We start from the raw sequence: 72,089 nt of genomic DNA on the forward strand, positions 1-72,089 counted from the left end.
TACCACAGTTGGTATCAAAGTCTTAATGAATCTGGATGAAGAAGTATCCTTATTTACATATTCCACTAGATGGCACTTGAATCTATTGTTTTGAACAGCTCTTCTTTTTAAACTTCACATCCTTTTAAAACTGAGGGCTCCACCTACTGACCTCTAAAAATAGGACTCTGCTTCTTAAAGTTTCATCAGCACAGCACTGCAATTTGCCAAATGAAAATCATAAACATGAGGTCGCCATGATAGACACAAGTCTTTTATTCGTCTCTTCTTCAGCTGCCAACTGCACAGAACATACATGCACCAGAAAACTTGAACTTCAGCAGAGTAAAAACATACTTAAAGCTCTTAAAGAATCACATTAACAAGAGAAAATGAGGGGTGACAAAGATGTGCATACAACAAAGACAGTGTTTGCTCAGTGGTCATCGTGGTTATTTTTGACAATGTAGGTTCTATATTGGGGTCTGGTATTTCAGTAGCAATTACCAGAGTGGGGAAGTGGTTTTGGAACCACCACCTGTTTGTCTGTGTCTCAAAATAACCTAGTCCTGATCCTATAACCAGTAAATAAGTCTGTCATATGTCAACAGTCTTCACAGTGAGAGGCGTTCTTTAGTCAAGGACAGCTTAGATTAAGTTAATACTTTTGTTCCCGTCTTAAACTGGACTCTTGTGTGTAAGGATGCAGCCGTTTGTCCACTTCTGTCACTGTGGTATAAAGTTATAAGTTATAAAAGTAAACACATTGGCTGACATCTGATGTTGTCTCGCACTAATCCTGTCTATATGTTGATGCCTGAGCACCTGGTGTTGCTGCTACATAGCGTTCCTGCTCACGACTCCATTGTTGATGTTTCCACATCAATGGGACAACAATATGAATTCATAAATAGGTTGACACCCTCCCACCTGTCACTGTGAGGTCACACGGCTTCCTATGTGCTTCACACAAACACATCAGCTGACTTTGGAATTTGGAATAACAGCTTTTGTGTGCCGAGAATAGTCCAGCAGTCACAACGGTATCTGTGTGTGAGACAGTTGGAATGATGGGTAATAACAGGTGTAGTGCAAATGATGCAGACTTTTTTTTTATGTACAAACATCACATCAATCGACACATCCACGTTTCAAAGCAACAGCACAGAAACATAAATGCCCATTTATGTTTTTTTGTGTCACAGATAGTTACACGTTCTGACCCTCGGGACATTACATGTAATTACTTTGATCCCAGGGGGCTTCCATAGGAGCTAGGTGAATATTCCACACAAACATCTTCTGAAGCAGCAAGGCACGTCACTGTGACAGTAATTAGCAGGCTACAAGTTCCTAATCTAATACTGTAAATCTATTTAACCTGATAATATTAGACACATTATCACTTCACTATATCACTAATCAACCTTCAGAGGTTGAAACACGTGATCGAGGCCACATAGAATCTTCGATATAACGATATAGCACATTGACACTTCATATGTGAACACACTCCCAAATAGGACACGAAAGCAGCTATTCAGAGTTCAATGTAAAGATTTAAAATAACATTCCGATCACGGCTGACTGACATTTTCAATCACGGTGGAGTGGCACTGACACATATGTACTGTATAAAAAAAACAATTTATTTCCAGGGCATTTTATTGATTGTGGAGTTACACACTGAGACTGCAGGAAGAGTCATGATGTATTTTCAAGTCAGCTGAAGCAAAAGACAGTTGTCACATTCTGCTCGTAGAAACATATCAACTGGTATACAAGTCACGTGTTCCTCACAGAATTCCAAAATAGACTGTGAATTCACACAGCAGGTGCGATGAAGATGTGAAATCATTCACTGTAAAACAGGAACAAGAGCTGGTGTGACAGGAGCTGTGAAGACTGCTGGTGAAATGGTTAAAAACAAAAATGAACACCAGGTCTGGCCAGTCAGCGTTCATCTTTATTTGTCTAGTCATGTTGATTGTTACTGGAGTAAAAACTGGACGTCTCAGACACAGTTTTGGAAACAGAGGAAGAGCCGTTTGAGGCGAGCTCCAGGAAGGATGTTTGTGAACCTGCAGCTCCGGCCGGGAAAACAGCTTTACCAGACTTGACCTTTGGTGTGTCATTGTCGTCCGCAACCTGGAGAACAGTTGACACGCATGTCTCCATCCGGCTGGCCTTGTAAACGCTGGTCTGGGTCTGAAAATAACGGGTTGACTTTAGTTCCAGACCCTCATACGGGCCAGGAGGGACAAAGGGGCAGCAGCGAAAGGCTTGCTTGAAGCCAGCTCGGAACCTGAAAGACAAAACACGTATTAATATTGTTAAACATTATTATGCCGAGGCCCTCGGTGGCGCAATTTACGACCTTTTGTTTGTATGTTCTCTCTGTGTTGCTTGGTTTATTAGGTTCATTCCGGGGACTCTGGTTTCCCCCCACAGTCCAAAAATACACAACAGTTGATTGGGAAATTGTTTGTTATTTTCTTTGTGTGCTCTACTTTTAGACTAGAAGACATTTGAGTGAAGTGAAGTACTGTTTGGCATAATGGTAGGAGCTACTGTCTCAGAGCAGAGTAGGTTCCAGCTTAAGGCAACATGGGAGTCGGATTTCCTTTCAAAGACCATGAAGAGGTTGCTTGAGGCACTGACAGCATTAATAATAACCTTCTCAACAGCCCCACGGATCATAGGCAGAAGCCTGATCGTATCTGTTCTCCAATCAGTTAGTTTATCTGCATATTATTAGGGTAATCGACACATTAATTTATCTGAAATATTGAATGTGCCATTTCCTTTTGACCTATAATAAAAGACTAAGAAGATTGTTGTACGGCTGATGTAGAGGAGTCATCCAACTGTCACACCCTTATTAAAGCCCGGTTTGAGGGAAATAATGAAGAAAGAAATATCATAGAAAGGATCCATTGGTACCAGATGGGGACTAAATACAACAATATTAAAGACCAGAGGTTGCTTGAATTTCAAAGATCCATGCCAAAACTGAAATGGGTCGATATTTGCTGGCGGATCCTGTGGTGGCTGCTGCCTGACACCAATATTGTAATTTTTGCTTGGAGAACATTGAATTTCAGAGGCACAATATCCAACTGTGACATTTAGTTTTACAAGCGCACTATGACAATTAACAGGAGGCAGAAAAGGGGAAGAAAGAACAGGAGCGATCGATTATAGTCGTGTAGAGTGGACCATCTGCTGGTGTTGTTCGCAACAATCTAATAATTGAAATTAACATTTTCTTCAGGGCGGATTACATTAAAGCAATAGAGAAAGTGTTAGCGATATACTGGGAGGCAATTAGTAAAAAAAAAAAAACGTAATATCGTCAATCTGTAAATTTCACTCTGCACAAATAGTTTAGATGGCCTTTCCTTTGAGATATGCAAATGATGTCAGATTTTTGCTACAGTTTAAGATCACCACTTAAAGTCAGTCATTCTGTTTCATCATGAAACTTCTTTTTAAAACATGAGCCACTGATCTTTAAGATATCCTGACCTGATATGATTTGCTCTCAGATATCATCTTCTTTGACTTCAGGTAAGACTCACAACTGGGTGCAGTTCCGTGCTCCCAAACTCTCTGTTGGTCTAATTGTTCCCCTCGGGGAAATGCAAGCATGTGTTCACTGGGTCATCAAAAATGCTGCTCTGGAAGCTTGTGGTTGAAATCAGACTCAGACAGTTTCAGCATTTGCACCAAAATACATTACAGTAGTGTCTAAGAGAAATACTAAATACTTATACTGAATCAGAATCCTTTATTGTCCCGCGACGGGAAATTCGGTTTAACAACAGCAATATGCCAAAAAATAAAACACCCAGAAATAAAATATAAAAAAAGAAAATAAAAAATCTAAATAGAATAGAAAATAAATCTGCACTATATTATATACACAATCATATTTACAAAAATAACAAGAAAGGTGCAGTTAAATAATTATCTTGGTGTGTTCTTGTTGTGGAGTCTGATGGCAGCAGGGAGGAAGGACCTGCGGTACCTCTCCCTCACACACCTGGGATGGAGCATCCTATCACTGATGGAGCTCCTCAATGCCTTCAGTGTGTGCTGGAGAGGGTGAGATAAGTTCTTCCTCATGGAGGCCAGCTTGCTCTGTATCCTCCCCCCAGACACTTCCTCCACAGGATCCAGGGGGCGCCCTAGGACGTAACCGGCCTTCTTAATAAGGTTGTCCAGTTTAGCCCTATCCTTTGCTGTCATGCTGCTCCCCCAGCAGACCACACCGTTGAAGATGGCAGAGGCCACTACTGAGTCATAGAATGACTTCAGGAGTGACCCCCGGACACCAAACGACTTCTGCAGGTGACTGGTGGGAGACAGGTGTTGGAAGTCTGCAGTGTACAGTGAAAAGAGGAACGGTGCCAACACTGTTCCCTGGGGGACCCCTACACTGCAAAGTACAGTCTTCGAAACACCATCCCGGGTCCTCACGAACTGTGGACGGTTGGTGAGGTAGTCCACAATCCAGTCCGTGAGGTGAGTGTCTGCTCCAGACAGCTCCAGCTTGTCCCTCAGGATGTCTGACCTGATGGTATTGAAAGCACTGCTTAGATCCAGGAAAAGGATCCTCACAGTGCTTCCAGGCGACTCCAGGTGAGAAAGTGCTCGGTGGAGAAGGAAGATGATGGCGTCCTCCACGCCGATGTTAGGTTGGTAGGCAAACTGCAACGGATCCATGGAGGAGCGCACCAGAGGACTCAGGTAACCAAGGACCAGCCGCTCCAGAGCCTTCATAAGGTGGGATGTCAAGGCCACAGGTCTGTAGCAGCTGAGATCCTTAGGGTGCTGAGTCTTCGGCACCGGTACTACACAGGACGTCTTCCACAGTAGTGGAACTCTTCCCAGGGTCAAGCTCATGTTGAACAGAAGTCCAACAATTTCACATAACTGGTCAGAGCACGTCCTGAGTACTTTGCCACCAATGCCGTCTGGTCCAGGGGCCTTTGTTGTCCTGGTTCTCCTGAGCTGATTTCTCACCTGGAGAGGTGTGAGGGACAGGCTGGTGTGGGGGGGCAATGTCCTCTGTGGAAAAGCACTCAGAGCTGCTGTTAAAGCTGCCGTCCTGTCGGCGCCATCTTGTAACCTGGTTTTGTAAACAAATGCACATGTGGCATTTTCCAATAGACAAACACACATTTTGTCACAGGTGCAACATCTTAAGTAAGTAAGTAAGTAAGTAATATTTATTTATATAGCGCTTTTCGAGACCAGGGTCACAAAGCTTAATACTAGTTATTGACGCTGAGAAAATCATGGAGTCTAAAGGCATGTTTATATTTAACACAACAAGTTGAGAATTTTTTTTTACACGCCAGGCAATTTAAAAACATAACTATACGTAAGAAACTTTCACTTTTTCACTTACATGAACGTTTTCTCACTCCAAAAACTTTAGCACTTTATTATCTCCAACAAATTACATCAGGACAACTGAGTTTGATGAAGTGTGTTCTCAATTTTTTATAATTTCCCATGAAATAAAGGATCTTGATTAGAATAAAGCAATAATCATTCTAATAAAAAAGTATTAGGGAATTTATTTTAAATATGTTCAAGTATATAGTAATATCTTAGTAAATATTCCATTACATGTTGCAATCATTTGTGTAAACTGTTCAATCGTGGTGTTGTGTTGTTGTTGTGGCACACACTCTTACTGACCTGTCATTGAGGCAGCAGTAGATGATGGGGTTGTACATGGTGGAGCTCATGGCCAACCACATGGTGGCCAAGTAGACTTGCTGGATGAACGGTTGTTCAAAGGCTTCAGGGAAAAACTGATGCAGCAGGAAGTAGACATGGTACGGTAGCCAGCAGATTGCAAAAGTGCACACCACCACAATCATCATCTTCACAACCTGCCTCACACAGACACAGATCAACCAATTTAAATCAAGTTTATGATGTTTTACAGTAGATCAATGCTTAATCTAAATTTGACATGAATAATTTATGATATATATTAACCTTTCATCTCAGCGCCACACTCTGGCTTCTCTCCTGCCACCCCTGTCATTCACATTCTATGCATTAAACATATTTAGCTTGGATGAAGGCTTAAACTATGAAGAAAATATCACAGAGATTCAAGGGATATCCAAGCAAAAATGGTAACAAATAAAGCCATTTGCTTTCTTCCAGTAAAATACTTCTACAGAAGTATTGAGACCACTTGTTCATGTTCTCTTTCTTGTCTTAGCCATGCCAATCTATTGTCTTGGGTTTCACTACTGTAGAACATAATGGACTTTTTTTGTTCTACCCCTTTAATGATACTGACAGATCTGTCAAAGTATCGCCAAAATTGACTCCAGTGTGATTAGTATGTCCTTATATAAATTATTTTGTAATATTTGTCCACTTTCTTTTTCTATCTCTGTCTTTGTTTTAATCTGGAAGGTCTTGGTCTAGACTATATTTTTTTCTTCTTGTTATTGGTATTGTCTAGTCTTGGTCTTGAAGGTTGCCGTTCTTGGTTTAAAGCATTAAAATAATCTTGAAAACAAGATATTCTACTTTACTGTTCGTTTCTGCATCTAAATGAGCACACTTTAGCTTGGTGTTCCTGATCTAATGCCAACCTAGATTACCTTGCGTTTGGCCGTAAGCTGCTCCTTGTAGCGGTCAGAAGAGTCTCCAGGAATCTCACTTGCCCAGAGGGTCATTCCCACCACTAGGTAAGCACAACCCATCACCAGCAGAGGCAGGAAGTAGATCAATATGGCCACACTCACATAGTACCTAAAGAAGAGGAGTTGATCATAGTTTAATGCATTTCAGTCAACTTCACATTCTTAAATATGCAAACATGAAATACTTGTTAATATGTTTAAGTGTTTGATACCTTACTAATCTGTTTAGGGTGTATTACACTAAATAACTGCCAGAATTATAAAAAAACAAAAAATATCCTCACATTATTCAAATAATTCAATCAGAAAAAAAAGAAGTATTTTCTGTTTTTTAGATAACATTCTAGGCCCTGTTTTATTGATGGTATTGATTTGCTTGATAAAAATATAAATATATATTTTTTTTTTCTTCAAAATACATTTTTCAATTTAGAGTCTGTTCACAATACCCCTAATCTCCAACACTTGATGTCTGCACAGATGGAAGACAAACACTTGTACTGTAATTCCATTTGTGATACAAAGTCTGAGGATAAGGACACTTCAACTTCCGTTTTGCACTCTTGAAATGTAGCCGGAAACACACACCCAATCAATGAGCTCATAGACCCTCACTCACTGTTAAAGGAGACTTAACATAACGTGTGATTTGTTATCAACAATCAGCCTCTGAGTTGTATTTCCATCATTTAAATCATCGAAATGTGGGAGGGCAAAAGATTTTCACTGTTGTTGTATCTGCAGAAAATGTAATTATTCTATTACATACAAAAGGTCTTGAGATTTAATTATTTAGAGCAGTGATTGAATTCACGGATCACATTGGTGACAAGAAAAAGCTGAGTTCAGCATCTAAGTCTCTCCATTGAAATATACCATTAAAAAGGATTCATACATATCAAAAGGTATTCCATTCAGTACTCAGTAGAAGAAATCCATCAGGCAGAGCCAGGATCAGAACGAGTCAGGCTTCCATGAGCAAGAGAGGAGATAGAGCTCCCGTACACGGAATGAATTAAGTGGATCTTAGTGGGGGTTTTTTTTCCATTAATTTCTTTATTTTTTTTCTAAAACTTTTACAGAAAATGTTCCCAAAGAATACAATTACATGTATATGGAATTTGTCATAAAAGTCTGTTTTCATAAATAATGTTTTACTCTAAATAATTACTTCATCATTAAAACATACATTTCAGAATTTTTAGATAAAAAAAATGTTCTCCTAAATTTGCACCCAATTATATACCAATATATGATAGTGATGGCTTCATGAAGCAGTGTTCTTATTTTTACAGTTTACTAGATGGCACTCTCCAATCTCCAATGGTTTAAACATCTATTCCAGGGGTCACTCACCTTTTTGCGACTGAGGGCGACTTTATGGGCACTGAGTTTTAAAGGTGCATACAAACTTCCTAAATTCTAAAACTACATGGACAACCTTTTAGTTGTAATTATTATTATAATATTGGAACTAATAACAACATTAAAATGTTATTATCTCCAATATTTGAAAGTGACATACCACACCTGCTAAATTTGTAGTATTTGCACTTTAAATAACAAAACCTTTTGGTGCATACATTGTTGTCACTATTAGTGTTCTTTGTGGGAACCAATGTGTGTTGAATTGCTTTAATAGGCCAAGACAACAAAGTGACGAATGGCAGCCCCAAGAAGATTTAGAAAAAGTCTTAAGATGCTTCTTGAAGGATACATGTTCTCTGGTCCTGAAGCGTGTTCAGGAACCATCAGTAGATTCTGATCCACAGACTTCAGAGCCCGAGCTGGGGTGTAAGGCTGGATCAGATCACTGATGTAAGGAGGAGCTTGACCATGAATAGCTCTGAAAGTAAGAACCAGAATTTTAAAATTGATCCTGAAAGAAACTGGCAGCCAGTGAAGAGTTTTAAGGATCAGGGAAATGTGAGTTATTCTACTTGAGCAGGTCAGGTGAGAAAGCTCCTTCTTGTTTAGACATTAAGTTAAACTTCTAAGTCTAAACGAGAAGACACAAATGCATGGATTATAAGCTCCAAATTGTGTTGTGACACCATTTTCCTCAGTTTAAGGAAACCGTTTTTGCTCTGTTGTACTAAAGACATGTCTTTGTCAAATACAACACCCTGATTTCTCAGGCTCAGTTTGACAGACTGACCTAAGTCAGCAAAGTACTGACTCAACCCTGGACGATTGTCATCAGGTGCAATAACCAGAGTTTCTGTTTTGTTCTAAATAATGCCACTATTTTACTATATTACTATAAAAACTATCAATGCCAGTACTGCTATCTCTGGATCTTTATTTTGGATGAGCACCCTTATCTCTGGATACTATCTTTAAACACAGATAAGATTCAACCAACATTTGCGTTTTGTAACCCGTGCTCAATGTTAAGAGGACTCACTAGACTCCATCAACTGCAGAACTGGTATCTGATTTTTTCTCTGTTTTCACGGCAAAGTGTCCCTAGGGCTTTTTCCGTGGTTATTAACGACAATTATGTTAATGCAACCGAATACCCATGAGCTTTCATCTGTAAGGACCAGCACACAGATACACACTCAAACACAGATACGCTGTATCAACATAGGAAAGCTGTGTGTGTTGATGGATTTTACTCTGTTGTAACATGATGAAGATTAAGTTAAGTCAAATTTAGTGTGATATCCTTGTATATTTAGATATATTGTTGCAGCCAGAAGTCTATATTTTCATTGAAATTCAAATCAAGTACACTGACCAGTAACTGCTCTATACAGGTATGTAAAGAAAGATAAGGATATCATTATTAGTTTTCAATTTGTCATTTAAAGAGATGAAAATGTCATCCTCATGATGAGGTGTTTAAAATCATCTCTTCATTTAATTTGACTTGTCTGAAGAGAAAAAGAACAGATGAAACCCACAAGTTATAAATATTGTCAGACTTGGACTAACTTGATAAATGTGATTTATGTAAGAACATAAAATACCAGATAAAGCTTGTTTGTGTTTCATAACAAAGACACATTCTTGGAAAACCAAACGTTCCTCATTTATAATCTAGTTTTCTAGGAAAGTTTCTGTGTTGTACTACTGATGGATTTACAACAAAATATCAATTTCCCAAGTTCAACCAGTATTATTAAAAAGTAAATGTTTTTATAAATGTATTGTACTTAAAGCACTGTATTAGTTTTCTAAAGAAAGAAAGGTGTACATCAATATATATAAAATACATCAATACATATAAAAATATAGATAGATAGATAGATAGATAGATTCGTTGAACCCAAAAGTCGTACATAAGCAGATGGTAAGTATGTGATATCTGTAATGAAGAATTACAGATGGCGTTGAGGAAAAGGAAAGGAGGACAGACCTTTTCACACTATCAACAGTAGTAACTTGAATAACCAAACACAAATTCAACACGTACTTCATTTCTAGAAGATCTGTGGGTGAGTCCTATCCAGAGGTCTGTCTACGAAATGTTTTAAAATTAAAATTCTGCTTGTCTATGTTTCAGCTCCAAATACTGTTATCTTAGATACTGGGTTATAACGGCAGTAAATGTACTACATTCCATACACATTCATGTAGCACTGGTAAATGTCAACTGTAGGCCCCTCTACAATCTTATGTATAAGACAAAACTTTGCTCACAATAGGATATCAAACCAGCATGTTTGAGAAATAAGATAATTAAGAAGGACATACTATAGAAACAAGAAAAGGTTAGCAGCAGAGAGCCAACATTGATGCCTCAAGACACTTCAGAAAGCAACAAAAGGTGATCTGAGTGTAAAATTGCTGAGTGGCATAAAAGAGGTGTGTGCGGGCAAAGACATCAAAGTGGTAAATATCACTTCTGGGCCTCTTTTGCTCATATTAAACCGACCGACTGGCAACCACACTGCTGATGATCAACATCAACTTTGAAATGTCATTAAGAGGGATTTTGAATAATTTACTTAATCACAGAAAGTCCTCAGCATGAGTGTTCATTATCTAAGTATTTATTGAGGCTAAATGAAGGATGTTGGTGTTATTCAGAACATCCCTCCATGTTGCATATGCTTTCATCTGTCAGTTGGGATAGCTTAACCTTTACGTATACTAATCATGGCTGTCCGTCTCAAACTGTTGCTCTCGGAAGATAACATCAATTTAACTCACTTCGGTTTTCCATTTTACTCCTTTATGTTTTAACACTCGTCATAATGATTGTTGCACTCTAAAAAAAAAAATAAAAAAAAATGTAGGTTCAGTTATGCCATGATTTAATTACAATAACAACTCAATCAAATAATGAAAGACCCCCTTCTTTGCCAAATTCATTCCCAGCTCATTAACTTTACTCAATGACTTTAGTATTTATTAACATAGCTCCAGTCGATGTTGCTGTTGAGAGGAATGTCTGGACATCTGTTCTGAATGGCCCCGGCTCCAGATAAGCGAAATAAGATCTCTAGGACATGTACGTAAACCAAGGGCACCCTTTTTTGTAACCTTTTTTAAAAGATTTTGTCAATTAATCCATCTTAATGGTTTTGTCTTCATTTAGCAAGTGTCAATATTCGGTATGTAATATGTTTTCGGAACGAATTGATAGTGTAAATACAGGTACATTTCAAAAAATATCATGAAAAAGTTCAATATTTTTTGTTACTCATTTCAGAATATGAAACCCATATATTATACAGATTCATTACACATAGAGTAAAACATTTCAAACATTTATTTCTTGAAATTTTGATAATTGTGGCTTATAGATAATGAAAATCCAAAATTCAGTGTCTCAGAAAATTAGAATACTACATAAGACCAAATGAAAAAAGGGATATTTTAAACAAAAATGTCAGGCTTCTCAAAAGTATGTTCATTACCATGCACTCAATACTTGGTTGGGTTTTGCATGAATTACTGCATAAATGCACGAGGAAGATGAGAGAGACCAGACCCAACAATGCAGATGATCTGAAGGCTGCTATCAATGCAAACCTGGGCTTCCATTACACCTGAGCAGTGCCACACCGCATTGATGGAGTAATTCATGCAAAAGGAGGCCCAACCAAAGTATTGACTGCATGGAATTCATACTTTTCAGAAGCCTTTTGTTTAAAATAACCTTTTTTTTATTGGTCTTATTTAATATTGCATTGCATATACATTTTGGGTTTTCATTATCTATAAGCCACAATTATCAAAATTCCAAGGAATAATTTGTTAAAATGTTTGTATGTGTAATGAATCTATATAATATATGGGTTTCTCATTCTGAAATTAGTAACAAAAAATATAGAACTTTTTCATGATATTCAATTTTTGTTATATGGACCTGTATATTGGTTGGGTCGTTTTCTCATTTTATCTTCCTGGTAACATTAAAGCCAAACTATTTATGGAACCACGTTCCATGTTGTCCGACCAAGAGAACTGTTATTGGATGCTAGAGTTGAGCCCAGAGATAAGGCACTGTAAAATATCTGTAGGATCATTTTGTATCTGAGGTGTACATGACAACAATAAAAATAACACAATTTAAAAAAGAGTTTTATTATGTGTGTCAAGACTTTTTAAGAATTTAAGATTTTTTTCCTTGATATACAGATAAATGTTTGTATTTTCCAGAAGAGAAAAAATATATTTAGGAAAAAAAAAGATACATTTCATCTTGCCTAAAACATTCTACATAAAGAAATGACCTCATCTTACCTCTGATGTTATTAGAATCTAAATGCCTGAACAGTAAAGAAGAAAAAATAATTTACCAAGATATAAGTGACAATGTCAACATGACTTTAAGACTGCCTCTCAAAGCCAATCTCTTGTATTCATAACATGAACCTGGTTTTGTAATAAAACAGGTGTATGGCTTTGACTATACGTACATGTACATACTGTAATGTTCAGCAGCTTCATCACTGATGCAGCTAGAGTGTATTTCCAGATGAACATAATGGAACATCTACACAATGAAATGACTGTAAATGCTCTAGAGCGTGAATGTATTCATTATAATAGGGAAACAAATACATATCGTTGTGGAAAACATATTCTGAGGGATGTTTTATGAGATTCTATAAAGCTTCATATTTATATAGTGTATTGACTTAATGAAACACATTTAAAATCAGCATTCCCTTCGCAATGACAAGAGGAGGTATGTTTAGGACAAATTGTTTTAATTTCATGTTTATTGAACAGTGTTCAGCTTCCTCGTCATTATTGTGGAAATTGAAAAGTCTGTAACATTAAATTCCAGACAAACAGTCAATGTGACCAAAATATCTATCTCAGTGTTTTAAATGCTTGTGTTTTTAGTGCGGGAACTGTACAAATGATGTTAATATTGCAGGAGCTGAAGAATGTCCTCATGAGACCTCCATGACTTCCATGAGTTCCATTACCACCACACTTGTACTGATGGCTGATTCTTTAACGAAGGCTACGGCCAGTCGATCCAGGGAACAATGGTTTAACTCAGAGGAACACCTTTTTTTAATGTTATGTTTGCTTACTCTGAACACATCAGCAAACTTTGATGTGAAGAAGTGTGGATCACAGTGTCAGGTGAAAATACATTTATCATCAAACAGCATGTTGAGTTAGCATTTAAACAGCAGCTCACATCTGTCATGATCATAACATGTGGCTAAAGGTTTTAGATTCTTCTTCAAGCCAACCACAACCTTCAGTTGTTGAAGGTTGATACAACAACCCATGCTGTCTTACTGGCACAAGATACATTCTCTTTTCTGTGATAAACATTGTGATAACATTGTGCTGGCCCTCCCTGTGTGCGTCTGATGACAATCCCACAGAAGCTGAATCAATATTGACTTTGTATTATTCAATTCTAATTTAATAAAAATAACTGAGGTGCTATAACAAGATCATTTTCATGTGTGTTTTCAAACTTTGATCCTCTTGATATTTTTTGTGGCTCAGAACTAATGAAATAATGCTAAATAGAATCCATTGTCTCAGGACATTTGACAGTGAACTACCACTTAAGCAAACTAAGAGAACATATAATTCTACTGTTCATAAATTAATATTTAGTTTTTATAAGGCATAATAAAAAGTAAAAATGTAACAGCCCACTAGGACCTGATATACATTTTAAAGAAATAGATTGAAACAAGAATACATTCAAACTATCATTAAGTTATTAAGTAATTTAGAATAACATCTGATGAAGAGAAAAAAAAGGAGACAATTGAAACTGAAAATAAAAATGCAAAATGGTTTCGAAGATCAGACAAAGAAGCAGCTAAACATGAGGGACATTATGTAAACAAATGTATTTAAGAGAATAAAGAGAAACCCAGCACTAACAACAACTGAATAAATAAAAAACGAGCAATGATAACTATCTACAATAACGTAAAGATCCCAAAGAAGTCATAGTTTTGTTGTTGATGTTTTATTTTGCCTTGTGTGTTTTTGTTGTGTTTAGAACCGAGGGTTCCTAATTGCAGAGCAATGTTTTGCTACTTCTGTTCTGTTCTCCTTTGATTTGGTTTTCTCTTTGCTCTCCTTAGGGCCCCAGTGACAGTCTGCAGCATGCGACTCACATCTGTTCCTGTTTTTATCAAGTCGACTACAGTTTGGATTTACCTTTTTCGGACTATTTCGGCATGGACACTTTTAAACTTTATTAAATGACTTGAACTCAGTCAATAAAAAAACTCTTTCTTTCCGTGTCTGCATACATCACAAATATGAGAATAAGGGAAATAAAAGAGTTTTTCATCGATAATGTATTCCCACAGAAGCGTATATGTATGTATGTATGTAATGTAAAATGAAAAAGGTAAAAATATTTGACAGGTTGAGATTTAAATAAACAATCATCCAAAAACACCTGACAAATGAGAATAATGAATGATGATATGCATTAAGTGACTGGTGATCAGTCCTGGGTATTTCCTGCTAGATCCAACACAAAATACTTTTGGTCAGGTTCCTTTTTCAATAAGCAAATTAAAAAAAAAAAGTAAGCAGAAATAAAGCAGCATGGATTGATTTGATTGTTGTCATGGCAATCTGCAATCTGTTGATTCTCGAACACAAACTCCTTGTGGGGTAACTTTAAGCAAGGGTTTATTGAACTCACCACAAACCAATATCATTGGTTTGAAAGCCCAGAGTATGTCAACCAAAAGTTCCACTTTTTTAAAGACCTGCCTCTTTCAGTTACAGTTACAATGTGAAATGATAAATAAGCAGACTGTGACAACGTCAGTTTGCCTGTGCTTATATGATGAACAATTCCCCTCTTAAGTCCACTGACTGACCACTTAAATCCAAACCGGCCAAGCTCAAAGAATAAGCATTTCGTCATGATAGATCGACCTTGAAAGACTGTAAAAACCAAGATTGAATTCCAAATGTTGATTTGTTCTATAATAGTCTCTGGAAAGAAGTAAGTAATGGTTATTTGTAAAGCACCTTTCTAGACCAGGGTCACAAAGCGCTTTAACAATCAAAAACAATACATAGTTAAAATATATACTATAAAAGGCCAAGACACAAAAGACAAACACAGGAGTCCCAGAAAATCAGGGGAAAGCCTGCACAAGTAAGATTGTCTTAAGATGTTTCTTGAAGGAGTCAGTAGATCCATCAAATGCAGCGGGAGAGGAAGATCGTTCCAAAGCTTAGGAGCAACAGCCTGGAAGGATTTTTCTCCTCTGGTTCGGAAGGATGTTCAGGAGCCATCAGTAGATTCTGATCCACAGACCTCAGAGCCCGAGCTGGGGTGTAAGGCTGGATCAGATCAGTGATGTAAGGAGGAGCCTGACCATGAATAGCTCTGAAAGTAAGAACCAGAATTTTAAAACTGATTCTGCAAGGCGTGCATGCCTAAAACAAGTTTGTGTTCGTAATTCTCAGTTTCTGTGTGTGTTTTCTGCAAAAATACGAGTAACATCGTTTTTTTTTTTTTTTTTACAAGCTTTAAAAAATTATGTGTACGAATAAGAATATTACGAGTAAGAATCAAGTCATAAAGATGAAGACCTTTCCTTCACTGGTCAGGCATGGAGATGACTCACATTGTTGAATGTAATACAACAGTTCCATTCCAGACCCATTCCAGGAAATTATCCAAGAAATGTTTCTAAATTATTAAAAAACAAACTTTTAAAGTTTAATACTTAACCTGGCATTTACGTAAAATGATTACGCAATTATCTTCATAGGAGGGGCCAAACATATCAAGTCATTTCCTGGTGCAAAGACTTCCCAGTGTTCAGGGATGTTTCTGCCCGCTGCTGTTGAGGCTGAGCCCACTAAGCGATTCGCAAAGGGGTTTGTCTTGCTTTATTGACATGCGTTTGGTTTGCTTGCTGTTGCGCCAATTCGAAAGTATGCGATTAATTGGTTTGCGCATGTTTTGACTGTTACTCGCCTTTTTTAAAACTTTGTAAAAAAAAAGAAAGAATGATTTTCACTCATATTTTCTGCAGAAAACACGCACACATTTGAAAAAGTACGCACAGTAACTGAGAATTACGAACAAAAAATTGTTTTATGCACGCACGCCTTTTAGAAGGTTTTCTTTCCCCATAGTGAAGAGTTTTAAGGATCAGGGAAGAAGAAGAAGCTCTCATTTGTGTGCAACAGGAATATAAAAAAGAAGTGACATTTGACACTAATACCTTAATATTCCACTAAAAAAGCTTCTATGCTTTTATTTCACAATAAAATTGAACTGCATACAACAAAAATATGAGGAACACATTTCATCGTCTCCATTTTTGTTGTGAATTAGCTTTTTTTTTATTACCCATTTTGTTGAAAATGCCTCACAGCGTAAGAGTACGATCTCTGTAAAGCCTGAAATGTAGAGGCTGATTCAACAACCACTGGCACAGTTGCAATTTTTTGATGGATGCTCTCAGCTTCTGCGTAGTCGGATTTATCGTTGAAAGAGATAAGAAGGCAGGATGAGACGCTGAGATGACTTTTGAGTGGGGATGATAAATTCCTGGTCTGTTAAGCTGATGTAATCACTTCTTAGAAGAGACAAAGTATCACATCATGGCAGATACGACCACATGACAGAGTAGCTTGTATTAAAAAGTGAAGGTGGATGTACAGATCAAATGTCGGTGACGAAGAGTGAATAGGACACTCATGATGTGGACTTCCTCGTTCTACATTTTTGTTTCGTTGAAAAGGTTTGAGGGAATGGATACATTTTGGGGAAATTATTTTGAGTATGCCTGCAGTCATTGTTTGGTCTCATATTCTCAAGTTCAGAGATCCTGCCTTCATGTTTTTTAATGTCATTATGACATGAATGCAATGAAACTTTGGTGTCCTATTCAAAATATGTACACCACAATTTCAAACTATTTTTAATCTTAAAAACAGAGAGGAAAATATTGCAACAATTTTTTTATTATATAAAAAATTTCATCATGTACTTGTTTACAGGTGAGACACATTTTTCTGTATGTATTTAGCACCAGGGCTGCCAAGAGTGAGATGTGAAGGGGGTGGGGAGTGTAAATTGGGAAAATGATTGGTTTGTAGAATCAAGTCACAATATTAGTTTGAATTATCGATTTTTCCAAAAGATAGATATCCGAAAAACTGAAAGATTGACAGCAGTCGACAATTAACTGTTGTTTGTCGCCTTATTTATGATCGTTACTCTCGGTTTAGCATCGGAAAGTCGATGGAGGACTTTTACACATGGTAAGGTTTTGATATGCTCGATGTCTGCACTACATTCCTCCATGTGATGTGTGTGACAACACTTCAGCGCTGCTGTTTGCCTGGACCTCAAAGGAAATCCTGGAGCCAACAAAGCGCTGGAGCGGTGGTCAGATGTTTTCTTTTCTTCTTTTTAATTCGCTTGTTTACTCCGGAGCTACCCACATGGTCCAGCTGTAACTCACGTGACGTGATGAACATTGGCAAGTTGAATGCCCGCTTCATTGCAAATAAAACATTTCTAATGTTTCTGTACATAATGTCCATCTGAGTGATTGTCTTGTTTAACATGGAATTCATCCCTGAACCTAAGCCCTTGAAAGTAAGGTCTCAGAGGCGTGTTATCTGCTATGTTTGACTCTATTTTCTTCAATGATTGCCTTAATGTGGACAGTTTGATTCACTGTTTCACTAATCATTGTGTTGAAATACTAGATCAAGTGGAACCTGTTAAATCGAACTTGACAATTCAGATAAAATGGTGCCCTTGAACAAATGAAGATCTCTTGAGTCTGAAGAGACTTTGTTGAAAGACCGAGTATCTCTGGAAGTCCACTAAACTTGAGGTGCACAGACTTCATCTCAGGGATCTGATGTCCTCATACACAGAGATGACGGAAACTGCAGGATCTGCTTACATTCAGAAACTCGTAATAGTAAATAAGAAAAGTTTTTTTTGTGTAAACAAGAAGGAGCTGTCTCACATGCAGTTAATTCAAAATTCTGCAGCGAGAATTCTGATCCACTCTAGTAGAAGAACTCACATTTCCCTAATACTTAAAACTCTCTTTACTGGCTGCCAGTTTCTTTCAGGTTACATTTTAAAATTCTGGTTCTTACTTTCAGAACTATTCATGGTCAGGCTCCTCCTTACATCAGTGATCTGATCGAGCCTTACACCCCAGCTTGGGCTCTGAGGTCTGTGGATCAGAATCTACTGATGGTTCCTGAACACGCTTCCGGACCAGAGGAGAGAAATCCTTCCAGACTGTTGCTCCCTAGCTTTGGAACGATCTTCCTCTCCCTCTGCGTTTGATGGATCTACTGATTCTTTCAAGAAACATCTAAAGACATTTTTATTCGTACAGGCTTTCCCCTGATTTTCTGGGACTCCTGTGTTTGTCTTATGTGTCTTGGCCTTTTAAATTATAAATTTTAACTGTGTATTGTTTTCAATTGTTTAAACGCTTCTTGACCCTGGTCTAGAAAGGCGGTTTACAAATAACTATTACTTACTTATTTACTTCTATCTGTGTGAGTAGAGACGTGAACTGACAGATAGACCCCCCCTTATGTTGTTTCTCATTGGTGAATATTGCATGGTGGCTTCAGTGATTGGCTAGATTTATGCAAAAAAAAGTTTATTATCATTATGAAATAAATAAATAGTATTCAATGAGTAATCTTAAGCGTGAGAAATGTCAAGTGTGGTGTGAGAATAGACCAAATTGTGTTATTGTCACAATCAAAGCATGAGACTTGGCAGCGCCGTAGCACTTTGTCAAAAAATATCAGTTAATCGGATCATTCATCAGTGAACCAGATATTCAGCATACAAAAAAAGGTTCCTCATCTTATTCAAGGAAACCAAAAATTATCTCAATTTTTTTTGCTATCAACCAAAATTATTTTGTAAACATGGAATTGACTACAGTGTGGAGTGTGGCTAACCTGAGCTAACTGTGCGGAGAATCCAAAAATGATAATAATACTAATTGAAAAAGTTATAGCTTCAATCCATCCCTGACTGTTTTTTTCTGCCAGGTTATTTTGATGTAGTGCCATTTTGAATTTGTGTCTGTCCCCTTCGATTTTTTTGATTTGATTTTTTTCTTTTTTTTAATGACCTCCACCTGGGACTGAACCAAGACATTGATATTGATTATGTGGCTCATAGCCTGACAATATATCCGATGCTTTTGATATAAACTCTTTGTATGATTTTTTCTCTACAAACACAGCTGCCTTATTCCTTCTAAAACTTTTCCTTTTGGTTTACTTTTGCTTTTTCTCTTGAATATGCTGGTGGGATTTTGTTTTACAATTGTGTCAAAATATTTTACTTCGAGCCTTCTGCAAATATTTATTTTCAATGTTTCACTGGGAGACTGTCAGAGAAGTGGGACTGTGTTGAACAGATAAGGCTAGTGGGATCTGACATGAGGTCAGTCTTAGACTGTGCTGCCATGTGCCATTCATTCTTTTAATTAAAAAACCTTAATAGAGCCATCTGTGATCTGATCACGGAGATGAATTTGTCATCATGCTGTCCAAGCTAACCTCAATTCCCATGGCGAAATACGATGTGACAGTAAAGAAGAGAAGAGATAATAGGCTGGAGGCATGAACAATGCAGTGATCATGAGGCGATACTGTGTCGTGTGGATCTGCCCAAAGAAGTAAGTGGCACTAGTAAAACCAGGTGGGACTAGATAAGGATGATTAGAAGAAATGGCGGTGACAGCGTGAAGCAGGTCACGATTGTAAATCGTATAGTATAAAGTTAGTTTATATCCTTCTCAAAATTGGTTCTGTTTAATCCAAAAATGTACTGCACAATGTACTTCATGACAACATTCACGTAATTTTCTCCTCTGTCTTTTTTGTATTTGATCATGTTTTTCTCTCATCTTATGCATTTGTTTTTGCCCTGACATTTTCGCACATGACTTTGACCGGTCGGTTAAATCAGACTGTTTGGACTTCTTTTAAGTTAACTCTTTGTGGTCATTTTTTCTAAATGCCACTTGTGATCTCCTTAGAATGATTAAGCTCATCCTTTACTCCCAACTTTTGGTTGGAGTAAAACATTTAAACATTCATGAATTAAACAAAATGCAGACATATATAGCAACAAAATCTTATTTACTGGCAATTGAAACACACATATTTGATTGTTGTTGTAATACAAAGTTATCTAGATCAGTTGCTCTAGATAACTTTGTATTACAACAACAATGGTTGGTTATTTTAGGGTTCTCTTAAACTTTGATTCTAATTGCAGAATCTTAAACCCAGAAGTGGCGGTCACGTTCAAGAAGTGAATGTGTGTACAGCACAAATTACAGTATGGAGTGACGAAAATAGTTACTTCAATGACTTTCTCTCCAGACAGCAATTGGACAGACAGACTTAACTGAGCTATTGCCTGTCTGACTAGCCTATGCATGAAATGTCATGGATGTGGTGAATGAGGACTTGAACAGTGAAGGTATGACTTGTGAGGCTGCACAAGATAGGTTAAGGTAGAGGACCCTAACTTGCCGTGGGAACTAGTCATCGGTACCGTTTCTGATATAAATAGTAATAAAACGGGTCAAAAATGCAATTATATATGTGCTGTATTTTGGTCCCTTATTTCAGGTTTGGTATCATTTTCCTGATGATGTCTTAACAAAACATTGTTTAGTCCCCAGCATATACTGCTAGAACGTTATGCAGTCAGCAGCTGACAAAATTAAAAACAAAGTAAATGTACATTATTATTCATGTCCTTTAAAATTATGTTCATTCTTTAGGAAGAATGAAGGACAAGTTTCTGCCACCGCATAACCACTGTCATTGTTTAAAAGGTACGGGTTGTGCTGTTAGATAAAATTTAACACCCTCTCCATATGGCAACCGCTGATAGAAAACTCAGAAAGACGAAGAAGATCCATTTGTGCCACAGTGTACTCTAGTGGAAAGTGACATGATTGAAATATTGCTAACATCTGCAGGTAACAAGAAAGCAAATACTCTTGAAAAAATGGTGTTTATTAGAACCTAGAGAAGGATGGGTCGCAAGGCACTGGCAAGGGCAGAGACAAAATGATTTAATTAGACTTAAAGATAGAAGACTGAGAAATGGTTGTAATGTAACCCTCATTCTACTTTAATACAGCAGACAAAAAAACACAGCAAGAGTTTACTAGTTAGGAATATAAAAGTATTTCCTGTATATCGCACAGGCAAGAAAACATTGATGGAGACTGGCCTAATAAGAGTTTGGCAGGCAGATAAGCACACTTCATCTCAGCACACACACTAACCCACAGACAAATCCACACCTAGTTAAAGTTATAAATTAAATATGTGCTTTTCGGTGAGTGAAACAGAACAGGTACACTAGGGAACCTATAGATGTGTGAGGACAACTCATATCAAATTTCTGGGAGAAAGAGGAAAATCATTAAGATTTACATCCTGTACTGCACAGCTGCATGCTTAACTCATACTTAAAATACACCTGGGTAATGGTTTTAAATGAGTTTGAATATACTTTTAGTCTTCTATGGAAAAAGCACTATACATACGATAAATAAATGTGATTCACTTCGGCATTACTTAAAGCAGCTCTATGCCATTTTAAGTAGAGCGACGCCAGTGAACTAAAGTGGTAGTGTTTAGCCCGACAGGAGACCACACTTCCCATGAGCACTCGCTATATGCCGCAAAAGTTGCCATGTCTCAGTTTGCAGCAGTAAGACGAATTTTCTGTTTCCAGACTTCCATTATCTGAATGAAGGATGGATACCGATGAGGTAATGATCAGATTGTAGATGATGAATATGATATGTGTTATGACGGTTTTGTTAATAACATAACTTTAACTTTGTTTTTGTACCGTAATTCGTAGAAAGAAATTCAGAAAAATGGCGAGATGCCCACTTAACCACGGCAATTCAAAAACAACTGCACAAGCCTGTAGAGTGTGTACTACTTTTGGGATGTAGAATTAATTCAATCCATTCCTTGTTTTTAAACTGTACAAGTGACATATGACCACAACTTCTCTAATGTACCTTTAATTATTATCGCCAAAGGTCCAAGAGCTTTCAATCCATTCCAGCTTTAACATCAATAGAAATTGTCCTTTAGTGTTTCTTCAGCACAAATTCGCGGGAGACTTACATCTTTTTGAAGTCACACATGGTGTACTCAGGCCAGTCAATGTAGCACACCACACGGCCTGGGATCTGGTCTGTAGTAGAGTAGTAGTACTGAGGGAACGCCAGCAACAGAGCCAACACCCAGATGACTCCCACCACCACCTTGGTCTCTGTAGACGACATGCGCTGCTGCAGTGGGTGGATGATGGCCATGTACCTGCAGAGACACCAAGTGGATAAGTGTTTTAGACTCCAAGGGATTGGCAGTTCTCATAATGGATCTCACCCAGCATGAGATCTTCATGGGTTTTAAGGAGCGAACTGAATTGTTGAAAAGTTTCCAACTGTGTGCCTCAAAAAAACATATAAAAGTGTGGCGGAAAATAACAACACCAAGTTGCTTTGCTTTGACAAAATACAGTTGCAATGACACATTCAGGTGTGTTTAGAATAAGCTTCTATTAAAATGGAACATTTGTAAAAAAAAATTAAATGTATGCAAAAATATTGGTTTATAATGTGACACATAAGAACGACTGGATACAATTGGGAGTTTTTTCTGCCCTCTTGGTCCGTTTGAAATCTGAGTATAGGCCTTCTTCCACTAAAAGCCTAAAATTAGTTGCTTAAGGAACACGCATTTATCATGCTTGTAAAACGAGGGAGCCTTTGAAACCAATTTGTCTTGAAGCGCTCTTTAAAGATTCTATTCAAATCTAGATTTCAAGATGGCTCTTCTTCAATCAAGACTGGCTTAGCGGTCAGTGAATGTCCAAATAACGATCAACCCTTGCTGAAATGAAACGTCTCTTTGCAGTGGTACTAGAGCAGCATAATCACATCTGATACAAAGGTACAGAGTGAATCTTGCTCATATCCGGAGGTGTCTTCAATCTGTCAGATGAAAATCGAAAGACTAAGATTAAATAAAGGTTGTTAAGTAAAAGTGTGTTTAAAAGTTAAAAGTGAAATCAAGTTTTCAGGACTGTCTTGGTCTCCGGACGACTTGGTAGTCTGGGTCTGGGGTTTTCTTTGTCTCTTTCTTAGTGGGTCTTAGTGGTCTTGAAGCCTAATGCTATATTTATTTGGTGATCCTTCAATGTTACACGTGACACAAACATTGATACATCTTACATTCCACTACGCAGAGATCGATTAATTTATTTTGGCCTCAGTAATGTCTTTGTTTCAGCTGAGGTGGTCCTGACTGTGGTGTAGCTTATACGTTTTGTGGAAATGGAGTCTAATTGCGTCTAATATGCGTGTGCTTGCGGTATGTGGCTGGGTGAGTTTGGAAAATCACATATCACTGTAGTCATAAGTTTATGGTTAGACTTGCAAACTGTGTGTGCCAAAGTGTGAGATGTGGCGATAAAATCAAGAAACAAACAAACATACTCATTGTGACATGCATGCTATTGTTCATCAGATACCCCCATTTAATCTGATGTTCCTGAATACTAAGTTAATACACTTGTCTTCCTCCAAATCAACCCCCTGATGTAAAAATGCTTTTTTACAAGTCCAACACCATGTATTTGCTTTCTTACTCCCAACACAAGTAACAACTGAGTGAAATTTAATTTTTATGGATTTGTTGGCAGAGCGCTTGCCACCTTCTGTGTTTCCTCCTATTGAGAAGAAAACAGTCAAGACTCAATTAAGCAGCACTGGGTGAATTTACTTTCACCTCTCTAGATTCTACAAACATGAGAAAACCCCGGGCTGGTTAATAAAGAAAATCATTGACTACAAAGCAGATCTGAAGCTGCTGTGGAACCAGAGCAATTAGCTTTTCTAAACACTGCAAGGTTGCTGTGTAGATTTCTTCAAGATATCAAAGTCATTAAGAACAGAGCTGGCATTGGGACATGAGGAAATTGTTCACCTTGAAGCCTGAAAAGGACATGTAGAGTTAATGCTCATTTGTTTTTTCCACTTGTTTGTAAAAATAAGCATATGTATTCTAATCACATGTTTTACAGGAATAAAGAAACGTCTAAAGAAATAACAATAATAATGACCACCTACCGGACACATTTCAAGTCTTCAATTTTAAGTTCTGTAAAGATTTTCAAATGTCAAATCGAATGCTCTAAGAGACAAACCCTAAATTGCAATCCATCAAAGATGATTAAAACTCTGGCCCACTATTGGACCAATACGTGAGAAGTACATTAATGTAATTTTTTTATTAAAATAGAAGGAGCTATAGAGACTAAGTGATCAGCAGCCAAAATAAATGGGTCTTCATGTTCATTACTGGTCTGTCCATCAATTTGAGTTGAGTTTATTTAAAAGGACAATGTGCAGTTACAATAAAAAGATGGCTGCACCAGATTTACCACAATGCTACTTTCCATCTGTAGTCCTCAACAAAGATGCAGACAGAGCATGAGAAATGTTTTTATACATTTCAATCATAGATGCCACTAATGATTATTAATACAACAAATCACAAGATTCAACTTAGTTTGGTTCCATCATCCAACTCAGGTACAACACTACAAAATGATTTTAGGTTTTCACATTTCGTTCGTTTGTGCAACTTCAAAGCACAATTTTCCACATAAAAACCTCAAAGGTACACATTAGGAAGTGGACAATGGAATGCAAACATGAATAAGCAGTGGAACTAAATTTCAATTTCCCTCCTTTCTGGTGTGCTGTCAGTCGATTTGTAGAAAGCCACTGGTGCATTTTTTACAGAGAAAATTGGAAAATAGCATAACCAAAGTGTCAGGAAGCTGAATAATTTCTTATGATGATCCCTCAGGGGACATCGGTCACAAAAGTAAGTGTGTATCCGATATAGAGGCTTGAGCGGTGAAGTATAAAAATTAGCTTAAAGTCTACTATTTGAGTATAACACTACTACTAGTGTTACTACTACTACTTTTACCCATATTACTGCTCATAATAATATGTCTTTATTAAAGAAAATGATCCTATTAAAATACTAATTATTTATAAGATATATTAAATGACAATACAAGTAAATTCACATAATACACACTAAACAACATTACACTTAAGAAAATAATTTGCAGCCTGACTTACAGTCGAATCCTCCCTCAATAAAGTCTCCTTTCTGAGTGGTTTGCCATCTGGCTGTCAAGGGTCAATGACTGGATAAATGGCTACAAAATACAAAACAAAATATCTTCCAAATGGTTCTTCGAGGTAAACACCTTTTATAGCAGATGGCATGCCTTCATTAACTTCCATCTGAAAGTAAAATGATCACTTCATCATCCTCAAGACCTCTTAAGAGACCATAAAGGAAATAAATCTAACACTTGTATTGTGGTCATGAGAGAGGCTTGCATACAACTGCATTTCTACCTATTTTACAGATCTCGTCCATTTTTCCTCTACTAATTCTTGTAATTGCAATGAATTTATAGCAGTCACAGTTAGTGTTTTTCTTTTTTAACAACATTAACGTTAATAATTTTCACTATCTTTCCTGTTTCAGTTTTGTCAAATCTATTCTTGTGTTGGTCTTCTTATGCTTGAGTTGTTGTGTTTTTGGTGTGTAAATCACTTTGTATGGTCCAAATGTTGGCTTTTATTAATGATTTAGACAAAAGAACACAGTGAGACATACTATCTTGATTTCTTTAGTACTATATGTAATATTCAGATAATTACTTTAAGATTGAAGCTATCAGTAACAAGCCTGACATGCAGTCCTTATAAAACTATACAACAGGTTTTGTCAGTTGTGTGCAATGTGACCTGCAAACCCTTCCCACACCTCTCGCTCATAAGAAGCTCTACCTTGATAAGGGAATCTGTGTTTGAAAATGAATGAAACCCATTTCTGTGGCTTGGATAAGTATATGTTATTCTTTTAAAAGGATGTTCCAGTGCTATATGCTAATCTGAATTCAGACTGTAATTATTTGTAGAAAAAGATAGATAAAAAAGAGATTTTCCTTTTGGAGCTAAGGCCTAAAACCATCTACATGAACACCATCTAGCAAAGAAAACCAACTTGTTGTACCAAAATTAATTAAAATGATCATTAAACACACAGTTGTGCACACGGCATTGGGACTCTTGGCAGGATATTAGTTTTACAGCAAAAGTATGCTAAACTGTCACATCTCATTTAAACAGAAAACCGATAATGCACCAGGGTGCTCTTTGAAGACCATCTTTTTTTTTCCGATTCCCACAGGGCAGTTGTGTTCTATCCTCATTAACTATAATGTGTTTGATGGATGTGGGAAGAGTAAGCAACATGCTCTACAATCTCCAATGATGGTTTTACTCTCTGTCCTGGAAGAAACTGTGTAGTAACGTTTCTGAAACAGATGTCTTATAATGGAGTCAAATATGACCATGTATCATCATTTGTTGAAGTGGAACATATAGTTTTCATTCATTCATTTATGATGTAATAACTGAATAGTTAACTTCTGAAATGATCTGCAACAGCAAAGCACCAATTAAGGAGAGTAGTCCTCCAAACCACCTTTCATATAACGGCATAAAACTGTCATCGGGTTTAACTACATAACTTCACAATCTCACTTTGCCTTTGTCCTTTTCATTGAAGTAAGAATGAAGTCACCTGTTTTTTAACAAATGTGATTCAACTGTAACTAAGTAAGTTATTTATATTTATACAGCGCTTTTCTAGAAGAAAAAAAAAAAAAAATATATATATATATATATATATATATATATACAGTATATATACTAAAAAGATCAAGATAACACCGAGAAATACACAGGTGTCCCAGAAAACAATAAAAAGTCTGCATGAATAAAAATGTCTTAAGATGTTTGTTGAAGGAGTCAGTAGATCCATCAAGCGCAAAGAGAGAGGAAGATCGTTCCAAAGCTTAGGAGCAACAGCCTGGAAGGATTTCTCTCCTCTGGTCCTGAACCGTTTGCGAGGAACCATCAGTAGATTCTGCAGGCGAGACAGCTCCTTCTTGTTAAGACATGAAAATAAACTGTTGCAATAGTCCAGACGAGAAGACACAAACGCATGGATTACAAGCTCCAGATCATCTTGTGACAATATTTTCCTAAGTTTAGAGACTTTTCTGAGTTGAAGGAAATAGTTTCTGGTCAGTTTTCTGCAGTGTTAAACTAGAGACATGTCTTTGTCCAATATAACACAACAGGTTTCTCAGGCTCAGTTTGACAGACCGACCTAAGTCACCCAAGTACTGACTCAACCCTGGAACCTTATCATTAGGAGCAATAACCAGAGTTTCAGATTTGTCCACATTTATCTGTAAAGCGTTTTCACTCTTTGATTTCTAGCAAACAATTTACTAAGCTGTTAAGCCTCCGGGGCTCAGTTGGATCAAAAGAGCAGTAGAGCTGGATGTCATCAGCAAAAATGTGATAAGAAACATCAGGAAATCTCTGAATGATTTTACCGAGGGGAATCAAGTACAGCAAAAACCATAAAGGACCCAGAACAGAACCTTGAGGGACTCCACACAACAGATCTGCCGATTCAGACCCCATTTGATTGGCAGATACACTATAACTGCGCCCAGAAAGGTATGACGAGAACCATTGTAACACAGACCCAGACAGTCCCACTTCAACCCCCAGTCTTCTCAGCAGGATCTGGTGATCAACTGTATCAAAGGCTGAGGACAGATCCAAGAGAACCAGAACAGTGTATTGACCCGAATCAGCCGACATCATGATGTCACTGGACACTTTCAGTAAGGCTGTCTCCGTAGATTGATGTTTGAGGAAGCCAGACTGAAACTTCTCATGGATGTCGCTCTGATCCAGGAACAAAGACAGCTGTTCAGACACCACCTTCTCCAAGATCTTGGACAAGAAAGGGAGCTTAGAAATAGACCTGAAATTACTGAGGTCAGTTGGGTCTAAGCCTGGCTTTTTAAGCAAAGGCTCCACAATGGCATGTTTAAATGCATTGGGAAAAACCCCTGTGGAAAAGGAAAGGTTCACCATATTGGTAACCCAGGGGCCAATTACATCAAATACTTTGATAAAGAGCCTACATGGAAGGACGTCGTCTGAGCAAGAGGAGGGTTTCATCTTGCTCACCAGTGCCGAAATATCACCCAGAGATACAGAACTGAAGGAAGACCAAGAGGAGGAGACACAAACAGGAAGTACTCTGCTACTGTCTACACTCCTGACTACTGGAAGCACTTGCGATATACACAGAGTACTTCCTGTCTCTGTAGCAAGTTATCATTTAAACTTCTGATACAAACTATCTTAAAATACAGACCTTTTGTTGAAAAATTCTTCATGTCAAGGTTTGATGATAAGAGGAAAATTACAGACGAGCCCCGGGAGGTATTTGGATTGGTTTGTGCATCATTTTGGAGGAAGATGAACCTGAGCCCCAGTTGCTTCATTAAAATGGAATAACGTTTTGCCCATAACACATAAAAAGAATAGATTACGATGAAAATAATACCAAACCTTAGTTGACACGAGGGTGGGTGTAAAATTAGTATAATTGGACTTTAGGGTGAATCACTTGGAGCTTTAGAGAACGACTATTCAAACGTAGTGATTTTAGAGCAGAGACTGCCATCTGGTGGACTCTGAAAGGAATGAGATGCTTAATGAAGCTTCATCAACCCATCACTGCTGGGAGTGATGCCCAACAAATTCTAGCCAACAGAGATTTAAAACACCTCAAAGTACATTCCTGTCATATAGTTTAGTCATAGTTATCAAAATTCTCAATCTTTGCCTGAAAATGGGACCTAAATAGATGAGTTAGCCTATAAATTACTTACTTACTTAGCCACTACCTCCAAGTAAAAATAAAGTATATTTTTAATTTAGGTCTGTATCAAGCAGTTGAAAATTCAATAACAATTCAACATCAGGCCTTAAATGTAGACTGTCAACCCTATAATAGCCCGAAACCACAATCTCCTGATCAAGCAATGTGCCACATTGATTGACTAGCTGTCAATCATCCCACAAACAAGACCTTCATAACAACTCTCATTTTGCTGTTAGAAATTGTAAAAGATCAAACATTATATCAAGTATTGACAAGGACACGTTCATTAAATTTCATTTACACTGTTACCATTAGCTCTAAGTCATCAATCCACGTGAGGAAAACTTTCAAAAAAAGGAACTCATAACCTCATTCCTTTTTAACATACTGCAGTAACCATAAAGAAAAAAAAAGTACCATGAGAAGGAATTTATTAGTCCATAAGTCACACAAGGTGACACTCTCACCTTTGCTTAATTTAGTAAAAGCAAAACATCAGTTAAGCTCTGGGAAACGGCCTGTATATTAATTTTGAACCCACACATTTGCCAACAAATGATTGTCTTAGGTCATTTCATTTTTTTTTAGTTGCGTTCCATTTTGTTCCATTCACTGACGCAGACACAAGAGCAAGTGTTTGCCATCATTCTGTCTCTTCTCAGACTGCGCTTTGTGAATGCATCTGGCATGTGCAGATAAAAACCTCAAACAGCCCTCAGAGGTGGTTGTGTTCGTGTGGGAGCCGAACTTAAAGTGAGAAAAGCTTTTTTACATGACATGACATTGGATAATATTTACTGAGATACATTTGTATACTATATCTCAGGTGGAAACAATTCTGTGTAAATTAAATTTTTTATACAACATGTCATAATAATGTTCTACTTATATTTAGCACTATAATCATACTTTTAAGTTTGAATTATTCGTTTTTGTTTTAATGTTCGTTTCAGATATAACACTCGTGTTTGTGTGCCAATAATACGAAAGAGTACTGTTACCTGTCCAGGGCTATCGCAGTCATGGAGTAGATGCTGGCGAAGACCGCGGCGATGGGAAAGAAGTTGTGGAAGCGACAGTACTCCGGTCCAAAGTACCAGACGTTATGGACCGCGTAAGCGAAGTTGACCACCGTGTTGAACACGGACATGGAGACTTCGGCGAACGCGAGGTTGAGGAGGAAATAGTTGGTGACGGTTCGCATGCGTTTGTGCGCCACAATGATCCAGATGACCGTCACATTCCCGACCACGGACACGATCACGATGCAGCTGTAAGCGAGGGCCCACAGGACGATCCTCCACGCCGGCTGCACGAACTGGTTCCAGTACTCGGTTCCGTTCCTGCTGTTGTTGTCGCTTGAGGGCCAGATCACCGCCTCCTCCGTGGAGTTAAAAATCGCGTCCATGACTATAGTTGACAACTTTTAACTGACAAAATGAGAAGACAGGAGTTGGATCATAAAATCATTCTACGGTAGAAACGCAACAGGCTTCCTCGGATCAAGTTTCCTCCGTGCGTAAAAACGCCAGCCCTGCTCTGAAGCGCATCTCAACAGGGAGGTGAAGCGAACCTCTGAATCCACGGGGAGCAACAACAAAAAAATCCCTGACTTGTGGAAAACAGTGTCACCTTTCTCTCAGCCCAGTGCGTCTGCGATCAGCAGCTGCAGCTTCTCCATTTATAACGCGTGCCGCTGCCTCACCGCGCCGCCGCGCAGCCGCGTGCACGAGGACATGGTTATGGATGATCCAGGTATGGTATCCTGATCGTTAGTATTTGGATAACTCTGTCGACATTTTAATGAACATTTCATTAATATTGTGGGTAAACAGTGATGTTCATAATATATTAAATGATTCGAAAATAAATAAGAAAAACAATTAAATCAATATACGCTTTTCTAAACCCAGTTTGAGCTTTTTATCCGTATGGATAAGGTGGTATTAATGTAACTCACCCCTGTGAATAACAACAAAGGGTACATTAAACAAGCCACATTTTAAACGTACAGTATATCAGGATGTATACGTTTACTTTAGTCTAAACCCCTCAGAATTTATATATTCCACTCACTGCCCCCTCTTGTGGCTCTTGCATTTATTGTGTTTCTCATCTGCTATACGTGTTGCATTTTTAATGTTATTTATAAAATACATTGAAGAAAGAGGATTCGGTGTGAGGGGAAAAAAGAAAGTATTTAAAATTTGTCAATAATAATCACCTCTCTCCCCCTTGAGTACAAACTATTTAGTCATCCAACCCTCCTACAGTATTTGCTTTGTTATATGAAACTACTACAATTGTATTTACATTACAATATTAAATATCTATATATTGAAAAACACAAACCCTTCAATTTGTGTTGCTTGTTAATTCCTATTACAATCATTCTTGGTATATATGGAGATATAATTCCTAATTGTATTTCCTTTTTTCTTTTTTTTTTCATATTTGTACATTTATAAACAACAAGTATTAAAATACGGTAAATCCCATCAGAATCACTGCAACTAACACTGTTATAACCTAGCCAAACTCCTGTCTTTACACACATCCATGCTTTTTAATAAAAATTAAACCAACCTGCCAGTTTACAAATAATAGAGAACAAATTCAAGATTGAGTCAAACCACTAGAGTGCCAACAGCCCTCAAGAGACAGCGGTTGGAAAGAAGCATTTCACTACCTGTGACTATCAATAGTTTTTCTTGTCACTGCTGTTAAATAGTGTTTTGATCTATGAGGGCTAGATCACAACAGCCCTCTATCAGATCCATGTGTGGTGTGAAATGAAAACTTCAAATCTTAATGCCTTGTGTTTGATTGGTAAGTCAATAGATGATGTGTAATGTCTGCATGTTTGTTCATGAAGACTTCACCTGTCTGGTGGGTGATCTCATTTTCACCTGGTGTCATTCTGATTGGCTCTATAAAAAATTATCTTACAAAAGTTTCATAAGGTTAACTTTAGCTTTTTTATCAGTAACTCTAGGGAGAACCTAGAAGTTTGGTTCTGGTTCATTTATAAGATCAGACATCAGAGCATATTGGATCTACATAGGACTGTACAGCAGCAGCTTTGTTTGAGATTCTTTAAACTCATATTATGGCTATAAAAAAGCATGTACCTTTGTGGCCTAGGTAAACGCACACTCAAACTCTCTAAATGGGTGTTTATGCCTGCTTCAGTCAAAACATGATCCAGATTAAAATGTTATATTATTTATATTATAACTACATTATGTGCACGGTTGGTCAACATTGTTTATCTGTAGTGATAGTTAAATCTCAGCTGACACTCGCAATACAGTCTTGCTTAAAAGAGTGGAGTGTTTTTCAACCAGCCATTGTCCGTAAAAAAATATGGCAATGAAAGGGAAGTGTCAGTTCACCTCTGACCTCTGCAGATGAAAGCGCCGGTGTGAAAGTGAACATCAAATCTCACAGGTGTTTCCCTCAGTTTCCAGAAGCAATTCAAAGAAGTGTTCTAACCATAAATTACTTCTTTCTTTTTGTCGCAACCAACAGTTTATCAATTAAACTAAAGTATTTCAATAATGTCGCTGAATTTGATGCTGAGCTGTGCCTCAAAACATATCATTAAAACCTAATGACAAAACAACTTTTTCTCTTTTCATTTAATTCAGACTTAAAGCAACAATATGAGACATTTTACATAATGATTGGTTAAATATGAACAATCATGACTCTTGTAGTAGAACTCTAGCTATTATTGTAACAATATTTTTTTAACAGCAAATGTTTTGTAAGCAAATGTACATGTGTAAAGTCAGAATCTGCTAAATAAAAACACATTAAGAACCTGGTTCTACTTCAACTTGCTTCGCTCACTTTTGGATAGCTCTCTTCTTCTGTGTGAAGTGAATTGCCTAAATACTTTTGAGTACTTGTTAGTTTTAATTTAAAAGATGAAAAGGAACGTTAAAATGTGGATTTATTTGTATATCAATAAAATGTCATAGTGACATTAATACTGGAACCATTTGCTCTTTCTTTTTGGATCTTTAACTTTCAACGACATATAATCAACTCTGAGAAGATGCTGATGATCTATCGTTCTATTGTGAGGTTGTCATAAGCCCAAACAAAACTCTTTGATTTATGTTTATCTGGATTATGTCATGTTTCTTCCCTTTTGTTTTATAGAACATTGTTCCTGTGGTTGAACATCCCTCAATTAAATGTGTCCTCAGACGACATCTCGTTGTGGGGCAAGTCAATTATTGATGGTGTTCAGTCATAGCATACAAGGACAGTGATGCTCTCCTGGGAGGCTTTCAAGAATGTCCTTTCCATCACTGGCCCCTGGATAAATGACACAACCACCCTTTTTCATCCATCGTAGTATTTAAGGCACTAAAGTCAGTACCAGACATTTACCGCCATCATTTTCAATTTAACATCCAGAAGTCATACAGTATGTGTGTTTGTGATACAAAAAGCTTTGTGTGTATGTGAGTGTATATAGCTGTATTATATATGTATGTTTGTGTTTTCACAAAATATTTAAAGTAATTCATAGCCTGTGCTTAATCCATAGAGTGACTAAGAGGACAACCAAATGTGATAAAAACTTGATAAAAAAGACGGGCACAATAAACTGCGTATTTCTTTCGTAGTGTGAAGCATGTGTGTTGAACATAGAGACGTTTACATAAGATGACCCTGCCTGTGCTGCTTCATGGTTCGACCCCGATGACCCCTGTCAGGAACCTGGATAAATGTTCTGCTGTGAAATATATCTGCAACAAAATGGACAGTCGCAACATTTAGTGGCTATTTATGTTCCCCAGAGGTGACATTGTTTGACGTTACTTTCACATTTCTCTGCATGATGTGACCATCTGAAGTGAAGCAGATTAACTGAAGGAGACAACAGTAACAACTAAACATAGAAAAGCTATATAAACTGCAACCATGTATCCTTTTTACAGAACAACATAAATCATTGTCTGACTAAAAATATTTATAATAACTTATAGTTTCTTAATACCCAAGAATGATATACATACTATAGAAACATGGCTAAATACCAGATGTCTTAAACTGTCTAAATCTGAAAGTAGAAACAAGAAGTGGTTTGGTTCACTTGAGTTCACAAAGTAGAGACATTCTTAATGTATCCAAGTCAATGATGTGTACAAGTATACAATAATATCATGTAAAATAATAATCAATGTTTCACAGGACCCTGTGTCCTAAAAATGATTTATTTTCATCAGTCCATAGGGACAATTATCATGTCTTCTGGAAGATTTCAATTTCTTTTAATGTGCACTTAAAAACCCCCAAAACTAAAGAATACACAGCAGTTTTATATGAAAAAAAAAGTCAAAGGATAATATTTTTGGGTTACTTTAGCTATTTACTCCACAGTCATGTTGATGACGTTTCATGAAAGAATACTAGGTGGAGCTCTTCGTTTATGTTATATTAAATTTAATTCTTGCTTCAGAGTCATAGACTATGAGATTGCCATCTGGTGGACAAAAAAAAAAAGAACACTGTTTCATGAAATCTCCTAATCCACTGTGTTTGATTAAAGGATGCTGCATTTCCTCTAATTCTCTTGAGTGTGAATGACGCGGAATTTTCCAAAAATTGAATTAGGTTACATTTAATTGATGAGTAGAGGAGAAAATTTTCTTTTGTAATGATGTTTTAGAGTTTAGATGATCATATAGCTTAATGTGTGTGTATATACTGTATATATATATATATATATATTTGTATGAGGAATGAGGAGTTAGATTTGATTTTCATTGATTTTCTACTATGTAAGGAAAACACAGTTATAGTTAAAGATGTTTTTATGTAGTTTTTTGCACTCTCTGCTATATAGTTGCTATATTGCTTTGAACAGCTGTTCTATCGAAACTTTACATCATCTTTAAACTAAGGGCATCAACCCTTCCTATCCGCCTTAAAAAAAGTTCAAAAGTTGCTTTCTATTTTGTCCGTAAATTTCTTTTCCAACGATCTTTCCTCAAATATATTAATCATATGGTCCAGTGATGAGTTGATCAATTCTATGGGAAATCTCAAGAGTCCTCATTGAGTGTCCTTGTGTCCATGTCTGTGTGATTGCTGTGTGTATTGAATGTGGTTGTGGAGGGTAGGTAGGGCTTTTTTTTGTCCTCCAGATATTATTTTTACTAGTTTATTTTAACTGGACATCGCTTTGTTCTACATGTTTTATCTACAAGAAAAGTCCCTTATAAATAAACTATCTTTTTTTGGTTGTCATGACGTATAATATTCCAGTTTACAATGTATAAGCCATTGGTGTTTTAATTATAGTGTATATGCTAATATAAATCACATGTGTCAATTATATTCCTCTTTTGAGGGTATATATTATGAGTGTGACATCGTTATCAGATGCCAACCCTGAGAAAATCTAGAACTCAAACTGTTGAACATGGCCATCCAAAACAGATGATAAGCAGCAAGCTATTTCAACACAGGTAAAACAAAAGTAGCCCACTTAAAATGCAAGACAATAAAAACCACAAACTTACAGATAATGTAAAAAACACCCTTTTTTGATTTAATCATAATTTTGTTTTTTCAAATTTGGTGTGGTGGCCATATTAATTTACCTTTTGCTTAAATCAACATAAGAATTAAGCACTGTGTGTATGTGTAAAAAGGGTATTTAACTACAGCAGTGGCCATCTGGTGAGAATCTGGCATTCTAGGCATACACTTCCTCTCTGCCGTGATAGAATATCTTTGAAATGTAGTAACCTTGTAATAGGTGAACAATCAAGCTTTAGGCTGTTTGACATAAACAAAAGGATCAGAATACCATTGCATACCCAAGTAGAGCTCACTGATTGCAATTAGAAGAGCTTCATGTGAAACAGTCTGGCCATGGTTTGCTCTACTAGGGACCAACCGTTGAAACTACTTCATCAATATCTAAACAACTCCAGCGTCTAACACAGCTGTCGAGTGGACATTTTGTTGGTAGAAACTACTATTAACTCTTCAAAGCAGACTAGTTTGTGAGTTTGAGGAGATTTACATATTTAAGCTTTAGATTGGTGGTGGTTATGTACATTTTCTAATAAATGTTTTAAAATACAGTAATAAGTACAAACGAAACATGGTTATATTCCAAACACCTTTTTTTAAAAGGACTCATACATAGAGTGGTAGTCGGTGTGCAGAATTGACAAGTGGGAAGAAAACCAGCAAAATCAAAATAACATTTGCTTATCCTTTACAAAGATATTGAAAGAAGCACATTGTTCTGAGGTAAAATGAGATTTGTGTTATCATAATCCTCCCCAGAAATCTGTCAGAACCCATAAACACCATTTTCTACAAGGTCATTGCACGTTTAAACTAAATTACTCTGTGTTCAGATCAATCTAACATCCTTTTCCCCTCTAAGAAGCGAGGCAGTGACGGATCACATCCTCACGGCAAGTCCCAGCCTCAATTGATTCCGTTTATGTCAATCAATTAAACACAATTCGTCAAGGTCCATATTAGAGTGAAGATTGAATTACCTCATTTATTTCCCACCTCAAATGAACAGAGTTGCCCGTAATGAGCAAGCATATATTTATGTAAACGTTAGTGACATTGATTTGAATGGATTTTATCGTAGGATATTGAGATATCTGATACACCACTGAGGGCCTGATCTGAGAGCATACATACAATCCCCTTCTCCCCTATTCAATGGAGAATTAATAGTTTTGGTTGGTGACAAGTTTTTTCTTTTGAAGTAAACATTACATATAAGACCTTATTTAAAAGGATAAATGATTAAATGTAGTCATTTAAATATGCAGTGGCTGTATGTTGGATTAATTCTCAAGAGGCACCAGTAGTTTACATGGCATCTTTTCCCAGAGAGAAGGATTGTTGTTTGCAGGGAGAAACACTGTTGACACTGAACTTTATTCCTGCTGACATCAGAACCTGCCTAACAACAGAGCTTTTACAGTCATGGATATGGCCACTTGTTGCAACGCTCACTGATTGAGGATCATTCCTTGTTAATATCACATACAGGATGATGTGATGCATAGAGATCGACAAAAGATGACTGTCTCGACCAGATCCATGCTTGGCCAGAACATGGACCGCATGTCGCATCAACCCATCAGAGAAGTGTCCGTTAACACTGGCAGTACTAGAGCCCACTTCCCAGCTGAATTTGCTCAGGGTTTTCAAAAACTGTACGTCACAGGGTGGCTGCTCTAAGAAGCTCTCTCCTCAGACAGCTTAGCGAAAACATGCTGCCTTTTAGCTACACAAAAGTGGATTACAGAAACTATTAGGAGAGAAATTGGACACTTGTTATAGCAGTTCAAAGCATGCAGTCCAAAGGCAGTTGGGGAATACAGAAGGTTTGTTCTGTTATTAGTAATTAGTTAATTAGTCAAATGGTGAAACAAGAAAACTCAACTCTATGAATGATCAGTTTGGAACAAGTATTGAAACTGGGTTTCCTGGAAAGGAATCAGGAACCCTCACCACTGGACCATTTGGGATGTTTTTAAAACTCCCAGAAAGTAGTAGTTGGAAGTAGTAGTCTGTTGAAATTTTGCATTTGTAATGGTGTGCAGAATTGACACATAGGTAGCAAACCAGCATCATCATCAGAACATTTGCTTACCCTTCACCAAGATACTGAAACAATCACATTCTTCTGAGGTAAAAGGATATTTATGTAATCATAATCCTTCACAGAAATCTGTCAAATTCCACAAAACACAATTTTATGGGGCTATTACTGTTGCTAAAGCTTTGTACATTTTTCTTGATTTATGAATGTGAAACTTGATTTGTAAACGTGTAATTCAGAATAAGTATGCTCAAATCTATAAAAACTGACAAGTCAAGCATCACAACTTCTAAAAAACAGAAAAGACATTTTTTGTGACGTGACTTTCTCAACAGTTCGGCCACGGTTCACCATCTTCAAATGTGTACGCCTCCATGCAGCTGGATATAGTTGACACGGATAGAACATGAACAAGCCCCAGATATGAAATGGATAAAAAAAAAAGATAATTTGTGGCTAGGAATTACCGAGTTGTGGCCAGGAAATAATTATCTTGTGGTATCAGGAAATAATTGAAGTATTTTAATCAATGGCATTTTACTCTGATTACATCATCAGACAGTTTAACTGATTATTAGGAGAGAATAAACTCTCTGGTGTCAATAATGTGAAAATATAAATAATGTCTTAACAAAAAGAAAACAATGTCTTTTGTTGAAACTAATACCGAAATATTCTTTACATAACAATACAATTTAAAAACAATCACGTAAAAATGAGAATGACTAGACGGAACTCGAACCTGCAATCTAGAGGTGAACTGCCGTAAACTATAGCACTAATTCTTTTAGGATTAAAGGCGCCGACGAGGACGGCTGCCTCTTCCAGTAGCTCCGCAGCAATTTCTATAATTTTCTGTTTTTTATTATTTTTTTTACTATAATTTTTTTAAATGCACGAATGCTCCTACCCAGGTGCAAAACAAATAGACTCAGGGACTCATTCATCCCTCGGGCTATTCAATTGTACAATTCTGAGTTCGGGGGCAGGAGTGGAGTGAGAGTATCTGGATGTTCTGTTCCATGTTAGTCTTTGTATCCTTTGTCTTTGTTGTTTTTTCTTTCCTTGACCTATGTTCTTTGTCTTTGTCTTTAGACTTTAGACTCTTTAGACTTGTGTCATCTTGTTCTTCCTCTTTATGTTCTTCTTCTTATTTTATTTTTTATGTCTTATTTTTTATTGTTTATGAAAAATTGCTGGCTATTGGTAAAAAACAATTTCCCGAAGGAGACCTCCTGAGGGATCAATAAAGTTTTACCTTACCTTACCTTACCTTAATTCTACTTTGATTGGGATGTATTAAAGTGCTTTTATTTGTGTGTACGTACAGATTCATACACAGATTCAAACCTGTAGATTTGAGCGTCAGACCGTATTTAGTATAAGTTCAACTAACTTCTTTGTGCATGAGGCTCCAGGTTTTTCTGTTTTTTGAAACTTGTGCAAAGTTTGTAATGCTTGACTTTTCATTTTTTATAGATTTGAGCATACTTATTCTGAATTACACATTTAAAAATCGAGTTACACATTCGTAAATCGAGTGACGCATTTGTGGATCACTGTAAAGATACACGAGTATATTTTCAAATCCTTTCACGCATTTACAAAGATTTAGCAACAGTTATAGTCCCATACAATTTCCTCATACAGTAAAATAACTGGGGACATGACAATAGTTAGCCAAACAAAAGTGGATTACAGAAACTATTTGGAGAGAAATTGTTTTAGATATGTATGTATCTGAACTGTGTATTGATCTGTTTAAGAGCTTTGTGACTCTTGTGAAAAGCGCTTTACAAATATAAATTACTTACTTAGTTACTTACACTTGGTAAAGCAGTTCAAAGGCAATTGGGGAATACAGTAGGTTTCCTTTGAAACAATTAGTCAAATGTTGACACGAGAAGAATTACTCAACTCTTTGACCAATGACCAATCAGTAAGGAAGCAATATTTATAAAGAAGAAAACTCGGTTGCAAACAACAGGTGCAGAAAATTGTACATGTATTAGATTGTTTTTTTTCAGATGGTCAAAAACAAGACCTTTTTAACTCTTTGAATCATGTGTGTTTCCTCCAGCCCATTCTCCAAATGACTTCGACGTAGACCCACATGATCAGATTAATAAATATAACCTTTATTATCATTGTAAAATACAATAACATTGAATGGCACCACCTTTTGCATACAGTAGATTATATACAAATACAAAATGAATACCTTAAAATATAAGTAAATGAAAGATTAGAAGAGGTGGATGTATGTTGGTATTACACTGGTAAGAAAGTGACCACTGGTGTAGAGTACATAGTAAAGTGGTTATAAGTGGAGCTATACATGTTCAGTGATCAAATCTGCCGTCCTTTTAACCCTCTGCAGACCCTTCCTCTCTGCCTCAGTGCAGATAAATCCCTTATGCTGGAGTGGTAGAAGGTCAAAAGCAGCTGGGTGTTCAGGTTTTACCTCCTGACAACTCTCAGGAAATAAAGCTGCTGTGGATGGGTGGAATGCCCACAATGTGAGAACTGTCGATCGAAAGGACCAGGTGAGAACTTTTGAACTGAAAACTGGGTTTTGGCTCAGAACACAGACGGCTCATGGTCTCCAAAAGAGAGGTTCATACAGAGTGCATTAAGCTCACTTGCTTTCTTTTCTAAAGCCTTGGCCAGCAGAAGCAAAAATTTAAAAGCCAACACGTCTAATGGAACCAGCACCAGCTGTGAGCCTCATTCAAGGCAGGAGGGCCTAAGTGGGACCTAGAAGTGTGCTGGACCCCCTCAAAACCCATTCACCCTAGGGTTACTTTGAGGGTGAATTTAAGGTGAAATCACTTTGGCATGACTCGGCGCTACGCCGGAAGCAAACACACTCAGTGTTGCAACAGACAAAAACATTAATAAATAAAAAAGAATCATCATAATAAACAAAAAAACAATAATAATGATAATTATGTAATATGTAAATAATAATACAATAAAACAAGCACAATAATAAAATAAGTAATGATTAATATATACAGTGCACAGTACCTAGAGTGTTGGTAGGGAGTGATGCCACTAACAAAAAACATTTATTAAACATCCTGACCGCAGTGGGCGGAAAGGAGTTGCAAAATCTCTAATTCCTATGGTTTACTTACGTTATCTTTTCAAGACTGCCTATTGCAGCTGATTTTGTTTTTGACCTTTACATCGATTGATTTTCTACTTTTCACTAAACTGTTCTCTTACTCCTCATTCAATGTTGCCAATCAATTATTTGTAAAAGACAAGAGGTGCTGGCCTTTCTAATAGACTGCTGGCCATCTAATGGCCCACAAGAATCACAAAAGAAGAATCGAATCAATAAGTCTTTGTAACGATTCAGAATTTAAAAGAGTGGATACGACACAATATTGCATATTTATAGAATATAACATGACAGTCTGCTAAACTAAAGTTTTGTTTGATTTTTTTATCCTTAATTTGTCACATTGAGGTAAACATATATGCTGCAGGAAGGATTGATGCTCAAGGATAAACGACAAACTATTGATTATGTGTGATAAGTGATGTAACTATCAGAATGATCCAAACTATAAAAGTCATATGAATGCTGAAAAGTCATGGTGAAATAAATAACTACTTTATACATATATATATATACGTATATATATATATATATATATATATATATATAATATATAGTGTGAAATCAAAAGATTACATATTTATAAAGAGGAGCCTGAAATGATTCATACCCCAGCAAATGTTGACTAAAATATAGACAGCCATCTACCAAAAGATAGACCATGTGTAACCATTATGGTAAAAAAAAATGTTTCTCAACTTTTCTTTACAGTTGAACAAAAAGTGGCATAGCCAAAACGATTCATACCCTTAGGCAAACTGTCACAGTCTACAGGAAAATCCAAAGCTCAATACCCTTCCAAACAGTCCAAGCTGTTCTAAATGTTGCTAATAAACCAAATGAATTAGGAACAGCCATTTTAATCAACGAAATAGGTGAAAAGCAGCAGCTCACTGCAGTTGGTTTGGAGACAGCCATGGCTAAAACAAAGTAGTATTGTGGCTACCCACCACTCAGGACACCTGTGCTGGCCTGGAGGATTGTGAGAGAGGAGAAAAAGAATCCACAGATTAGGACCAAGGCCATCCTGGAGAATGTAGGCTCTTCTATTGGCAACATCTAAGGCAGACGGTCCGACAGACTCTGCACACTGCTGACTTCCATGGATGCCGACCAAGGAGGACACCATTTCTCCAGATCGGGCACAAAAAAAAACTTCTTCTGTTGAAGAACACTTCTGGACATCTGTTTTATGGTCAGACGAAACAAAAATGAAATTGTTTCGTCACAACGATGTAGCCTGTATTTGGCTTAAAAAAGGAGAGGCCTTCAACCAGAAAAACACCATTCTCACTGCCAAACATGGTGGCGGGAACCTAATGTGTATGTGTAATGTGAACCTAAGGGTGTTTTTTCAGCCAATGGACCAGGGAACCACATCACAGTAAATGGTACGATGAAAAAAGTACATCAACAGTACATCAAGATTCTCAACAACAACTTCAGGCTGCAGAGAAAGAGATACAAGCTGATAAATGTTTGTTTTTTCCCCAAAATGATGAATTTTGCACATGGACCATCTTTCCGGAGACTGCTGTTTAATTTCTGGTCAAAATACTTATTGGTTGAATAAAAGTAACTTAGACAATTTGCTGGGGGCAGGATAGGGCTCCGCATATATATATATATATATATACATACATACATACACACACACATATATATATATATATACATATATATATATATATATATATATATATATATATATATATATAAATATCATATGACTACAGAGTTAGTCCTTAAAGACAACCTTGCTACATAATAGGACAGTGTGAAATCAACAAAGAGATAATGGTACTTTAAACGTCCGTAATGTTTTTCCTCTTCTGGGTGAGTAAACTCAATTCACCCCTTATAAGCTTTCCATATATATCCAACAAGTGGTAGCAACAGATGATGCAATGTGGTGCTTAGATTATCTTTGGAGGTAATCCATTACTGGTAATGTGACTAGCTTTACTTATTCACATGGCAAACATTTACAATATCTGTGTCAAATACAAGGTCATTTTCCCCATTTGTAAATCGGGCAAATTAAAAAATACTAAAATATTCGCACTGATGGCAGTATTGATGTGATAAAAACACCCTCAAACTATTGTCAGTATTAAGGCGGCTGTTGTGCGGGCTCTTGGTTTGCGGTACTGTAGCTTTAAGGATAGAGTCAAAACAAAGCGTGGGCTAGCCGGCCGCACGGAAGTGTTGCTTTCTATCAGAAATGAAAGCGGCCTTCAATTTGGATATTAGCGAGCAATCTTCTTGCCTATCCTGATGTTATTTGGAATATTATTTATTTGAAACTTCCTGTTTTTAAAAGACTTTCAACGAAGCTCGCCTGGCGCGTTAGCTAGCTCCACCGACGCGAGTAGCCATGCCTCCCTACTCTGAATTGAGGAAAAACAACCACTTTTACTACTTCATTAAATTCACCTTAAACGTCTACTCCATGGTCTTTTCGGTAAGTTTTCGGTGCTTCTGTTAAGATCGTGAATTCAATTAAATAATGACGGTAGTCGTTGTGTATTTGAAGGAGACACGAACCACCTCTGACCACGCACAAGACATCATTCAAAAAAGACCTGCTTTTAATCGAAAACGTCCTACACTTCGCTATTAATGTTTTACCGTATTAATTTTAACACATTACAAATCCACATAAACGTCTTTAAAAATCGGGATATGTGCTGTCGAGTGTTTAGGAAAGTTGTCGGTGTAATTTTCATATTTCTATAAAATCTGGATCGATCTGTCAACCTAAGGTAGCTGTTTTCGATACAACAAAACCTCCATTAAAATCGCGCCCAACATATACTGGGAGACCTATTTAGTATCTGTCACGCAACACAAGCACACAACTGAGGACAGACACATGTTACATGTGTGTACTTATTTTGTGCGACTGTAAACTAAAACTAGCAATATTATCAATGGGGTTTTGTGTCGATGGCTCTGTGCAGTTGCTAGCAGGTGAATGATGGGATGATATTAGCATCATTACACTAACCCTTTTTTTAGTTTTCATTCGAAACGCTGTATATTATTTGACGGTTTCACAAGATAGTGTTGCAACAATACCCTATTGGGTATATTTTGACATCTTGGTCATCCTTCACATCCATAAATCACCGATTAGCAAACAGCCCTATGGTGCAGGGCGTTGGATGCCGTTAAAGGGCCACTGTTTAGCCGACGGAAAATAGTAGACGCCTTTTACTGTCGTGTGTTTTGTTCGTTTTTACTTGAATGGCTTCACGTGAAATAATCAAACCTTTTATTTATTCAGTAACATTTATATGATCAATAGATCTAATACAAGTGTGAAATTATAGTTCACGGTCTCTTAGCCATGTTACAGGACCAATTATCAATCTTGAATGAAAAAGTGCCATGGTGACAAAAAGCTTATAATAATAAACATATTTATATAGCGCCTTTCAGACATTCAGAAGTCACTATGTGCTTTTTAAAAAAGCACAGAAAATACATCAAATGAGGGTTACATGAAAGTAAAGGCTTCAATCAATCAGGAAAATACTTTTTTGTTGCAACAAGACATTTCACTCATTTTAACAGGTTTATTTTTTTTTGAGTAAACATAACTAAAACATGCTAATGGACGGGTCATGACACGGTAATGCTTCTCGAGAGAAAATCAATGAAGTCTTTTTTCAGAATAAAACACCTTTTAAATATTAGTAATCAATAGAGCGAAAAATAATGTTTTTTTCTTTCTGTGTGGCCCGGGAAAAAATGCCTGCAGACTGATACCGGATAACCATTGATATAGTGCAATTAATATGTAGTCCATTCTATTTCAGTCCTGTTCACAGCAGCAATGATGCTGCTATGAAATCTCATAGTGCTTTCTAAAAGGTTGTGACCAGTAGATGGAACCAACTCTCAGAGCTGATTGCCTCAGTTTTCTGTTGAAAATCCATACAAGAGAACCAATGTACTACTTCTCTTTTCACAGCACTTTGGTCAGATTTGTCCAAGCTTGTCCATAGTGAATGGAAGCTGTAAAACATTCACTGCCAGTTAGTGATATGCAGTTAAATTGATCTCTGCTAGTCGGAAATGGACAGGGTCAACTTAAGGGCAAAGTACTACATTACTTTAATTTAGAAGCTATTTAGAAAAATTCATTCAAGATGTTGTACAAAGACTAATATAAGCTATTATCACAAAAGTTTTTTTTCTCAAGAAATTTAAAAAATGAAGGTAGCAGAAGCCAGTAAAAACTGAATGATATAACATCACTGTAATGTTTGAGAAAATATTTATATTTAATTTAAGAAAAAATGTAGACTAAAGGAAAAACTATGTTTTGTGGCAAACCATTATAAATGTTCCTAATATGCAACTTTGTTTTCTCTAGAAAGTAGAATGTATTGAAATTAAGTATGTGTGTTGCATCCCACTCTTCAAAAAGCAGTTCCACTAAAATGACCTTTAAGTTTTTAGAAATATAACTGATTCTTTCTGGAGCTTCTGAACTAATATTTGGTCCCAATGAAGCCCTGTGCTGTTCCTTTTTTTGGTCAAAATTTGTACCTCTCTATTGACAACCAATTGAATAATAAATTAAATGTATTTATTATAATTGTCTTAAATGTCATCATAGCATGACAAAGGCTTGCAACAAGTCTTTCTACTGAATGCTAAACAACTTTGTAAGTTCACTAAGGAAAAAGTCATAACAATCAGATGGTCAGGGCTGTAAAGAAATCACAGCTGAAACCATTTCCATTTGGAAAATGTACGCTGGTTGATGAGGCAAACACTTGGGGCTCTTAAGATACCCGCTGAGGATGTACAGGGGTTATCCGGTCAATGATAAGGGACATTCAAAATGTCAGATGCCAAATCCTCCTTTCAATTTATCATTGACATTTGTTTAATTTATGAATGACTGTTATTTTGATGTAGTTGGGAATGGTTACTTCATGAGTACGGATATCAAGGTTTGTATATTGATTAACTTTTCTTTCAACAGCTAATGGGCCTCTGTGTGCTGTGTGTTGGATTATACGCTGAGGTGGAACGTCAGAAGAATCGAACCCTGGAGGGTCTTTTCCTGGCTCCCGCTGTGGTGCTCATCCTGCTGGGTCTGGTGATGTTCACTGTGTCTGTGGTGGGCATGGTGGGCTCGCTCAGGGACAACAAGACCCTGCTGCACATGGTAAAAATAGTTGTCATGTGTCACAAGAATCATGTTTATAATTGTTTTTGTGCATTTTGACATTTGTCTTTAATCATTAATATTACAGATGTAGTGGTATAGCCCTTAAAAATGGTTGATCCTTAGTGCAAACTAGCAGATTGGTGAAACAATAAATATTTCTCCAATGGATGTTAACACACCTCAACAACTGATGCACTCTCTGAACATCATGTATGATAAAATGTAAACACATTTTCTCAAATGATTAAGATTGTATATTTGTTATCACAGATTTAAAAGAAAGCAACAACAACTAATCACAAGTTGGCACAAATCAAATGGAGAGAACATTGCATAACAATTAAAAAGTTAACAATTTATTTTTGCCTTGTACCCAGTTCCTCTGTGTTCTTTGCGTGTTGCTGCTCCTTCAGGCCATCGCACTAGCCACAGCACTTGTCTTTGAGAAAAAGGTAAATGTAATATCATTTTCAGATCATTTACTGCCCCACACTAGAGCGATGCACATTTTTTTTTCACTATTAATGTTTTCTTTGTCTTTCTGCAGACCTCTTCGCTATTTCAGAGCAGCATCCGTGAGGGAATCAAACACTACTATGATGACCTGGACTTTAAAAACATCTTGGATTATGTGCAACAAAAGGTAGTGTTCAATATATGAGTTGGTTAATTGGCATCTTATCAACTCAAAGGGCAGAATTTTTATGGAGGCCACATAAAAAAAGTTAAAATAGTTATACAATCATACAGTCCGCCAACTGAAGTGTAGCGTGTATATTTTTATGACCATTCAAAGATCAAAACACTCATAAAAAATATATTTTGACTCTATGAAAATTTATTTTAAAGTGCGTGACTGGCTTAAGGGACTAGGTCTACATTGAGTGATGTTTGCAGATTGTGTTGAAAAAAAGAAAGAGAAAAAGGCTTTTTAACATCTTTAACTATCAATATTTGGCATGAAATTATCTTTGAGTCCACATAGTATGTTCGCTTCTGTTAAAAACTATACGGAAGTAAATTAAAATGTACATCCATGTAGCACTATGCATTATCCTGAGAACACTTTCACAACATAATGGAGCTTGGACTTGGTAAATGGGTACATGTGCCCGCAATTACAGCCCCTATTGTTAACACCATTCAAATCTATGGTTTAAATTTATGTAGTACATTTATAGAGGATACACTTTAATGCAGTCTTTTCATTCTCAAGTTCATCTCAGTTTAAGGCAGTTAAAAAAAAAAATCAAAAAAAAAATCAAGGGCAGCATTATCACTTGCTGTATCATATGAGGCAGTTAATGTTTATTGCTTGAAAACCATTCAGCTACATAGACCATGCAATAAGATTATCTACTATATATTATTGTCCACTATTATTGATAAGGCTCCTGTGTAATACACGCGTATTAAAAAAGATATATATATATATATTAGTATATTTGTGGGCACTACAAGGGATACTTTAAACACATTTGTTTTGGGACAATGGGTCACCTTGACCCAGAGACCGCACAGATATAAACTGTTTATACAGACATGCATGATTTATGCTCTACATTGCTTTTATTTCAGTTAAATACAATGTACATATGGTTTAAAAAGTTTTAAAAATGGCATTATGTCCACACACATTAACACTTTACCATAGGCAGATTGAAAGAGCACAATTAAAACTGCTCAGGTTTAGTATTAATCAATGTCATTGCTCAAATTTCAAGCGTGATGTCTCAGAGCTGCAATAATAATTTCTATAGCACCTTTCAGACTAAAATGAGTCACAAAGTTCTTCACATAAAATATAATTAAAAACATCCTTTTAGTTAATTAGACACACTATATTAATCTGATAAAAGCAAGAAACATTCTCTGAAACATTAATAAAATGCAATAAGGTAACTCTATATTCTTTTCAGTTTTCATGTTGTGGGGGTGATGAGTACAAGGACTGGGGAGTCAACCAGTACCATTTCTGCAATGGTACTGGTCCATTGGCATGTGGTGTTCCATACACCTGTTGTGTTCCAGGCAAGGTAAGCTCCACAACAAACACAGACATTGTAAATTGTAATACATTATCTGCCACCTTAAAATTAAAAAGATAACTAAATTTTGAGTAAAAAGATTTGCACAAATTAACAGTTGAAGAAATATTAAATCTTCCTAAAAAATCTTAAAAAAAAAATAATTCCAACATTTTGAAATCAACTGTGCAGATTGACAGAAAATGAAATGATTTGTATTTTCAAAATAATAATTATACATCTAATTTTATGTTTAGTTTGGCCCTGAGATATTCTTCTGAGTCTCCTGTATATATCATGATGCATTGCATCTCCTTAGCCAATTTTTAGCTTACATACGCCAAGGTTTACACAATTTGATTTCAAGATGCCCCAAAACAAAAGTAGATTTTGAGAATCTACCATTCGCCTTCCATTTACTGTAACCTTGAAATTACTTGTATACTGTTGAGTGAAGGACATATGAAAATGGATTTAGGTGATTTTGGCATGCTTCAAAGCTACATTACAGATTCCTGGTGAGCTTTAAGTATTGTAATACCAGATACTTTTAAAGTGATGAGACCCAAGTTAAACAAAAACTAAAAAATCTGTAGGTTTCATTTGCAATAAAAAACATGGTTGACATCGGCAGAAGCAGAAGTTTTGAAAAATTTAACATGTCATTTTTTTATGTATGTTTATATTTTAAAAGATTATCAAGAATATCATAAACAATATAAAAACAAGTTTCACCTTGACCCACCACCAGATAAAAATTTCCCACTATGCACATTCAGAGAATTTCTAATAAAATGTATAAAATTAAGAGATTGCCCAATGTCTCTTTAATCAGATACGCTGCCCAAGGTTGTTTTTAAAAAATATATAAAACCAATACATTTATAATCTTCATACATGTGTTAATATCAATCGTAAATGGTTGCATAAAAAGGAAAACGTAATGTTGGGTCTTTATACGACTTGAAAAATGCACATCATTTGCTAAAATGCTCAAGCCTGAAATGCTGTTTCTTTTATCCAAAGTGCAACAAGAAAGGTTCTACACATCAATGGTTTTAGTTCTATTTTTAGTAAGAGAGATTTAAAATACACATTTGTAAGTTGCCAATACAAATACCCTAAGACCTGACATACAAATATTTCATGATTATTCAACTTTCTCCCAACATTGAGAAAATCATTATATTATTTTGTGTATGTGGTCTAGTTTTAATTCCCAGGCCATTATACTTGGAAAGACTTTTATTTATTTAAACTAAATCCATAAAAATACTTCAATTCAATTTTATTTAAAGTGTCTTATCATAACAAAGTTATCTCAAGACACTATACAGTTGAAATAAGACTACAGTTGATTAAGGAAAAATAGATCCCAGCAATTCAACAAAGAGCAAGAAACAAAACACTGTACAGTGAGCTGTACAGTGAGCAATGGCGAGGAAAAACTTCCTTTTAGAAGGCAGAAACCTCGAGCGGAACCCGACTCATTGTTGACGGCCTGCCGCTTTGACCGGCTGGGAGGAAGGATGGGGGGATAGACAGATGGATAAGGAGAGGAGTGAGGGAGGATATAGTGAGAGAAAAGAGGAGAGTGTAGGAGGGTCCATGGGGGTGCTGGAGAGAACTCGGGATCTGATGACGTGGTGAAGATCCTGGATCAGCAGCAGCTCTGGAGGTGGATCCCTGGGGCTCTGGGAGAGAAATAAAAAGGTGTGGGTTTGGGACAAATGTAGACAATACACAGGTATACAGACTCCGGTGACGGGTGAAGATATATAGAGGGGAGAAGGGGGGGGGGGGGTTGAAATAGCCAGGCCAGAGGGCACATACCTAGCACAGCAGATCCAGACACAGGGGCCCAAGCCACGGCAGGAACCCGCGGGAGACCAGGACCCGGCAGGCGAGATAACCACCAGAGCCGACCCCAAACACCAGCGAGAAGGCGGACCACCACCGGGGGCGCGAGAGGGCGAGCACAGGCGAGGACGACCGAGGAAGCAGAGAGGGGGAGGCACCAGGCGCAGGCACCGGGGCAGAGGGGCAGCCAGAAGAACCAGTCAGGGGATAGGGCCCCGGGGCCAGGCTGGGCGACGGAGGACCCCCAGACCGTCCGGCCGCCACCAAGTCCATAGCAGGGGACCGAGTCAAGGAGATGGGGACCCACCACAGCAGCGGCGGCGGGAAAACCCCCAATACCCTGCGGACACGGTCAGTACCCGGGTTGAGTGCCACCGCATGAGTCCGGGGGAGCAATGGCCAGGCACCGGCGCAGGTCCCCCGGGTCACAGGGGGGCCACGGTTGTGCGGGCAGGGCGGGGGCAATGGGGCTGCAGCCGTCCGGGAACGGCCCCCAGTCTTTGAACTGTAGACCGTCCCCAACAGCCGCAGCCCACCTCCCCATGAGGGAAGTTTGGGGGGCCAGCAGTATTCCATGGGCAGTCCACGGTCTCTAAGGTGCCGAGGCCCCGCCCACCACACGTACTGACCCCCAGCCACCGCCCCCACCCACCATGCAGCACCCAGGGGGACAGCAACACTTGCATGGGCGGTACATGGTCACTACGGTAACATGGGTCCGCCCAATGCCTCCGCCGTCCCCCCAATGCGGCCCCGCCCAGTGTGGCCCCCCCCACCCGGGAAGCCCCCGAAAGACCGACCAGCCCGGCCACGAACCCCCAGGACCAAGGGCGACAAACCCCCCGACCACGGCACATGCCACACAGGGCGGGTAGAGGACCACAGCCACCGCTGCAGCAGACACCCACCCCAAGACAGGCCCCCCACCACAGACCAGGCGAAGCCATCGGGGCCGGAAGGTCATCCAGAACACCCGGCCAGCCCCAGCCCCACCCCTGACGGTTCACCCGCCGGACCCCCACACCCGAACCGGCCAAGCCAGAACGGCCCCGGCGAGAAAAGAAGGATATACAGAGCTCGGTGTCTAAAACTAAAACTAAAACTCCTCCAGCATTCTCAGCCTATAGCAGCTAAGATAAACAGTTTTGTTTGTTATGACAGCTAGAGATAAACAGTCAAGTTAATTATAGGCTTTATCGAAAAGTAAGGTTTTAAGATTATTTTTAAACATAGAGAGGGTGTCTGCCCTCCGGACTGAAGCCGGTAGTTTGTTCCACAGTAGAGGGGCTTGAAAACTGAAGGCCCTGGCTCCGAATCTACATTTAGAGATTTGTGGTATAACTAGTAGATCAGAGTTTAGGGATCGTAAGGTCTTTGAGGGTTGGTAAGTTTGGATTAAATCTTTAATGTATGTTGGTGCTAGACTGCTGCTAGTATTCTAAATTCTACAGGAAGCCAATGTAGGGAAGACAGTACAGGGGAAATGTGTTCGCGCCTCTTAGTCTTAGTCAGGACACGAGCTGCAGAGTTCTGAATGAGCTTAAGAGTTCTGAGAGACTTTTTAGAACAGCCTGACAGAAGAGAGTTACAATAGTCCAGCCTGGAGGTAACAAAAGCATGGATGAGCTTCTCAGCAGCATCTAAAGGAAGGAAATGCCTAATTTTTGAAATGTTACGAAGGTGGAAGTAAGCAGTCCGTGAGATTTGTTTTATGTGTGAGTTAAATGATAAGTCCTCATCAAAGCATACACCCAGATTCTTTACAGTGGTGCTAGTAGCAGGAGCAAGTCCATTTTGTAAAGCTAGATCATTAGTTAATAATTGTCTGAGATGTTGCGGACCAACTAGTAAAACCTCAGTCTTTTCTGAGTTCAGTAGGAGGAAGTTTTTGGTCATCCATGACTTGATATCTGTGATACAGGACTGTAATTGTGTTAGCTTAATTCTTTCATCTGGCTTCATGGACAGGTAAAGTTGGGTGTCATCAGCATAACAGTGAAAATTTATAGAGTGTCTTCTAATCAAGTCCCCTAGTGGGAGCATATAGATTGTGAATAGTATTGGACCAAGAACAGAACCTTGTGGGACACGTGTACATACTGTAGTGCGTTCTATCCGACAGGTAAGATTTAAACCAGTCAAGAGCAGTTCCACGAATGCCTAAATGGTTTTCTAGCCTCTGTAGAAGGATTTGGTGGTCGACAGTGTCAAATGCAGCACTGAGATCTAGAAGAACAAGAACTGAAACATGGCCCTGATCAGAGGCCATCAGTAGGTCGTTACTTACTTTTACCAGGGCGGTCTCTGTGCTGTGGTGTTCCCTACTTCTATCTGGCTCCATTGCCCTCTCTTAGCACCTTATATTTCAGGTTCAAAGTCCAAAGCATCTGAATTGTTCTACCCTTTAAATCTTATTTAGTTGTTAATGGAGTTGCTGTCACAGCAGCAAATTAAGTTTCCCTATCAAGAAATATTTGAGAAGAAAGGTCATATGGTGGTTCTACATGGCGAATGAAATCCCTAACATGGTGATTATATCATCTTTTTTTCAATGACTTTTGCCATATCATGATGATGCATCATATTTAATACCAGATTATATAATTTAACTATTTTTAAAATATATCCAGTCATTGAGTGTTTTTTTTCTCTGCTGACGTTGAACAAAGTTTATGACGTACAGTGTATATGTTTGTACTACATCAGGGGTGTCCAAACTTTATATGTGAAAATAAAAAATAAGCAGTGGCCAAATCTTAACACTTCATACAAAGAGATACAACTCAAAATGTATGTTTTTATGGATTTTCATTATTTCATATTCAAATTGCCAGAATCTGTAAAAAGAAATTTGCAAATCACATTGACTTTACATCTTGATTTTATAAAATATCATATAATGCTACAAAACAATTGTTATCATCTGGGGCCTGGGGACATACTTTTCCACGTCAAAGTTCGTATGTATCAATAATGAAAAGAGCGTTAAAAAGGTCAGACTTTTGAGAAGTTTGGAAGTGGCTTACGTTTTTATTTACTGCTCAGATGCATGTCAGCCTCACTAGTCATGTTGAGACGTTGACGTCAGAGTTACATTAACGATCAACGTTGAATCAAAAATTAACACAAGCATGCACGTACGAACACGTTTTTGTAGTTAAACTAGTGGATGTTAAATTATTCACAAACTTATAAATATGTTCTCATTCACTAAACTGATCTGTATTTATTAAGTAAGTAAGTAAGTAATTTTTATTTGTACAGCGCTTTTCCAGACCAGGGTCACAAAGCGCTTAAACAATCAAAACAATATTCAATAAAGTATATATTTTAAAGATCAAGATAAAACTGATAACACAACCGGAGTTCCAGAGGATCAAGGAAAAGCCTGAACAAATAGAAACGTCTTAAGATGCCTAAAGGAGTCAGTAGACTCCATCAAGCGCAAAGAGAGAGGACAACATTGATAGTTTTATACTGAATATTTTAATCCGCTATTTCAAGCAAGTCACAAAAAATGTAAAGACATTTTAAGTTTGTTTTTATAATATAACAAACAAAACAAACGTCTGATCACTTCAAGTCTTCTCTATGAGTCACAGACGTTCTTGTGAAACAACATCACGTCCGTTTGATCAAAGTAAAGCTGCAGAAATTAAGTGGCTAAAGTTTCCCTCATGTGATCATTTGATCGGAGTGATTGCCTTGAAAACACCTATATAAATACACTTTCTCATGATTTGTTAATTTGTAATTTGAAAACAAAACGCTTTCATTTGATAAATGTAATAAGAATTCACGCATGTTGCGCAACTGCAACATATGAAGCTCAGCCGATCAGACCATATTCACACCATAGTCACTACTCACTGCTTTAAGTTACTGATTTACAGTTTTATTCTTGTTAAACTGCGTTTTAAGATGTCAAAGGGACGAACAAGGCTGCGATTAATACCACGTTGATTGTATTTCTATTTGTGTGCATGTGCAGATTCATACATCTGAATAGTTTTGTACGTGCACCATTTTCTGGATTTTACTGTACGACTGTTTATAGTCCACAAACTTCTCTGTACATGAGGGCCCCTGATCTTGTAATTTTTCTTGTTGTGTATGGCTGATGAGGCTTCATGAAACGGTGTCATTTTTAGAGTACAGTTTCAAAATGATGTTAATTTTCAATTACCGGTAAATTGCTGTTCAAATGTATACATTATAGAGCTGAGGGTAACATCTAGTGGGCTCTGAACAAAAGGATGGTAACTCACGAAGCTTCATTGAAGCATAACTTTTTTCACGCTCTGTAATGTAGTACATGACTGGTTGGAAAAAAAATAAGATGTAGATTTATGTTTCCTTATCCTGTTTACTTCATAGATGCAGTCAATGAGGACAAGGAGAGGATAGGCGTAACTAGGGAGGACGTGCAAGCTAGGTTAAGGTGGAAGAGGTTAACTTGCTATGGTAAATGCTAAAGATGTATTCTGAAAATAAGGAACATGTAACTCAAAATTGCTGCTATGGTGGTAAGTGTTGTAACAAGAAGCACGATTTTTGAATCCAGCAAGAGGCAACTCTAGCTGGAGAACATTTTCGTGTTCCTCCCTTTGCCTCTTAACACTCCAGGCTACATTCACGGTTTAAAAACATGGTGAACATTAATGAAGCCTTTCCTATAGCCAAACATTGGTAATGTATTGATCAGACTCCAACCTCAGGCCACCAATACTGCCTTCGTGGCTAATTTAAGAAACTCACGGTGGAATTACCCAGTCATCGCAATCAAAAAACTTGTTTAAAAACGTCCAGTTTTCGAGGCACCATAGTTGATTTGAACAGCCAACATTGCTGGAGTAGAAGTCTGACCGACAGTGGAGTTAACGTGATCTGTGGTGATCTCCTAAACTACCAACCTACCATCTTTTCGCAGGCAGGAGAGGTGATCAACACTTTGTGCGGCTACCAGACTCTGGATAAACAGGTGATGTACTTATGTTCCCTGAAACATGGCTGCAATGAAGTTTTAGATATCTTCTACATTTACAGGAAGAAGGAAAGTTACAGTTGGTAAACATAACAAACATTCATTTACTACCTTTAAATTAAATAGTTCAATACCATTTTAATGCCAGGTTTCATGTGTGATGTTTTAAGTAATCGACTTTAGCAAGAAATGCCATCATATTTTGGATATTAGTTTTGAATATCCATCAAATTACTTACTATTTAATAACCTTCAACATTATGTTTTTGAAGGGCTAATGAAATATTTATTGTATACATTTATTTTTATGTTGTAAGTTTTTGACAATCTTCTAATCATTTTAAAATGTTAAAATGCATAGTCATTGGTGTTTTTTTTGTTTTTTTTTAACCTACTGTAGTCATGCTTATGTTGATTAACGGTAAATAAGTAAGTAATATATATTTGTAGAGCGCATACCAGGGTCACAAATCTCTTAAACAATCAAAACACAGCTGTTTCTGGAAGGAGTCAGTAGATCCATCAAGCGCAGAGAGAGAGGAAGATCGTTCCAAAGCTTAGGAGCAACGGCCAGTTTCTTTCAGGATCAACTTTAAAATTCTGGTTCTTACTTTCAGAGCTATTCATGGTCAGGCTTCTCCTTAAGTCAGTGATCTGATCCAGCCTTACACACCAGCTCGGGCTCTTAGGTCTGTGGATCAAGTCCCACCTTCCCGGGCTATCCTTTCCTACACAGCCTACTCAACAAAACCAATAAACACTTTATTCTGCAATATATTACATTTTTAGCAAGTATTAAAGTGATATTTCAGCTAAAATTCAGAGTTCACACTTTTTCTACTCTCCTTCATGTCGATGAATAATGTTTGGGATTATTTCCAGAGAAAACAATTACTTTTTGGTGTTGTATACAGAAATGTATATCCATATTTCTATCGCGAACAGAGCCTTATTTTCTCTGTCCAAAAAGACACACCAAAAAACATCCCTCTGATATTTACCTAGTAGAGTAAAAACTGAGTCAACTAGGAATTTTGGGTGAACTATCACTATCACAATCAAATAAAGGCCAACTAAAACCAAAATCAAAATTCCAAATCAGCAACTTGTGCTTTTTCCTTAATCAGCTATAGTCTTACTTCAACTGTAAAGTGTCTTGAGATAACTTTATGATAAGACACTTTAAATAAAATTGAATTGAATTGAATTGATTCCACAGCGATTTGTTTACATGATGGAATGTTCCTAAAAGTAAATGAGTAAAATGCCTTTCACAGGACATAAATGTCTAACTCAACCACCCACCACTTAAAACCATTGACTTTGTATATCCTGTTATCTTATAGTGTTTTGGTTTGTTTAATAATACATTCTTTTTATTTTGATTCTCAATCTAGTGTCTCTGGGGATGAACTAAATCAAATGAATGATAAACTGGTTCTTAAAAGTTCTAATTCACTTCCCAAGTTTTGCTGAGTCGTTCCTTTGATGACATTAAAACTTTTACTCGGTTAAACTGTCAGTGTTTCATTAGCAGCTTCTGTTTAAAATAAAATCCTCTCCTGCCTCTTCCTGTGCATCAGCGTGAAACCCTGCAGGAGCTGATTCACGTTCGCGGCTGCATCCACGCCGTCAACCTTTGGATGGGTGACAACATTGGAATTACCGTTGCGCTATGCTGCGCCGTCGGCCTTCCTCAGGTGATTTACAGCTCCATTCTACTAGCCCTGAGTCTTTTTTTAAGTGCCACTTCCCCAGATCAGATGGTTTGAATTAACAGATACAATACTAGGTTTAATGTGTGACAAAGACAAATGTTTAAAGCCGAGTAGAAAATATTGTATTGTATGATGCAATATGTTCACTCTTGTTAATTTGTGGCTACTTTAGTGTATCAACCCCTTTTCAGTCTTCAGCCCAAATCTTTAATTAATGATTGCAAGAGTCAAAGTTTTAAAAACAATAACTTACAAAATTGATCTTGCAGTTGCTTTGATCTCATGGAATTCATGTCAATAATGACGAGGATAATATTCATCCCTGACACATTTCTGTGTATATTTAGATTCTGTAAATGGATAATTTTCACAATCATGTATTCATTATTTTATTTTTTTATTTATTATTTTCAATCACAGTGATCCTACTTAAAGCATGGGATAAAATGTAATGCTATCAAACTCCAAACCTTGCTTTGAAGTTGTTTGGTCGGTAATATGTGTCACGAGGAAGAATACGATCAGGAATTAGTAGAGAAGTTTCAAGAGGAGAATGGACACCTGAATAGGAGAGATGGGGACAAAGAATGAAAAGAGGATGTGATGTGATGAAGTTAAAAAGGGGATGTGTAGAGGATGATCGATCAACATGGGTGAAGATAAAGAATGCTGACCAACTGAGGCAGCCACTCACCATGTTTGCTGACCTCTCTGCAGCTCCTCGGCATCATCCTGAGCTGCGTCTTCTGGAATCTGCTGGTAGACATGAGCGAGTCGTCTGACATGGTGGACTTCAAGCTGAAGAAGGCTGAGTTTGCCTACAGCGAGCTTGACCTAGCTGGTGCTGGCTGGTGCATGTGTCTGCCAAGGGACGGGGGCTACCTGCCTGTCCCTGCCTCTGAGCCAGAACTTGACCCCATCGACGTTCATCTGCAGAAGCTAAAGAAACAGGCACCTCGCACTCACTCCCAGCTGCGAGAGCTGCAACAGTCCAGGTCGGCAACTGGGCTGGATGAGGTGGACATCGGCCGAAAACTGAAAAGGGACTACTGAGTTCTACTATTTTTGACCTTTCTTGCCTTTGTGGGTTTTGCCTTTTTACAGTCATCAATGATATTGATTTTTACTTGTGTTGAAGTTGTGTTGCACTAACTCATAAGTGAGACTGTAATCATCTGAAGAAATCAAAAGTGATTTGGCACTTTTTATTTACCTAAAAACTAGCTGCGACAATGGCTTTAAAAGTAAAATTCTGTTGGTTTTGTTTGTGCCAGTTCATGTTAAAGAAAGTTTGGCAATGTCATACTTTATTTACTGTTTTTAGTCTTTGATATTGAGCAGGGTATCACATGCTAAAGCTTACCTCAGGCTGTGATGAAAGCAGCCCAGTAGTCAGAGGACAGAACTCGTCGGTCTGTAAATAATGGTAGCTTGGAAAGAATCTGTGTCTGAGAACTAGGAATAGCCAAGTATGTCTTGCGTGTAGCGTCTGTGGCGGATGTGTACAGTTTGTGTATTATTTCCTTTTTACTACTGTTTGATTTTGTGCAATTGGTGTACACTGTTAGACTGACAGATGTGGAACAACATGGAATGCATGTTTTGTACTGTATATTAACAAAAAACTCAGTTTACATGGTATGCTCTCATAAGAAGGGGGATCAATATTTTCAAGTTATTTGTAATGCAATCTTTTTATTCCATTCTTCTTTTAAAGAAACTACAAATATCAGTGACAAGCAGTTGTGTCATGTTGTTTTTAAATCTGATTTATGCACCGTTTCTGAGCTTCCCCCCAGCTCCTGCCTTGTACCAGCACAAGGGTTCATGTCAATAAAGCGGATTTTTGTCTACGGATTTGTGCAGCATCATGTTTTTGCAAAAATATTATGTTCATTAGCAGATACAGATAAGGGCCACCTACAGAGTTCGATTACACAAAGAATTGTAAAATCTCTCTTCATCTCTTACTTCATGATTTTAAGCTCAACCATTTGTCAGTGAAGTCACCGCCTTTGCCCTTGTAGATAATATCTGCTCCAATTTATGAAGTGAAATAAAAGCATTTGAATGACGGTACATTTAAATTAGGATCGTAGCAATAATTCCCTTTATCAAATATTGCATGCTTAATTTATTTCCACTGAATTTTAATAATTTTGCGCTTGCATAGAAATGTTTCATATATAATTCTAGACAGAAATTTGTAATGAATCTGTGAACTATGTTTGGGGCCCGGCCATCAAACCCTGAAAAGAAAACATGGGCTCAACACCTGTGAGAGGGGCAAAAGAGTAAGTAAGTCATTTATATTTATAGAGCGCTTTTCCAGACCAGGGTCACAAAGCGGTTAAACAATCCAAATAATACTATAAAATATATACTTAAAAGGTCAAGATAACAGAGAATAACACAGGAGTTCCAGAAAATCAAGAAAAAGCCTGCACAAATAAAAATGTCTTAAGATGTTTCTTGAAGTAGTCAGTAGATCCATCAAGCGCAAAGAGAGAGGAATATCATTCCAAAGCTTAAGAGCAACAGCCTGGAAGGATTTCTCTCCTCTGGTCCTGAACCGTGTTCAGGAACCATCAGTAGATTCTGATCCACAGACCTCAGAGCCAGAGGTGTAAGGCTGGATCAGATCACTGATGTAAGGAGGAGCCTGACCATGAAAAGCTCTGAAAGTAAGAACCAGAATTTTAAAGTTGACCCTGAAAGAAACTGGAAGCCAGTGAAGAGATTTAAGGATCTGAGAAATGTGAGTTCTTCTACTTGAGCAGGTCAGAATTCTCACTGCAGAGTTCTGTATCAACTGCAGGCGAGACAGCTTCTTCTTTTTAAGACTCTTGCAATAGTCCAGACTAGAGTTCTGTATCAACTGCAACTTAGCTGTTTAATACTGGGATTTGAACTCAGACTAACTGGGTGAAAACCAGGTATCCTAACCACTGGACCACAAGAGACACAGAACTCAGTGAGAATTCTACACAGTATCAACTAATTTTGATAGAAAAGAATGCTATTTGTTGGAATCTGATTCATAAGATAGCTGTAAAATACTGCAGGTATGTGTCTAAACATCGAAATAAAACGATCTCATGGACAGAAAGAATTCATTGCATATCCAAAAAATAACTTTTCTATTGTTTCCATACCGGGAGTTGAACCCAGGCAACATGGGTGAAAACGAGGAATCCTAACCGCAAGACCATATGGGAGATATGCCAATCAGAGAATGCTAAATAGGATCAACAAATTTTGATGGAAGAGAAAGCTATATGTTGGAATCTGATTCATAAGATAACTGTAAAATACTGCAGGGTTTTTTTTTCTAAACATCGAAATAAAACAGTCTCATGGGCAGAAAGAACTCATTGCATAGCCAAAAAATAAGACTTCTATTGTTCCCATTTTGGGAGTTGAACCCAGACTACATGGGGGAAAATCAGGAAACCTTACCAATAGACCACAGGGGAAATGGGACTCAGTGAGAATTCTACACAGTATCAACTAATTTTGATGGAAGAGAAAGATATATGTTTGAAGATGATTCATAAGATAGCTGTTTAATACTGCAGGTATGTGTCTAAATATCTAAATAAAACGATCTCATGGGCAGAAAGAATTCATTGCATAGCCAAAAAATAAGATTTCTATTGTTCCCATACCGGGAGTTGAACCCAGGCCACCTGGGTGAAAACGAGGAATCCTAACCGCTAGACCATATGGGAGATATGCCAAAAAGAGATTGCTAAACAGGATCAACACATTTTGATGGAAAAGAATGCTTTTTGTTGGAATCTGATTCATAACATAGCTGTTTAATACTGCAGTTATGTTTCTAAACATCGAAATAAAACGATCTCGTGGGCAGAAAGAACTCATTGCACAGCCAAAAAATAAGATTTCCTTTTTTCCCAATTTGGGAGTTGAACCCAGTCTACATGGGGGGAAACCTAGAATCTTTACCAATAGACCACAGGGGAAATGGAATCGGATTCATAACATAGCTGTTTAATACTGCACGTGTGTGTCTAAACATCGAATTAAAAGGTCTCATTGGCTGACAGAACTCATTGCATAGCAAAAAAATAAGATTTCTATTGTTCCCATACCGGGAGTTGAACCCGGGCCACCTGGGTGAAAACCAGGAATCCTAACCGCTAGACCATATGGGAGATATGTCATCCAGGGAATGCTAAACAGGATCAACAAATTTTGATGGAAAAGAATGCTATTTGTTGGAATCTGATTCATAAGATGACTGTAAAATACTGCAGCCATATGTCTAAACATCGAAATAAAACGATCTCATGGGCAGAAAGAACTCATTGCATAGCCAAAAAACAAGATTTCAATTTTTCCCAAACTGGTAGTTGAACCCAGTCTACATGGGGGTAAAACAAGAATCCTTACCAATAGACCACAGGGGAAATGGGAGTCAGTGAGAATTCCATACAGTATCAACAAATTTTGATGGAAGAGAAAGCTCTAAGTTGGAATCTGATTCATAACATAGCTGTTTAATACTGCACGTGTGTGTCTAAACATAAAATTAAGGTCTCATTGGCTGACAAAACTCATTGCATAGCAAAAAAATAAGATTTCTATTGTTCCCATACCGGGAGTTGAAACCAGGCCACCTGGGTGAAAACCAGGAATACTAACCACTAGACCATATGGGAGATATGCCAAAAAGAGATTGCTAAACAGGATCAACACATTTTGATGGAAAAGAATGCTATTTGTTGGAATCTGATTCATATTATAGCTGTAAAATACTGCAGTTATGTTTCTAAACATCGAAATAAAACGATCTCGTGGGCAGAAAGAACTCATTGCACAGCCAAAAAATAAGATTTCCATTTTTCCCAATTTGGGAGTTGAACCCAGTCTACATGGGGGGAAATCTAGAATCTTTACCAATAGACCACAGGGGAAATGGGAGTCAGTTAGAATTCCATACAGTATCAATTAATTTTGATGGAAGAGAACGCTGTAAGTTGGAATCTGATTCATAACATAGCTGTTTAGTACTGCACGTGTGTGTCTAAACATCGAATTAAAAGGTCTCGTTGGATGACAAAACTCATTGCATAGCAAAAAAATAAGATTTCTATTGTTCCCATACCGGGAGTTGAACCCGGGCCACCTGGGTGAAAACCAGGAATCCTAACCGCTAGACCATATGGGAGATATGCCAAAGAGAGATTGCTAAACAGGATCAACAAATTTTGATGGAAAAGAATGCTATTTGTTGGAATCTGATTCATAAGATAACTGTAAAATACTGCAGCCATATGTCTAAACATCGAAATAAAACGATCTCATGGGCAGAAAGAACTCATTGCATAGCCAAAAAACAAGATTACAATTTTTCCCAAACTGGTAGTTGAACCCAGTCTACATGGGGGGAAAACAAGAATCCTAACCAATAGACCACAGGGGAAATGGGAGTCAGTGAGAATTCCATACAGTATCAACACATTTTGATGGAAGAGAAAGCTCTATGTTGGAATCTGATTCATAACATAGCTGTTTAATACTGCACGTGTGTGTCTAAACATCGAATTAAAAGGTCTCATTGGCTGACAAAACTCATTGCATAGCAAAAAAAATAAGATTTCTATTGTTCCCATACCGGGAGTTGAACCCCGGCCACCTGGGTGAAAACCAGGAATCCTAACCGCTAGACCATATGGGAGATATGTCATCCAGGGAATGCTAAAGAGGATCAACAAATTTTGATGGAAAAGAATGCTATTTGTTGGAATCTGATTCATATTATAGCTGTAAAATACTGCAGTTATGTTTCTAAACATCGAAATAAAACGATCTCGTGGGCAGAAAGAACTCATTGCACAGCCAAAAAATAAGATTTCCATTTTTCCCAATTTGGGAGTTGAACCCAGTCTACATGGGGGGAAATCTAGAATCTTTACCAATAGACCACAGGGGAAATGGGAGTCAGTGAGAATTCCATACAGTATCAATTAATTTTGATGGAAGAGAAAGCTGTAAGTTGGAATCTGATTCATAACATAGCTGTTTAGTACTGCACGTGTGTGTCTAAACATCGAATTAAAAGGTCTCGTTGGATGACAAAACTCATTGCATAGCAAAAAAATAAGATTTCTATTGTTCCCATACCGGGAGTTGAACCCGGGACACCTGGGTGAAAACCAGGAATCCTAACCGCTAGACCATATGGGAGATATGTCAAAGAGAGATTGCTAAACAGGATCAACAAATTTAGATGGAAAAGAATGCTATTTGTTGGAATCGGATTCATAAGATAACTGTAAAATACTGCAGCCATATGTCTAAACATCGAAATAAAACGATCTCATGGGCAGAAAGAACTCATTGCATAGCCAAAAAACAAGATTTCAATTTTTCCCAATTTGGGAGTTGAACCCAGTCTACATGGGGGGAAAACAAGAATCCTTACCAATAGACCACAGGGGAAATGGGAGTCAGTGAGAATTCCATACAGTATCAACAAATTTTGATGGAAGAGAAAGCTCTACGTTGGAATCTGATTCATAACATAGCTGTTTAATACTGCACGTGTGTGTCTAAACATCAAATTAAAAGGTCTCATTGGATGACAAAACTCATTGCATAGCAAAAAAATAAGATTTCTATTGTTCCCATACTGGGAGTTGAACCCGGGCCACCTGGGTGAAAACCAGGAATCCTAACTGCTAGACCATATGGGAGATATGCCAAAGAGAGATTGCTAAACAGGATCAACAAATTTTGATGGAAAAGAATGCTATTTGTTGGAATCTGATTCATAAGATAACTGTAAAATACTGCAGCCATATGTCTAAACATCGAAATAAAACGATCTCATGGGCAGAAAGAACTCATTGCATAGCCAAAAAACAAGATTACAATTTTTCCCAAACTGGTAGTTGAACCCAGTCTACATGGGGGGAAAACAAGAATCCTTACCAATAGACCACAGGGGAAATGGGAGTCAGTGAGAATTCCATACAGTATCAACACATTTTGATGGAAGAGAAAGCTCTATGTTGGAATCTGATTCATAACATAGCTGTTTAATACTGCACGTGTGTGTCTAAACATCGAATTAAAAGGTCTCATTGGCTGACAAAACTCATTGCATAGCAAAAAAAATAAGATTTCTATTGTTCCCATACCGGGAGTTGAACCCCGGCCACCTGGGTGAAAACCAGGAATCCTCCCGCATATGGGAGATATGCCAAAAAGAGATTGCTAAACAGGATCAACAAATTTTGATGGAAAAGACTGCTATTTGTTGGAATCTGATTCATAAGATAACTGTAAAATACTGCAGCTATATGTCTAAACATCGAAATAAAATGATATCATGGGCAGAAAGAACTCATTGCATAGCCAAAAAATAAGATTTCTATTTTTCCCAAACTGGGAGTAGAACCCAGTCTACATGGGGGGAAATCTAGAATCTTTACCAATAGACCACAGGGGAAATGGATACGGATTCATAACATAGCTGTTTAATAGTGCACGTGTGTGTCTAAACATCAAATTAAAAAGTCTCATTGGCTGACAGAACTCATTGCATAGCAAAAAAATAAGATTTCTATTGTTCCCAATTTGGGAGTTGAACCCAGTCTACATGGGGGGAAATCTAGAATCTTTACCAATAGACCACAGGGGAAATGGAATCAGATTCATAACATAGCTGTTTAATACTGCACGTGTGTGTCTAAACATCAAATTAAAAAGTCTCATTGGCTGACAGAACTCATTGCATAGCAAAAAAATAAGATTTCTATTGTTCCCAATTTGGGAGTTGAACCCAGTCTACATGGGGGGAAATCTAGAATCTTTACCAATAGACCACAGGGGAAATGGAATCAGATTCATAACATAGCTGTTTAATACTGCACGTGTGTGTCTAAACATCAAATTAAAAGGTCTCATTGGCTGACAGAACTCATTGCATAGCAAAAAAATAAGATTCCTATTGTTCCCATACCCGGAGTTGAACACGGGCCACCTGGGTGAAAACCAGGAATCCTAACCGCTAGACCATATGGGAGATATGCCAAAAAGAGATTGCTAAACAGGATAAACATATTTTGATGGAAAAGAATGCTTTTTGTTGGAATCTGATTCATAACATAGCTGTAAAATACTGCAGTTATGTTTCTAAACATCGAAATAAAACGATCTCGTGGGCAGAAAGAACTCATTGCACAGCCAAAAAATAAGATTTCCTTTTTTCCCAATTTGGGAGTTGAACCCAGTCTACATGGGGGGAAACCTAGAATCTTTACCAATAGACCACAGGGGAAATGGGAGTCAGTGAGAATTCCATACAGTATCAATTAATTTTGATGGAAGAGAAAGCTGTAAGTTGGAATCTGATTCATAACATAGCTGTTTAATACTGCACGTGTGTGTCTAAACATCTGTCAGAAAAACTGTTCACAAAGTTTCACAGACAAAACAGTTCAATAGCAAAAGAGTCAGACTCACACCAGCAAGAGATTGTTCTTCACTCCGGAGGGAACAGCAGAACCAACGCGGAAGTTAGCTCGCACCAACTGTCCAACGAAGGCCTTGCGTCCCTCCCTTTTTATTCAGTTTGTTACAAGTAAAACATATTGTGGAGGTTACATCAAAAGCATTCTCTTCTGCTCATCCCCCCTCCCAACTTAGTTTGTCCTCAGTAAGATTCATTGTGCAGGTTACATCAGAGCATTGGCATCAGCAGTTCACAACAGTCTTACAGATGACACTCAAGGTTAAGGAGTATCCCACCGTTATCTGTTCACCTTCCGTCTCCCAACTCGTTCCCTGCTCTTTCACTTGCCCTTGCTGACCCCTGATGGGATATATCTTGTGAGGAGTTTCAAAACACATACACATTGTGCTTAAGGCAATTAGTGATTTCGAACACATATGCATTTGTGGTAAAGAAGTGAACACATTAATATTGTGATAATGTAGTAAGCAGTTTAAAACACATTAATATTGTAATAAAGCAATATTTCTTTCACATTTCCCTCCTGTTTATCAATATTAAACAGTGTTTTAAAAGACTGATTGCTGAAATGGGAAGAAAACTATCCCCAAAAACCCTTCCTGGGGGCAAAAAGAAGATAGAAACCCTTTCCCAGCAAGAAGCCAACATTTCCATTACATATATATACAACATTTCCCGACATTTCCAATTTGTAAAACACTCGGCTCATAACCTCTGCCTTGGTAGACTTTTCAGTTACAGCGTCAAAATAAACTGGAATATCATCGATACATTTTAGACTTCGCATTCTGAGTCGTCTTCAAGTGGCACCAACTCGTATTGTGCCATGGCTACAGTGACATGAGCAGCTACCTTGACGCTAACTGCGTCCATTATCTTAGCCATCATTATACGCAAACAAGGAACACCACATGCTATTAAGAAAATTAAAAATGAGATAATAGACACAACTATACCGGCAACAGTTAGGATTACATTTTTCCAGCTACCGAACGTGTCGTTTAACCATTGTAAGACTGGATTGGGGACCACACCTTCCATGCTTTGAGTTTTCTTACGGTAGGCTCTTAACAGAGTTAGTGTCTGGCTAATTGTTCCATTTTGAAGCGTATGGAGCGGGATATATGTACAGCATTCTCCTGTACTCTCAATGTACTTACAAACACCTCCCTTTTCTGCCAGGATCATATCTAACGCCTGACGATTCTGTACAACCATGAGAGAGGTTGCATGCAGTTGGGAGGCCACATGTGTTTGGAGAACTTCAGTGAAGTTAGTCAGAGTGTTGATTTTGTGATTCAGGTAATTAATGAGTTCTGTGTGTTTATAAGTGGTGACCGGAAACAACCCTCCAAAGATCGGAAGCTGAGACGCAGCCGCGTTTGCTTCGTCTAAGAGTTTGTCTTGGTCGGGAACATTTCGGGGCTGACCAATGGCATCAAAGTAAACAGGTGTATTACGAACCACTGGTGAATCAAGAATGCTTCTTTTTGCTCTCGCGTCAGTTACATTCATGTCTACACTTTGGTCATCATCATCCAACACATAAGTTTTTGTCTCTTGTACTCCTGTTACATAAGCACATTTACCTGTCCATTCTTCTACCAATCTGTTTCTCAAAACCCCACCTCCACACCACCACCATAACTGGGATCGAATGACGTGTTTCAAGACATTCTTTGACAAGTTAACGGTTTGATCACAGAACGATGCATTCAACCTCCCATAGTCCCTGCAAACGTCATTACCACAGGATGTTCGGGAGTAGCAAATAAATTTGCCCTCTGTCGGTGGATGGAACAAGAAGGGTCTGGACGTTGCTCCGATTATGGGGTACCTTTGAGCATATGGCATGCAGAAATTTGTCACTTTGAAACCCTGTGTCATGTTCATCACGCATGACGAGTTTCCAATCGGCTCAACCAGTGTTACTGCTGCCCTCGGTCTCATGCAAACTGCACAATCCTTTCTGATGGATCTGGCAATGTTTACAACACGCTCAAGGTAGAGATTGTTATCAGTAGTGAGTCCTGTGTCAACTGCCAACAATTCTTCGATGGTTTCTCCATAGGTATGAACTACAATACCTTGGGCAGGTGTAACGTCGCCTTTTCGGGATACAGTTACTGTGGCTTTTGGGAGGAGGTGTGTCTTGGTTTCTAAGATTGGTCTGTAGCATACTTTTATTAGGACAAATGGATCTGGACCATTTGCATACCAGGCCCATAGTGTCAAAACGCTACAATCTGTTTTATCTTTGTTTGGGAGTTCTGTCATGTCATTCATTTAAAAGTGAATATCAGATTCATTCTGCTGTGCGTCATGTACACTTTATCTTTCCAATTTTTCGCGCCATTATTTTGTTTGGTTTTTGGCCAATAATCACCTCTTTCTGTCGTTACATAATTATCCCATCCCCACCATGCATCTCTCTTAGCCAAGGTTTCTTGGGACATGAGATAGAACCAATATGTTGACCATTCATTGAACCGTACAGCCTTTCGTTTTTTGTTGGATGTTTCAGTGTGGAAGTTGGCTAACGGAATTGTCAAAACCGTGTCATTAGTTAGTTGTGTAAGATTGATAAAGGTGCCTGTATATTGTTGTAGCCGACTAATATCTCTAATGTCTTTTTGTGTGACATAACCTGGTTGTCCCTTCCCTAAGTAAACACCTTCATTGCATTGGGCTAGACAAAGGCTTGACCCTCCGCAACGACAACTGTCATCAAATTCCTTATCTCGTTTGTTTCTAGTCAGGTTCCTAGTTTGATTGAAGTTTCGTTCTACCACCTTAGAATTAGGTGGACCCCACTCTAAGATGTACAATGCCCACAAAAAGATTAGTACTGTTCCCATAATCATAGTACATACAATCATACATTGTCCAAAGTTTCTCACCCATCCGGAACGGAGAAGTCTTTGTGGTTGGTTCATCATTCTTCTCGAGAGTGTGCGTTCGCCGCGGAAGAACTCTCGTTCCATTCGTTGGGGTTTCTTCTGAACCCTCGAGAGCGTGCGTTTACCGCGGATAAACTCTCGTCCGATGCGTTGGAGTGAAGGGCAAGGCTGCCGGGCTCAGCAAAGAACCTTTCCTCACTCGTCCGTCTTTTTGACACGTGCAATTGAGGATGGGGCGCTGTGGTCTTTTTGACACGTGTAATTGAGGATGGGGCGCTGTGGTCTTTCGTCGGAGTGACAGGGCTGCCGGGCTCAGCAGAGGACCTTTATCACTCTGTCTTTTTGTCTTGTTGAAACGTGGTTGGGGCTCCAGAACCGTCAGGACCAGGAGGCAGTCGTCGAAGTTTACACTGAGATTGATGAATCCAACCGGTCCGGCCGTCGACCTTTACCGCTGTTGGACTGACAGCCACCACCTCGTGAGGACCGTCCCACCGTTCACTGTCCCACTTGAGTCGTCGCAGCACTTTTAGAAACACCAAGTCTCCAATTTGCACCTGGAAAGTCTGTGGGTCAGAACAAACTGGCAGATCATTGTGCTTACGAACCTCTCTCTGTTCATACAGTCTTCTCATGTGTGCTGGAATTGACCCTCCTGTTATACTCTGACCTTTGGGTGCAAGATCAGGTAAGGTATAAGGTCTACCGTATATGATTTCAAATGGAGACAATGTCTTCCCTTCAGCGGGTACAATTCTCATACCAATTTCAACGAGACCAACACAATCTGGCCATTGTCTTTTTGTTTCTCTCATTGTTTTCACAAGTCTTGATTTCACAGTACCATTGGTTCTTTCAACCAGTCCTGCGGACTGGGGGTGGTATACACAATGTCGTTTCAAATCAATGTTCAGGAGTTCACCAACTTTGGTTACAGCTTTGTTAAGAAAATGTGAACCATTGTCGCTTCGAATGAGCGATGGAATACCAAATGTAGGAATAATTCGACCACACAGTGCTTTAACAACTGTCTTTGCATCAGCATGTGCTGTTGGAAAAATTTCTACCCATCTTGAAAACACATCAATGATTACCAAACAATATTGTTTACCTTGTGCTTTGTTCAGTTCAATGTAATCCATGTGTATGGTGTGAAATGGTTCTGGTGGTTCTGGGAACTTTCCCCGTTTGGGTCTTAAATACCCTTGTGCATTGTTCCTTATGCAAATAAGGCACTTGTGACAAAAATTTTTTGAATATAGAGTGAACCCTTGAACGTGGTAATGCTGCTTCACTTGTGCTACCATCCCTCCTGTTGAGACATGGCTCAAACCATGACTCAATTTTGCTGCCCATTCAAACATAGATTTTGGTAACCACGGTTTCCCATCTGATAGTGTACTCAGACCTTTTGAGTTTGTTTCAGCACCTTGTTTTCCCCAATATGTCTTCTCTGTGTGAGGTGCGTTTTGTTGTCTGCTTATTAACACTTCATTTTCTTTTACAGGTGTTTCTTGTGAGGATGTGGTCTTCTGTGCAAGCATTGTTCCCACTTGTGAGCTTTTATGTGCTGCATCTTTTGCAGCCTGATCAGCCAGTCTATTTCCAATAGTGACTGGATCATTTCCTGTTAAATGTGCTTCACATTTACATATTGCCAACTTCTTTGGTAGTTGGATGACATGCAACAATTTAACGAGTAACTCTTTGTGAGCTACTTCTTTCCCTGTTGTTGTTTTAAACCCTCTTCTCGCCCACTGTTGACAAAACACGTGCACAGAACCATATCCATATTGACTATCTGTCCAGATAGTTACATCATCACCTTCAAAAATTTCACATGCCTTTATGAGGGCTGCTAGCTCAGCTGCCTGAGCTGAACTAGTTGATTTTAATTTCCCTTGATAAAGTACTTTATCTGCGGTCGTCACCGCGTACCCCACTTTGTTTTTTCCTTTTTCATCTTTACTCGCTGAACCGTCAACAAACACTACGGTTCCTGTCGTTAAAGGTGTATCTGTCAAGTCTGGTCGTGGTTTAGTTAAAATTTGGACTTGGCTTCCACAGTCATGTGGAGTGCCATCTAGTGGTGTGGGTACTAATGACGCTGGATTGAGTGCTCCACACCTGACAATGTTAATGTGTCCCTGAGATAACAATACAGCAGTGCAATGTAGATGTCGAGCAGGTGATAAGAAATGCATTTTCGTTTCCAACAACAAGACTGACACTGCGTGTGGTACTTTCAGAGTCAACGCGTGAAACAGGACGACCTCAGCGGACGCTTGCACAGCGAGCGCCGCCGAGAGCACGGCTTGTACACATTCTGGCGTTGCTCGTGCCACTGGATCCAACTGTTGTGAATAATATGCAACTGGTCTCATCTTGCTACCGTGTTTCTGCATCAGGACCGATGTCATGAATCCTTCTTTTGCTGTTACTGTTTGCTCAAAGGGCTTCGTGTAATCTGGTAAAGCCAATACACCTGAATTAATCAGCTCCTGCTTTACCTCCATAAAAGCTTTGTCTCCCTCTGGTGTCCATTTTATCTTTTCCATCATAGCCATAGGTGTCGTGTGGATCATGTCAAGAAGAGGTCTAGTGATCCCTGAGTAATTGGGTATCCATGTTCTGCAATAATTACATAAACCCAAAAAGGACATCATTTGTTTCTTTGTCTGCGGTTTCGGTGCTTTAGAAACAGCCTGTTTCTGTTTATCACCCACCACTCGTCCACTTCCTGTGAGAGTGTGACCTAAGTATGTGACTTCTTTTTTCCACAACTGCATTTTAGCTTTTGAAACTTTGTTTCCCGTCTCATACAAATACTGCAACAACGCAAGTGTGTCAGTTTTACATTGTTCCTGAGTTTCTGCCGTTATCAAAATGTCATCAACATAAGTGATTACTTGACTTTGTCGTGGTGGTTCAAAACCAGCTAAACATCTGGCTATAGCCTCTGAAAAAATGGTTGGCGAGTCACAGAATCCCTGTGACAGTCGCGTGAATGTCAATTTCTCCCCTTTGTAAGTAAAACTAAACCATGACTGACTTTTCTCGTCTACAGGAATGCTCCAAAAAGCATTGCTTAGATCGATTACTGAAAACCATTTCGATTTCGGGTTCAAACTATTCAACAGTGTGTGTGGGTTTGGCACATTCGGTGCTCTTGGTTGTACCGCTAGATTTACTGCTCTCAAATCTTGTACCAATCTCCATTTTCCTGTGCATGCCTTTTTTACTGGAAATATAGGAGTATTACAAGGTGAATCAGGGCAAGGTTTAATTATACCTGAGACTCGTAATTCTGCGATAACATGTTCAATTCCTTCTTCTGCATCTGGTTTGAGCGGGTATTGTCTTATCACAGGGCGATGCTCAGTCTTCCCTTTAATAATTACAGATGGAGTATTTTTCATCAGACCCACATCCGTGGGTCCTTGACTCCAGAGCTGCTCTGGCAACTTGCCCACAGCCTCCTCCTCCTCTTGTGAGAGGGAGAGGATCTGCACGTCTCAGCTCAAATGAGTTTGAGGGTTAGTTCTGAGTGTCCAATTTAATCGCACTCGTTGCCACCCCGTATGCGACACCTCCCACAGTGGGTTTTGTGGATTTGGCGTCCAACTCAGGTGTGGCAGTGATCCCGCAAGATCATTCATGTCTTTCCACTCATGCTTGTGGCTCTTTGCCAAGGACACATGTGGATGTTGTCCTGGCGGAAGCAGTTGTTTTACCTGAGCTGACACAACTGCTGTGGCAAAACCACACTTCTTTTTCCAATATAAGTGCTCTAGGTTTATTACCTGTGGTTCTAGTCGCAAGAAAAATTCATCATACTCTAAATCAGGACCTGGATCATTTTTATGTCTTATGGTTACGTGAAGGCCCTGTTTTCCCTGGATCTCTCCTCCAGGTTCAACTTTTTCTGCAATTTCTCTCAAGAGTTGAGCTGCTGCTCCTGTCATTTCTGTCTCTGGGATGTCTAATGACCACCAATAACGGGCGCTGCCTTCAGTCATCGGCGGTATGTCACCTACTGAGGCGACCACCCTCCCCTTGTTGTTTGTTTGTATTCTTATTTCTAGTTGTGTGATAACATCCCGTCCCAACAAGTTATGTGGACAAGATGGATGCAAAACTAGTTCAGCCTGCGCTA

At 38.1% G+C, this 72,089-nt stretch overlaps 3 protein-coding genes and 6 non-coding genes across 9 annotated transcripts in view; 1 reads left to right on the forward strand and 8 right to left on the reverse strand.

The window, feature by feature from the left end:
- Positions 1 to 268: 268 nt before the first annotated feature.
- tacr1a (tachykinin receptor 1a) lies at positions 269 to 30,624 on the reverse strand. Its single transcript, XM_087797646.1, has 5 exons — positions 30,008 to 30,624; positions 22,272 to 22,466; positions 6,621 to 6,771; positions 5,692 to 5,888; positions 269 to 2,284 (listed from the first exon to the last, which is right to left on the reverse strand). Exons 1-5 carry the CDS (start codon positions 30,412 to 30,414, stop codon positions 1,954 to 1,956), a joined length of 1,281 nt encoding a protein of 426 aa, XP_087653772.1. The 5' UTR covers positions 30,415 to 30,624; the 3' UTR covers positions 269 to 1,953.
- A 12,298-nt stretch (positions 30,625 to 42,922) lies between these two features.
- LOC148088430 (tetraspanin-15) lies at positions 42,923 to 58,382 on the forward strand. Its single transcript, XM_087797654.1, has 8 exons — positions 42,923 to 43,211; positions 45,750 to 45,935; positions 46,316 to 46,390; positions 46,486 to 46,581; positions 47,858 to 47,974; positions 54,756 to 54,806; positions 56,393 to 56,509; positions 57,245 to 58,382. The coding sequence occupies exons 1-8, from the start codon at positions 43,125 to 43,127 to the stop codon at positions 57,578 to 57,580; spliced, it is 1,065 nt and encodes a 354-aa protein (XP_087653780.1). The 5' UTR covers positions 42,923 to 43,124; the 3' UTR covers positions 57,581 to 58,382.
- A 1,804-nt stretch (positions 58,383 to 60,186) lies between these two features.
- On the reverse strand, positions 60,187 to 60,258 carry trnae-uuc (transfer RNA glutamic acid (anticodon UUC)). Its single transcript has one exon. It is a non-coding gene; the product is annotated as a tRNA-Glu (tRNA).
- Positions 60,259 to 60,633: 375 nt separating this feature from the next.
- On the reverse strand, positions 60,634 to 60,705 carry trnae-uuc (transfer RNA glutamic acid (anticodon UUC)). Its single transcript has one exon. It is a non-coding gene; the product is annotated as a tRNA-Glu (tRNA).
- A 944-nt stretch (positions 60,706 to 61,649) lies between these two features.
- Positions 61,650 to 61,721, reverse strand: trnae-uuc (transfer RNA glutamic acid (anticodon UUC)). The gene has a single exon. It is a non-coding gene; the product is annotated as a tRNA-Glu (tRNA).
- A 438-nt stretch (positions 61,722 to 62,159) lies between these two features.
- On the reverse strand, positions 62,160 to 62,231 carry trnae-uuc (transfer RNA glutamic acid (anticodon UUC)). Its single transcript has one exon. It is a non-coding gene; the product is annotated as a tRNA-Glu (tRNA).
- Positions 62,232 to 62,668: 437 nt separating this feature from the next.
- Positions 62,669 to 62,740, reverse strand: trnae-uuc (transfer RNA glutamic acid (anticodon UUC)). The gene has a single exon. It is a non-coding gene; the product is annotated as a tRNA-Glu (tRNA).
- A 437-nt stretch (positions 62,741 to 63,177) lies between these two features.
- On the reverse strand, positions 63,178 to 63,249 carry trnae-uuc (transfer RNA glutamic acid (anticodon UUC)). Its single transcript has one exon. It is a non-coding gene; the product is annotated as a tRNA-Glu (tRNA).
- A 5,245-nt stretch (positions 63,250 to 68,494) lies between these two features.
- LOC148088437 (uncharacterized) overlaps positions 68,495 to 72,089 on the reverse strand; it is a 6,254-nt gene continuing 2,659 nt past the window's right edge. Inside the window, exon 1 of the mRNA XM_087797661.1 lies at positions 68,495 to 72,089. This exon is cut by the window's right edge and continues 2,659 nt beyond it. Within this exon, the coding sequence (XP_087653787.1) occupies positions 71,449 to 72,089 (641 nt within the window). The 3' untranslated portion in view covers positions 68,495 to 71,448.

Source organism: Callionymus lyra, chromosome 1 (assembly GCF_982586985.1).
Source record: "Callionymus lyra chromosome 1, fCalLyr1.hap1.1, whole genome shotgun sequence".
Classification (NCBI taxonomy): Eukaryota; Metazoa; Chordata; class Actinopteri; order Syngnathiformes; family Callionymidae; genus Callionymus; species Callionymus lyra.

Excerpts from the sequence above, each read along its gene's own strand:
- LOC148088430 (XM_087797654.1), top strand. The coding sequence starts at position 43,125 with ATGCCTCCCTACTCTGAATTGAGGAAAAACAACCACTTTTACTACTTC. Across the intron at positions 46,582-47,857 it reads TGGATTATGTGCAACAAAAG|TTTTCATGTTGTGGGGGTGA; the intron begins GTAGTGTTCAAT and ends TATTCTTTTCAG. Across the intron at positions 54,807-56,392 it reads ACCAGACTCTGGATAAACAG|CGTGAAACCCTGCAGGAGCT; the intron begins GTGATGTACTTA and ends CCTGTGCATCAG.
- tacr1a (XM_087797646.1), bottom strand. The coding sequence starts at position 30,414 with ATGGACGCGATTTTTAACTCCACGGAGGAGGCGGTGATCTGGCCCTCA. Across the intron at positions 6,772-22,271 it reads ATGTGTGACTTCAAAAAGAT|GTACTATGTGAGTGTGGCCA; the intron begins GTAAGTCTCCCG and ends CCTCTTCTTTAG. Across the intron at positions 5,889-6,620 it reads AGCTTACGGCCAAACGCAAG|GTTGTGAAGATGATGATTGT; the intron begins GTAATCTAGGTT and ends TGTGTGAGGCAG.